Source organism: Vigna umbellata, chromosome 5 (assembly GCF_029865625.1).
Source record: "Vigna umbellata cultivar VRB3 chromosome 5, Vumbellata_1.0, whole genome shotgun sequence".
Lineage (NCBI taxonomy): Eukaryota > Viridiplantae > Streptophyta > Magnoliopsida > Fabales > Fabaceae > Vigna > Vigna umbellata.
Genome location: NC_142169.1, coordinates 61,524,113 through 61,585,060, shown reverse-complemented (window position 1 = coordinate 61,585,060; position 60,948 = coordinate 61,524,113). Strand labels below are relative to the sequence as shown.

Genomic DNA, 60,948 nt, shown 5'->3' with positions numbered 1-60,948 from the left:
TTTAATGTTTTTTTAGTTATTTCTTTTATTTACTTTACAATTACAATAATTTCCAAATTTTACATGATATTTAATATATTTTTAATTAAATATAAATGTATAAATATTGATTTTATAAAAAATTATTTAAAATAAATTTTTAATTATAAGTATATTTTAAATATATAATTTTATTTTTTTGGAAAGTTAAAAAAGAAAATTATTATTATTATTTTTATTTAAAAGAAAATGAAAAAATTTTAAAAAAAATTATAATAGTAACACAGTTCAAAATTCGATTTTTTAATAATCGAATTCTGATATCTATATAAATATTTGAAATATTAATTATGGATAGATTTTAAATTCAAATCTACCGATTGGATGAATTTTTAATATCGGTGTAAAATTTTTACTTTTTATAGTTTATCATATAAAATTATTTTGTTGAATGTTTTGTATAGATATATATACATTAAAAAATTAAACCACAAACTTTATAAAGTTTAAAATTAATTTCACGTAGTAAAAGAACTAATTTTGTAGTGAAAATCCTTGTTATGCAAAATTGTTATAAATATCATATATGTTAGTATACAAGATCTAGATGTAATCTTAGTGGTTATAAAATCATGTTTTTTTCTAACCTTTTAGATTAAATTAATATTTTAAAATCAGACTTATCTTTATCCAACAAAGATCGTTTTTATTGAATTATTAATCATAATTGAGTCGATTGTAATAAAAATAATTAAATAATAGATACAATATTTTTAAATAAATATAATGTTATAATTTATAACACTAAAATTAAAATTATTATTGTATTTAATTATTAACATAGAAAATAAATTAAAATTATAATAATTATAATAATAAATAAATTACATCAATGTCTCTTAATAAGAAACTAATAAAAAAGACAAATGAATATAATATAAAATATATGAAAAGACATAAAAATATATAAATTGATGTAAATGACTAAATTATACGTTTCATAAAAAAAATTCTAAAAGAATTATATAACTTTATAAATAAATATTAATTTTATTAAATTTGGAAAGTTAAAAAGTTATTAAGTCAAAATTTTAACATGTTCACACCAATTAAAAATAATGTAATTTTGATCACAAATCTTAATCGAATGATATTGATTTAAACTAGTGACAAAATAGATTACCATCTATAAATAAATTCGTTAGTCCATCAAAATTTTACAAATTAAATTAAATTTTTTAACTTTTAAACCTATTTTGTGTTGATATCTCTGAACCGTCATATTTACAAACCAAAATTAAGATGAAAAAATTATCAAAACAAAATTTGGAAATTAAGGAATAATTGTATAAAAGCATTATTAATAAACTAATTAATATATAAATAGTTATGAAGTAGAAAATTAATTTTATTGGCAAAAAAATATAATTACACATGAATCAATTATGGTTATAAGTTATTACTAACAAAGATAAAATGAAAGCTGGATAAAAAATACACATGATTTGTGACTACTTGTATGATGATATTATGTTTGTGAACGTTAAACTTTGTAAAAAGGAAAGCCCATGGGCTGACCCTGGCTTATAAGGCTTTAGAGGTTTTTAGTCCTGTGGGCTTTTTTTAATAAAGAGTTTTTTTGGCCCTGTGAATTTTTTTGGTCCCATCCCTCATGGGTTAGGGCCAAATCTTACTAAAGATAGGGTGTTGCTCCCTCCACCACCACACCTTTCTTCCTCCACCTCCCCTTTACTATTTTGCCCTTAAATAAAATTTTATTTTTAGGGTTAATTTTTTTAATTTTACCCATTCACAACCTATTCCACTAATAACCTATTTTAGTTCCTTCTACATGAGTAAAATATTTTTCTTTTATTTTAACATTATTTTTCTTCATCTCTTTCTTTTGTCGTGATGAGATACTACAAGTTGTAAAGGTTGGTGGTAGTGGAAAGAATTATCAAGTAGTCTCCCTCTCGTGGTGCAGTGTCGCTCTTGTGATGCAGTGTCGCTCTCGTGGTGCAGTGTGTGGAGTGGTGCAGTGCATGTGTTGCTTCCTTAAGGTGTGTTTTCGAATAAACCTTCAAATAAAACCCTAAAATAAAAAACGTAACTTTTAAACGGTGACATCCTTCAACGGATGTCAACATCCGTTTAAGGAAAGAACGGATGTCAACATCCGTTTAAGGAAAAAAACGGATGTCAACATCCGTTCTTTCCTTAAACGGATGTTGACATCCGTTCTTTCCATAAACGGATGTTCGCATCAGTTCTTTCCTTAAACGGACTCCGAGTTACGTTTTTAATTTTAGGATTTATTTTATTAGTTTATTCTTTATTTTGGAAATATTTTAATAATTTAATTTAAATGTTTTGATTTATTATTTTTTAATATATTTTTAATGTATTTTAATAATGTAAGGAAAATGAAGAAGAAAGAATCGTATGAGGAGAAGTGAAACGGAGAAGACAAATGGAGTTGTAAAGTAAAACAGAAGACAAATTGTTAAACGAAATTGAGAGATGGAAAGATTGAGTGCAGGGAGTAAAGTAGGAGAACTAGGTTTGGAATAAATTAAAATAATAAAAATAAAAAATTTTAGTTTGAGGATATAATTGGAATTAAAAAAAATTGGGGAGGTGGAGGAAGAAAGGTGTGGTGGTGGAGGGAGCAACACCCTTAAAGATACTCATTTAACAGCTCTACTTTCTATACTTAACTTAAAACACTTCAAGTAACATTACCAAATTTACCAAATATATGATTGAGGCATAACATTATAAACAAAAATTACAAGTTTTTCAATAACTTTGCTTCTCTTTAAACCTTTGGATTTGGTATCATCATCAAAACAATATTAACTTCTTCTTTTCTTTTCTACATTTTTCTGAATCTTTTTGTATGTTTACTCTTTACATTTTCTTCAAGGTCTATCATTTGTAATTTTAGATTACTTACTATTTATTTAATTTTTTATCGTCTAACCTTTTTATTTTTATAGAGTCTATCTTTAATTTTTTTTTACATGGTTTATCCTTTGTAAAATTAGATCATCTACTTTTTACATTTTTTATTTGCATCATCTAATTCTTTTATTTTTACATAGTCTACTTTACATTTTTTTTTTCAAATTTATCCTTTGTATTTTTAAAAAATCTATTATTTATATTTTTCTACGTCGTCTAACCTTTGTATTTTTGAATTGTGAATTCTTTTAATTTTATTTTACCCTCTAACATTTGTATTCTTATATCATCTACTCCTTACCTTTTTTCTGCATCATCTAAATTTTATATTTTGTAAAAATATTTATTATTTATTTTCTTAACCTATAAATTTATTTTAATATAATATATATTTACTAACTTAAAAAAATACACAAATAAAAACAAACATCACCTCGTGGTAGGCACAAGTTTAAGATTAGTGTTTATATATATATATATATGTAATATCAGAAATATTATTTTTATATAAGAAGCCTTTGATATTAAATCTCATATGCAATGCTTGATATATCACACCCTTTGAATGACATTTATATAGCCAACAACTTGTAAAGGCAATCCGTTCTTCCTATCATTTCGCTCACAGTACACAGTAAACTACACAAGTATGGTTCACTTTTATTCATTCATGAAGTTTGCATGCACTGCAAGTAGACAGAACAAACAAAGAACTGCACAATCTCTCAATCTCTCTTTCTATCTATCTATCTATATATATACATGTGGGTGTGTGTATATATATGTATGACATTTGGTCCTGTACTAAAAACAGTTCAGTCCCAACTATCTTTAAAGGTGTTGTGTCTTTTAACAATGAAAATGTCAAGAGCAGCAATCGTATCCATTGTCATTCTCCTAATTACTGGATGTGAAGCTCAGGGTTCCATAAAATGTCCCACAGTTATTGAGGATGTTACACCTTGTGTTAGCTTCCTCAAATCAAACACAAAGCACCCCTCCGACGAGTGTTGCCAAGGTATCAAGTCACTGAATGGTGAGGCTGGAAGCCACGAAAATAGAGAAGCTATATGTCTGTGCCTCAAACAAGGATTGGCAGCGATTGGAGATTATGATCCCCAACGTATACCTCTAGTTCCCAAAGAGTGTGGACTCTCTGTTACGCTTCCTCCTATTGACGACAAAACTGATTGCAAAAAGTAAGCTTCTCTGCTCTTTTTCAAATTCAATTTTTTATTATGCTTCCAACTTAACTTTGATTATGACACGGAAAATGATGATGTTATTTCTGGTATGCAGAGCAATCTTTATCATGTGAGGTTCATTTGGCTGCTGCTGCAAGTGCAAGATTATCATATCAATATATTATAAAGGGAGTAGAAAAATAAATTGATAATGAGCTTGTACTGAATCATGAATAAATAAAATATTGCTTTCTCAACTATTCTGAATAAGAATGCAGCTTCCTCCACTGCACAAGCACTGACATATGTTAACTAATGTTGATCTAATTAATCTTTATATTTATTTTAACATAAGAATATTATATATAAATTTTCCTATAACTAACCACTTGAAAAGGAAAAATAATGACATAAACTTTCTTACAAAATGATCAAATGAATAAGGCATGAACTATACATGTCTGAAGATAATCAGCATAGTTTACAAAATTCAAGACCAGAATATGCATTGTGGATAAGGTTGTACTTTGAAATGATGAGATCTGCTATTTAAAAAAATGTAATTCAATCATCTTGTTTGTATTCTGCATAGATATTGTTAAATTTAAATACATCGTGTGAAAGGCTTTGGCTACGACATATACATTAATTTATTGAATGAATTCTTAAGAAACCCTCCCAAAATATGCACACACAACAGCTATGCAGTATGGATAACATGTCCTTACTCCTATATATATCCAAGTTAGTGTTTCAGAGAAGTGAAGTCTGGCTCGGCTGGCTTTGGAGGTAGCAGAGGCAGTAGTCTCTGTTGCATTCTATTCTGTCTGTTGTTTTCTCTCAGGTTTCGCAGTGCATTGGCAGCAAACCTTGATGCATATATGGTTGCGCCAAGGCTCAGAGTAGCGCCGTCATCATTTGTCAAAGCATCTTGTAGCTTGTCTTCTTCTACGTGCAAAGACCTCTCAGCCTTCTTTTTCCAGTATCGACGCCAAGCTGCTTGTATGAAACATGCAGCCCATGTCTTCCACTGTGAGGAATAGAACCTGCATGGAAAACAAGGTTATTGCAGAATTGATGACGTTATGAAGCTCTTTTCTTAAAAAGATAAGAGAACATAATGTCTTCTAAGATCTTTTCCATGATCCCATATGTGAGCTCTAATGTAAAACACTTAAGTTGTTTGTTGTCACATTTTTTTTTTTTTGCTGCTGTTATTGCTAAAAATTTAATAATCTGATATAAACTACGAATTCTTGCCTGAAAGCGTGTTGGAGCTGCTTGCTGCTAAGACGGCGAAATTGGGAGGCAACAAGCTTCAAATCATCCGCCATGAGAGCAAAGGCTTCAACTTCTGATATGGTTTCCACTGTCCTAGTTGAAATGGGAAGATTCGAGGAGGAGTTAGGATCCAAGGCCCATGTCAGAAGCTCCTCTCCGCAGAATGCACCAGCTTCCAGAAACAAGGAGTTGAAGAAACCAGTTCTTCCACCATTTGTCGTCACAGTAGAGACTTTTCCACGCATAATGAAAAGCATCTCATCAACTGGGTCTCCTTCACGAAAAATTTGGCTCTTCTCAGTATAAAGGACTGGCTTCAGTCTAGTGCAAATTGCATCCAACAACTGCCCATCCATTTTCTCAAACATTGGCACCTAAATCAATAAGAACATGAAAATGTTCATTACACAAAAGTCAGATAAAAAAAAATTATGTGGGGAGACATGATTATGGATGATACTCACCTTTATAACCAAAGCTAGACAAAGGTGACGCTTTATGTCCCTTCTGAGATCTTTAGGAAGGTTACGAATCAATGCCTCCTCCTCAACACCCCTATTTTCTTGCCATTGATACTGTTCATATTGTCTAATTCTGTCCTTCAAGTTCTCAGGTAGCATACGGTGGGACATCCACTGTTCTGCGTCCTGTCTCTTCACTCTCATCTCCTCCACTCGAACAGTTGTAGATTGCAAATATTTCTGTAACAATATTCAACACAGTAATGGGAGAATTTGTGGTTAACAACTTGTCATCATAAAGTAAAATTTTCAAAAAACTACTTTTTCGCAGACAATGAATTACCTGCATGTTTCCAATAAGTAACGAGAATAAAACTAATCCAAAGATGGAAATGAAGATTGCAAATATTATCTCTGGTACATAAGTACTTGTCTTGAGATTTTGTCCAAGAGAACTGCAAAAGATGACAAAATTATATTGGTAAGCTTTCGGCCCTGTCTTCAAATAAATTTGCACCGCCTTTTCCTTTATAAGATGTTTACAAACACTAATAATAAATGTGTAGAAATATTACGAAAAAAACTATGTAGAAGTTCTACACTTCATGCTACAAGTACGTGGCATTTTCATTTATATGAAAAGCAAGAACAAGAAGATTTGACCAACCTTAAATTGCGCAAACCCCACCAAAAGCAGTAGAAGAACTTCTTAGGAAAATCTGTGGTTGATTTTACCACACCGGAATGTAAAGCATCAAAAAAGATTCCAAAGTTGTAGCTTTCTCGGTCTTTGATATCATCAGGGTCCACCAAAGAACAAGATTTATTGAGAGCTGAAATGTCTTCTGCGATGCGGTTTCTACAACTCAAGTCTACACCCTTCACCTTTTCGCGCCAGCAACGCAGCTCTGACTCTACTGAGAGCAAATACCAGAAAGCTCCAACTACCTGATAAACCACATGTATTTGGTCATCATGAACTCAACATGGTAACTACCTAAGATAAATTGGATTTGAATAAGCAATAAAACTTGGCTTACATGACTTGCTAGCATATAAAGAAAAAGATTATAAGTAGCTCCAGCCCCTGCTGTCTCAGTCAATATGCCAGAAGTTCTAGTTACTTCTTTGAACAGTGGATGGATCCGCAGAAGCCTTGGCACATACTGGATTAATACAGAATACTTCAACAAATCCTTTGCTATAAATGGATCTGTTTTCATGTTTGGATGTATGGCTAAAACAATCACCTAATTTTAAACACAACATTAAATAATTATATCTTTCACATAAACCGAAATAACATTTACTTGATACATAATGCCTTTATTTTGCCTTCTTATCAATATATAAATAAATAAATATAAGAAACAGAAACATACCTGTGGAAGTGGAATAATTGATAGAATGTCGATGATGAAGTATGAAGTTAAGTATCTTTTCGATATAGCCAAAGGATCATCAACGAGCTCACCCCTTCCAAAAACACGAGAAGAAGGGGGAATAAACCCTGTCTTAAACTGAAAGATTATGCGAAGAATGTAGAATAGATCAAAGAAGGTGCGAAAAACACTGGCAGTGATCTGCAATGACCCACTCAACTCAAGGCATTTTTTCTCATTACCAATCACTGGAATGTAAAAGAAGAACGGGTCCACAGAGACTGCCAACACACACGAAATTACAAAGATTTTGTTCCATTTCTGAAGCATTGAACTCTGTGGATCAAGAATTTTCTTCCTAGGTGGCAGCTTTTTCTGTCCATCACTTAAGGGATGAACAGCTGAAACTCTTCTTAAGTTCTTCATCTTCTCTGAACTACCCTCAACCCTTCTTCCTATACTCTTCAAAACTTCAAACACACTTGGTCTTCTTTTGTGATCGTTTTGCTCTATGCTAAAAGATGACTCCGATTGCCAATCTTCAAACCTGGATGGAGAGAAATTTTAACTTAATCATGCATCAGATATTTATTCATTAGCTTCCAACAACTACAAATAAGCTTCCAACTGTTACAAATATCATATGAATTATGATTAAGTCTCCAGATGGACCCCTCAATGGTTGTGTTTGACTACAACATACTCCAATATCAAAATGATATCATCATCAAATCTCATCACCAGAGGCTATTGGTGCTATGATTCCTTTTACTTGATAAAAACAGAGAACACAGAGAAACCGCCAATACAGTGATCTAATATTGTTATTGATCTAAAATTGGCAATAACCCAACTGCAGTATGGTAATTTGGATTACTAATTGCACAGTTTGGGGTCAATCTATCATGTATTATAAAAGTGCATCTGTTAAAATAGTTAAATTTTATTATTTTTTTAGGCAGATGATCCTATTTTTAAAGAAAATAAGTAGCTGAATGAAGCATAATGAAACTAAAAGTAGATGAAGCAGAAGTGGTTCACAAGAAGAGCACTAAAATTTAAACAAGACAAATATACGGCAAAACCAGGACTGAACAACCGAACCTCACAAATCTATGTCCTTTTCCATTCATGATTAGACTCTACTTCAGCAGTTTTCGTTCTCCCTCAAGCTTTGCAGAAACAGAAGATTATTGTGACCTGCAAAATCCAGCATCAAATTTGAAACTTATTCCCTCAAGCTAAAAGTAGTGTGACAAAGAAGGCAAGGGTCAATGGTTAATCGTTAAAGCAATATTAATATCATTTAATTAAAGTTATAAAAGTGAAGCCACCAACGACTTGGATATAAATATACAAGTCAAGTCAATCTCCAAAATCAAGTACGGCCATAACAACCAACCTCGACCAGGTCAGAAATGACTGTTGTAAATATATAAATAGCCTAACAAAAGGACACCCTAATTTTTTAAGAAAACTTTACCGACACCAAACGACTAATGATGAAGAAGAAGAACGAGCAGAACAAACAGGAGAAACAAGGAACTTGATCAAACAAATATATAAAAAATGAAAAATAAGTTTTTTTATTATTAGTATTTACTGGGTGTTGTTTTTCCCATGTGAAACACCAAACTGACATAAGAGAGGAAGCTAAACATCAACATGAGAAAAACCCAATAAGTTTCTTAAGTGGAAAAATAGATAATAAAAGTTGTCTGTTTTTTTTTTTTCACAGAAGGATGAAACAACAACCTTAAACATGGAATGTTTCGTTAAATGCAGTAATAGGTTGTAGGCTTGAATGGAACAGGGAGAGTTCAGAGTTGAGAGAGGGAATGATTGTGCTTTTATTGATGTGGCTGTGAAAAGATAAAGAGAAGGAGAAAGAACGAAGAAAGAGAGGGAGAGAAGCTTTCTGAGACCAAGTCAACCATGTGAGAAGAGTCAAGTCATCACTCTTCCACACATGCAAAATTCAATTCATTGAATGCAATGGGAAAAAATAGTACACAACATCGCTTTTCTTGTTGAACTTTGTTATTAAATATTAATTCTAATATCTGTAGCTTACCTAGAAAATTAGCTTCAGAAAATACAAGAGGTGACGAAAATGGCAACGTTTCCTTTAAAAAATACAATAAAAACCAGCTCTGAAATATGTTAATATGTGCACCTCAATTATAATTAATCAGAATTTAATGTTTTTAGGTAACGAAAGCACTCTAAGAACAAATAAATAGTGATTTGGCCCGCTGTATGTTTGTGGACTAGAAAATATGTAACCTATATTAGACCATTTCTTTTCATGGCAACTTATTTTCGTTCTAGAATGAAAATAAGAATCTGCAGTTCACTTTTTGGAAATTAAAAGAATTAAATTTTTACACTTAGAAAAGTTCTTTTCAAATAAATTTTCGGCTGTTTCTTCCTCTCATGGATATTCAATTATTTCATCCTATACTTTCATTTTTTTTAATTTTAAAACTATTTTTGTAATTCAAAAAGTTATACATTTCATTTTTTATATTTTAACGAAATTCAAAATTTATTGAAAAAATTTCTTTTACTGAGTTTTAAAATTTATTGAATTTTTTTTAAAAACCAATCTCAAAATTTGATAAAAGAATTATTTCTTAACAAATTTTTGTTGAAAGAGTTCAAAATCCATTGAAAAGAAACGCATTTTAAGATTATTTTCTGAAATTAAAGGTGCTTTAGATGTGCACGGAAAAACAGTCTAAAATTTGATTTGATTTTACCCACTTTTACACCTTGGCCTAGGCCAATAGACTTAGGCTAGGCCACTACAACTCATTTTCACCTCTATCTCTTCTGGAGCAATTTTGCAGAAGAAATCTCGGATGGTGATTTGAAAAGTTTTTGAATTATATAATTTGAAAATTAAAATTTTTGGTGTTATATTATAGATTGTATATTATTTTTTTAATATTATTTAACATTTTAAATTATGAATTTCAGAGTATTTCTAAAAAATGTATTCCAAATTTTAGAATGTTAAATAATATTAAAAAATAATAATATTGAACTGTAGAATGAAAACGTGGTACATACAATTTTTATTTATAAATTATGAAATTCGGAATGTATTGTTTTTTAAAATATATTTGGATTATGTAATTTAAAAAGAAGAATATATTTTTGGACTAAAAAATAATATAGATTTTTATTAATTATTTTGTAAAGACTAATGTGGTCATTATATCATATCTATGGTGTGTGGTGTAGGAAGAAAACACGGGAGTGCACTGTGATAGCAACAAGATTGTGATCCAAAAAGGAAGAAGTTTTAATCTTTTGTTGTTAGTATGGGAGTACAGCTAGTAATCATGGGTGCAGAAAGCAAATATCTAAAAAAAACAGTAGTTACGAATTACATATGGCGCTTTATATACGATGTAATGTAACATAAAATATTTAGCTTTTATTTATTGTTTCCTCACAATTTCTTTACGCACTTCCTCAAATTTTCAAAATAACAATTTTATCTTCTAAAAAAAATATTCAAAACAGTTTTTGAAATTTTCCGAACAATATTTTTGGAACAAAATTTTTGAAAACAAAATTTTTAAAGAGTTTCCCGAGACACATGAAATATGTTTCGAACTTTTCTGGTATTCCTCCTCTGCTACTCCCTCTACAACAGCACTGAGGCGGTGACTGGTGGAAGCGGTGGCAGTTGTAAAGCGGTGAAGGATATTTGAATCTTTTTCTAATATTGTGGAGATGCAGTTAATAATTATGGAGGTGCAGGAAGCCATAGTCCAAATATTTTATAGATATGATGCTAAATTGAGTATATGGTGGTGTCGTAAATGAGCTCTAAGTCAATTATAAACATCCATGATTAATTATGAGTTATTTAGGGTATATAGTAATACTGTAAACTACTTAAATAGTAACAACATTAAATTCACCACTTATTTTTCAATTATTTTCCTGTGTATTTTATACTATTATTTACACACATTATCTAAGAATAAAAGTGTGTAGACAAGAAAATAAATATTTTCTACTGTTATCTTAGTTTTAACGTTACTGTGATTTGTAATATGAACTTTGGTTTAGATAGTCTAGAGTTGTCACTCAGCTCGTTTTGAGACACTTACAAGCTTCAACCTGCAATATAAATGCAGAGATTTTCCGGCAAGGGCAAAAGTCTTATTAAATTTGCTGTGATTACATAATAGCAGACAGTGTTGTTGTGGTTGTGACCACTAGCAACAGAGTGGACATGTACATTATGGTTATGGTATAAGGACATGCAATTTGACAGATGCCACCACAGTTCGGTACATATTGACTGGGACAACTTAGAAATCACAAGATCCAATTCTCAGATTCTGAAGGTTGAATGGATGCACAAGAATGGTAAACTTTAGTCGTGGAACAAGTAGATGACTAATGTTACGAGTTTTACATGAAATGGATTTTCTGCATAAATCAAAATCTTAAGCACCAGACAAGCCACATGCATATGAAAATAAGTAATGATGATTGTAAACATAAGTTGCTCTCACTCTCCGAGATCCTATTTACTTAATGTATATATATGTATAACAAATCAGGAGGGGTTTGCATTAATTAAGGTAGGTTCGTAGAGTAATGGAGGGACGTGTATGGAGAAAAATGTTAAACTTCAAAGGATGTGAGTATAATGCCGTGGACATTGTGCTTATTAAGTCACCAAAAAAATATTAAGCTTGTTCATATTTTTACATTTTTGCCGTCGGGATAATTCTGTTACATATAGCATAGTTGAACTGATTTCCCCATCCTCCAACTTGAGTGATAGGCTTCTTCATAAAGAAAGGGCGAGAGGCCAGATAAAAATGACATCTAATACAATTTTCATATTGTTATTGTTACACAGTTAATACTTTTCAAAAGTTAAAGACTATTATCTACCAGAAGGAGGACCTACACTACAACACTGTATGAGAAGCTGCCAAAACTGCTAACACGGTGATATTTCTGAATTCTGAACCTAACCCAGTTTTGTGATATTTCTGAAGCATGTCCAAACCTTAAATGAAAACTAATCACCGAGTATTGCATCATCTTTAGTACTACTGTTCCTCATCCTAAACAAAACTCAAAATCTTCGATGAAAAAATGTAAACAAGGTGGGTTGATCACCTGTAAGTGTACACGAGGCAGCGCATAAACGAAGGGCATTCTCGAGAAACAAGATTCAGAGGAAGAGCAAAAGTAATTTGCTTTTGAAGTGTGGGGTGCGAAAAAGAACCCGTTGAATGAAAATAGGTGGGTTTTACATAAAGGTTTTCCCCACTCATTCCCCGCCTGGCTGCCTTGATATGCGAGGGAAGATAAACCTCCTCCTCTTTAGGTTAACGATTCCACCTGACAAGATCTGGCAATAGAATCAAATCCCCCTGTCAAAAAAAAAAATCATAAAATTCAGATACCATAAAAAAGGAGTCCAATTAAAGTATACTAAGAACCACCACAAAAAGTTTTAAATAAACAAGGCACTTCCTCAACAGGGGAATTTGAAGTAAATAGTGAAAACATGTTATGGATAAATAATAGGATTAAAAGATTAGGCACTGGGGTACAAACCATCCTAAAAATAATATAACTAATTCAATGTGGCAAGCTGCAACGCACATCTATTATTCTCCTAAAAAGTGATAGCCGGGACACAATTACAACCTTCGAAACTTGGGTGAAGCAGGTTGATCAGGTGACGATTGTTGAGCAGTGCCACCATTAAACCTTTGCTCCTCAAAAACTCCACCAGATTGGCTTCCCTCATTGATCAGTGATACTTCATTGACACCGGGGAAACCCATAGGTCCTAGAGTTCCAAATTCGAGCTGTTCCGCTGGTGTGCCGTAGCCAGCATTATGATCATATGAATACCACATTACAACAGGTGGAATTGTTGGTCCATTTGATGATATCCCACTAGGGCGCAAGCCCGGTAGAGAGTACATTCCATAAGCCAAATTTGATAGACTGTTCTGTGAAGAATTTAACCGGACAGGACCACTCTGGTGTGAAACAAAAGGATCAGGTCTATGTGAACCCCATGATCTTTCAGAATGGCTCTCACCCGTTGGCAACTTTTCTGGCCTTGAGCTAGATCTCTCAGCTTGACTGCGGTAATGGCTACGCCCACTTGTTCTCAACTTTGAGTTAACATTCCAATTCCCTTCTCTCTCACCATGCTGATCACTTCTGTCATAGTTGTGAATACCCCTTCTGGTGCTTGTAGAATGTCTATCCCGAACAGAAACCTTCTGAAATAAATTAGAAAAGAAGGTAAAATAAGCAGTCCTAGAAGCAGATTAACCTTAGGCTTAGCAATAGAATCATAACTTTATCAAAGAAGACAGACATATTCTCACACTTGTAAGTTTTATTTTAGTAAGAAAACAAATTACAGTATACACCATAAAGTACCAAGTTGGATAAGAAAATAATCTTACAGGATTTGGCAGGTAGGTTCCTGTCCCACTTCGATACCGTGGTATCTCATCTATGAATCGTTGGTAAATATTGGCTGGTCTGTTGGAAACTGAATGGAGAGGAGCAACAGGCACTAGGTGTGGCCCATAGTTCATAAGCTGAGTGAAAAGATTCACATTAGCTGACTGTGGTCTTCCAGGGCCATCCCAGGGAAAACGACTCTGCAAATAAACAGGAGGTACCACAACAGATGAAGGATAGTTAACAGAATCAGGTTGGTGTGAATTTTGACAAATTCGCCCATACTGCAAATTTTGCCAATGGCTAACAAAGTCACCATTAAGAATGTCAAGCTTGGGCTCTACTGTGTCAATAGCAGCTCTTCCCATAGAATTGGAAGAGCTCAACACCTCAGGCAGATCATGCACCTCAGATGGATGAAAACTCTGACCATGGTCATTGTTATCTGCATCTTCCACATGGAAATTGGTTGCTGGTGTGTGGGAAGATTGAGTAGTAGGAAAATTATATAATGGAAGCATGGTAACAAATGGTACTGGTGGCCCTGTGGGATAGAACGCCAATGGAACAACCCCAGAATTATCCCCTGTTCTTTGGCGAGAACCATGACTTATAAGCACTGGAGCCATGGGTAACACAGAATCTGATCCACTTGTCCGAACCACTTCAGAACCAGACACCGGTTGCCTTGGAACATGCACAGGAGCAACAGCAAGCAGCCCAGTGCTTCTATCTGACATATCAGATGCTGTAGTTGACAAAGGTGTCCGTTGTCTGTTTTCATCATCCACAAGATTAGAGGAAATATCTGAGACATTCTTGCCCTTACCATAAGCAGCCGATGGCACCGAGGAAGTATTTTTCTTCCCTCTTTTTTCCCTAGTTGATTTTGAAGATTTTGCAGATGGTCCCTCCCAAGAGCTTTCTGAAGACGTCTTACTCCTGAATGAGCTTGAGGATGGTTCACTGGGCAACCTAGAATTTGCAATTCTTTCATCAAAATATGCACCATTTCCTCGGCCATCTTGATATTTAGGACTATCAATGTGCTCTTCTCTTGTAGAAACTCGATTTTCTTTAGTAAATGTTGGCTGAAGTATGGCAGAATTACCAGAGCTGCCAACATGAGATGATGGTATAAAGTTATAACCACTAGAAGTTGACTGTCGCTTATCATCTGGAACCATTTCAAAATTACCATTATCCACGTCAATCCCCCCAGCACCAGCCCTTTCTTGCTCATGCCAGAAATCTTTATCAGCTTCTGCTGGACTCATTTCAACAGGATTGAAATTCTCATTACCAGTTTCGATTAAATCTTCAGGATTTGAGGTCAATCCTATGCCAGGAAAATATGGAGTCCAGGGGGAAGGAACTAAACCTTGGGGAAATTGCACATTAGTACCCCAATTGAAGGACTCAATTAAGGGAATGTTACCCATGTTCCTATGAGCATATCCCATTGATGCAAGAATGGAAGGGGAAAGTGGAAGTGGTATGTGACCTGGAGCTAAATTCATTGGTATTTGATTCTGACCACTGAAACCTTCATTTGCGGGTGATGTCATCATGTTCAAAAGGTCCTGCTCCTCCTGATGCATCATATGTGTTCCACCTACTCCAGAAACAGAAGCAAACTCTTCACCCACAATGCCGTGGCCAGATTCATTATCATAACTATTTGAGCCATTTTTTGAATCAGCACTGCTGTCAAGAACTTGATGTGATACTATTTTCCTACCAGATGAATCATCAATTCTAACGGCATAACTAGCAGGCATGTCAGAATCAAGATGCTTCCTGTGACTATTCTCCAACGTTGCAGAGGATGCTGGTCCTTTCCCACTTTCTGGGGCTTTTGCATGTCTTCCTTGCCTGGGAATTTCACCATAAGAGTCTGTCAACTCAGGACTAGAACATGTTCTTGCAAATAAAAGTCTTCCTGGGACATCATTGAATGCGTTATTTGGTTTAGCATTTCTCTGTCCTTTATCAACCCGAGCACCTTGATTGCAGTTAGCTTCCCTTTTGACCTGATCAAAATTCCTTGCATTATTTTGGTTAGCTTTAGAATCACCACTACTCTTAGATAAACTTTTAGAGGACAATATACTGTGTTGAGATAGAACACTCTGTGAAGCATGCACCCCTTTTACTTGAAATTCATGATTACAGGTATTCTCAGTTTTATTGTTATTTTTCTGGATATTGTCAGACCCGTGTGATTGGACATGACTAGATGATGTCAAATGCCATAAGTCATGGCTCGAAGCATCAGGTCGCTGCCCAGTTCCATGTCTGACCCAAGTGTTCATAAAGAATTGATTAACTTCTAAAAACAAATCCTCCTTAGGGCAATCAAGCAATCTAGCAAGCCTTTTGGCCCCAAATGCAAAAGCACTGCGAATTCTAAAGAAATTTCCTGGTTCATGCAGATCATAAATGCAAGTATTAGCCATAATCAAATCAGACAGATGGTTCAGGGAATCTATAAACTAATAATATCAATAAAATAATTACTCTAGCTATATATTACACAGCATGCATAACTTTTGCATAATTTTCATAATGCATTATAATGAGACAAATACAGTGTAGTTCAATAGTTAAGAGAAAAATACTTAAGTCTTAAATGAGCAAGCATGCTGATTCAAAGAGGAGAACAATAGCTTCAATGTATCCTTAACTGATTCCTCCAACCTTATAATATATACATGCTCCCAGTAACAGAATCAGGCCCATATAAAAGCAAACTTAAGAGTTATCATACGAGAAAGTTATACACTTTGAAAAATGAACTGTATCCAATATTTCAGCCTAACAAACCTTTGCTGACACTACGCCCAAGGTTATTGTTGACACGCAAAGGATCAATAACATTGAAATGCTTGGAAGTAAATGGTTGCCCCTGATTTTCTTGGCCAGCAGGGAAAACAGCATAAACTGAACTGCAGGCATCAAGAAATAACTTGCTGAGCAATAGATCTCCACCATCTTTCCGAGGAGGTTCAGCTGTGGAAAATGTTGATGAGGGGAATGAAGAAATCGATAAGCAATGGAGCTATATCATTATTAAAAAAACTAATCAGATTGTAACTACCTGTCACATCTGGAAGTGAACTGATGGGTACAGGACCCCATAGACTTACACAGAAATTATCCCAATCAAACTTACTAAAGAACTCCAAAAACCTATACAGCACCTACAAAATCAAGGACACCAAGTCAACTCAACCACCAAAAGGACACATAAAATAACACCATTTATAAATTGCTACCTCAAGTGGTCCAGCAAAGGAATTGTTGAAAACATGAAATATGTAAAGAACCAAAGTTTCTAATGCGTAAGTTGAGATAAGTCCATGGTGGGCACCAAGTATACGACTCTCATAGTAACACCAGGCTTTTATAAGTATAATGCTACGCTTGAATAAATGGTTTTGGTTAATCAAATTATCAACCTACAGCAGAAAAAACATTAAACACCGGTAAATACATTAAAACTTAGTACCAGAGTTAAAATTCAAAGATAGATAAAATGAGAATTCTAGGATAGTAGAATTCACCAAAATACCTCCTCAAGAAAACAAAGGGTGCACAATCCTCCAAGTTGGTTAAATGAGATGTCCACCACAATATTCTCAACAAGACACTTTATAATCTTCACCTACAAAAATGAAAAAATAAAATGCAAGTAAAATACAAATTCTACAATCTAGTAGTTGGCCAAACCAACATAAAATCTTATACCAACTTAAATTAAAGCTAGGCAAATGAAAAGAACTATAAAACAAAAAACTTATAGCTCACATTTTGGATTTCATTAATAAGAAACACATGGTAACCACATCACAACCAAAAACTCTGAAGTTCAATATTAATTTTGGCAACTAGTAATCAAGTAACAGGTTTTTCTGGCTAGGAACAGTTTACCTAGTAAAGTCACTTAACTCGATATTGGTTAAGAACTCAAATGTTCATACCCTGTGTCTCATAATAAACCCTAAAAGTGTTTCAACAATCAATCTCCAGACAGAACCACTAAAAGTCTCATGATATACATAATAAAATCTCGTATCTTTTATTTCATCTATCTATAATTTATAAATATAGCGGCCACACAGATAAACAATTCTAAAAATGCTTTGTTACATAAGAGAACCTACTTCCGCCTGGATGTACTGAACCTCTTTGACATGAAACTCAGCATTTTCATCCTTTTCCTCATTCTGGAGCATGTCATGAACCTGGTGTGCCCACGCATCCTTCAGATTTTGGTTCTTGCTGAATGCTGTCAGGTCAATATCTCCATCAGGTAAATAAGTTTTGAGGGGTACTGACCCAAAGGTGAACACCTGTAATCATGAATGATCATGCTTGGTGCTAGCAGCCTTTAATACTTTAAATATCATTCGACAATGCAGCTAAAATAGTGGCATACATAATCAGAAGTTCTTGACCAAACAATCATTTCCAGTTTGGAAAGTTGGCAGAACTTATTAGTTTGCAGACATGAAAAGATTTAAGACCCACCTGGCAAGGGAAGCACTTCATGATCAGCCGCTGCACATAATCTGCAACTGCATGGCGGCGCTCCTCGGAGGGCGGATTCGGTTGAATGCAGGCAATTAGCTCTGCAGTCCTTTCCTCAGCCTTCAACCATCGCTCCATGTCAAGCACTCGAATCACCGATGCGGCCTCATTGGGCAGCAAACCATTAGGCAACATCCCACTTGGTGGCTGTGCACAATCCTCATGCTCGCCCATGCAAACCTAAGCTTTCCCGTTGAAAACTCTTCCCTCAAAACCTAAAAACCCAACCCAACAATACACTACCACACCACTAACGGAGGCAACTCATGAGAGGAAATTTTGCTAATGAGCTAGAACTAGAGCAGAACAAACAACACAACACGGAAATTTTGTTCCCTCTCAATAACAGGAGCAGCAAAGTAAGACTTATCCAATTCTTGGTATGTTTCCAAATTAGCACAAACAGGATATCACAGTGCACAACAGCTAATATCAACTGAATCCCAAAAAGGGCAAAAGCCAGTAATCAATAAATACCGAAACAAAAGTAAATGAATAAAAAATGTAAGGATTTTTTTTCTTTTTTTTTTATCTTGATATTTTGAAAATAACAGTATAGTAGCTGAGATGATTAAAACCCTAACGGAAAGTGGTGAATCCAATTTCCGGAAGAGTTGGAGTGTGGGCGTAGCAACAGCGATGACAGAAACGCAGGGGGCAAAAATGGAAATGCAATGGTGGCATCAAATCCGATGGCGCCGATCAAAAACAGAGCGTCGGAGAGAGAAGCGGTTCGAAATGCAGATTAATAGTTCAGGGTGCTGTGCTCCTTTCCTTATCGTTGTTTAAAATGGAGAAATTATTGGCAAGCAGAGGATTGCAGAACAGAATCTGAGGTTAGAGAGAGAGAGGAGAGAATAAGAAGAAGAAACAGGGAAACGAAGAAAGAAAGAGAGATATACAAGAAACAGGGAGAAGAAAATTGAAAATGGAAAAGAAAAATATAATAAAAATAATTCTTTTTCTTTATGGGCTTTTTTGGTGTCTAATGGGCCTCATTGTGGACTTTATTTAAAATTAGAAACTTGACAAGTGAAGTCAACAAAATTTTCGAATTGGTGCTTTGGAATTCGCTTCATGTTCATTTCTCCTACTCCTTCTTGTTCCTTAGTTTTACAACAAAGAGTAATTGTTAATTTCGTTCTATTCAATTACGTCTTTTTTGAAAAAGAAATTGACAAGTTTTACTATGAGTTGAAAACACTACTGGAGATTACTTCTTTCAAACATTTTTCCAGAGAAAATATTAATATTTTTTATATTACTTATTTAATCCATAACCAAGAAAATAAGTAATTGCTTTATAATTCAAAGATTTTGGTTTGTTTTTCTGCCTCGATTAGGATATCTCTGTTGCTTCGTTGCATTTTAGAAACGGATTGTTGCGCATAATCATAAGTTTTTCTATTTCTATTAGTTGTTCACTTAGATTTTCTTTTGAATCGAGATAAAGTCAAATACTAGATGTAGATACCACTCTGAATAAAATTTTTAACATTGATGCGTTGTTACGTTCTGTGAAAGGTTAATCATTTCTGTTAGCTTTCATGGAATACTATTATATATAATAATCATAATAATAATAATATATGAATAATAGTAATATTATTTCTTCCATCCAGGGAGGGTAATTTGCATTTATCCAGTATTATCTTGCTTGTGGATGCTACGCAAGAAAAATCTATGGAAAATTTTCTTCTATTTTCTATAGGAATTATGGACATTTGTATGCACAAGGTTTTCCAATATGGGGTAACACATACACATACACATACACTGGTTATGTTGGATTTAGAAATATACATGAAACAAAGTGATGTATTTTGCTAATTAATCCCTTGATCTTAATTAATTTGATCATGATCTATGGGAACCTCGGATGAAAAGCATTTTTTTCAAACCCCCGTCACTATCTCCTTTGTCATCATGCTGCATCTCTCCAAGTTCTGTTCATGACTCCATGAGTGTGGAGACGGCGATGTCAAAAGTGGCCACAACTGATTAATCCTTTGGCTCCTCACTCTGCGAAGGAGAATCTTAGAATGTTCCCTCAAGACTCCATTGACTGCTTTAAGGTAGTTACTGGAATCGTGGTCTCTCAAAATTGTACCTTCTGAACCATATGCTGTTGGATCACTCAGAGTGTCAACAGGGTGCGGTTGATTCAGGAAAGTTCTAAGAACACTCGGAGAGTATCCAGGTTTAGTATTGTCCAGGGCATAGAAGGCACTTCCTCGAGGGAGCAAAGGATGTGGAGGAGACGTCTTCTCATCTGGTTGGAGGATGAATATTTTACCCAGTGGTGAATACAACAGCTTCTGAAAGATTTCCATAGAAAATTAATGAATGTTTTACCCACTAGTGAGAACAGCAACCTGCCTGCATAAATTTGGATTTTTTGAATGACTGTTATGAAGAATTGATAGAGTGATGATGCTTACGTTTTTCAGCAGACAAGGATGTGAGCGAAACGAGCTGTTCAAGCGCTTAAGAACTACAGCTACATGATTTGGGTAATTGCAGGAGAAAGCCCTGGGAACAATATCTCTATGCATCATCACACAGTGGATGTGGCTCTCGTCCAGGCCTAGCTCATGGATAATTTGATGGCCTCCACAGAATACAAATGGTGAGCCAAAAGTCACAACTGGTCGAAGAGTGGAGGGACTCACAACCTTGTTTGTCAACAGCATCAGATGAACCAAAAGAGAGAGACTGCCCCCGAGAGAGTGCCCGGTGAATTGAAGCTTTGCACGATCCCCGTGTCTCTTCAAATGATCCATTATTGCGGGCATGAATTGCTCGTATATTCCTTTTGCTGCTTCATAAATTCCTCTGTGAACAAGTACATCTGTGCCCTGCAAGAGAATAATAGATCATGAGCGATTCGGTATTTTTCTTACCAAATTCAAGATATAGAACAAGGAATGAATATCTCCATAAAATAAGAATTATTCTCACCTCAAATTTTGTGGGCTCAAAAAAGAGGTTTGCTTGCCAAGATGCCAGGGAGTCTGACCCCTGCAACATAGAACAAAATATCACGGGTAAAACTTCAACAATGTATAGCCTTATTATGGTACAGAACCAAAATAGCAAAAAGAGTGACTAAGGAATGACCTGAATCACAAAGCATCGAGTATGATTGCTGGGATCATCACAAACAAACCATTCACAAGGTGAGGAATGAAGTGACTGAAGTTCATTTGCCGCTTCTTGTTTTTCCTTCTCCCCTGCTGCAACCACTGCTGTCATTGTGGATGCTGCTACATACGCAGCAACCTCTGATTTGTAGCCTCGCGAAGTGCCTTCCAACTCTTCTCGAGGTGACTCTCCTCCTAGGTTAGACTCTTCATTTTCACTCTTTTGTGACTTAGCAGCAAGGTACAAGAGGTCCTTAGCTCGTAATTGAACATAAGAGGCAGCTGAGGTAGCGATATCATAAGCAAGTTGGATTTGAGGCTTCTGTGCATTTTCTTTGCCTTTCTTTGTGATACCTTGAGAGGCTACAGAGTCGTCTATAGGAACGCGAGTTGAGTCCTGGTCAAGTTTCATTTTTAACTTAGCCACTTGGGCCTTCTTCTCCAAAGAAGATGTTATAAATTGAAGGTTGTAGTATCGTCGCAAGTCCTTAGCCTGCAAATCATTGGCAAGAGTTGCTGTTTGTTTCTGTTTCTTAATCGATTATTCATACATGAAAAAGGAAAACGAAAAAGCACATGCGAAACTCCCTCATATTATGCAGATCTTGAAAAGAAATTGACAAGTTATCCGACCATTGGTGAAAGCTTACCTTGATTTGAGGTATTACGTAGGCCATGTTGCACAGGAAAGCGAGTTGAGAGTACAGTTGGGTATCAGACCATGGCACTTCAACCAGAAATTCTGAGAATGAGTCACGATCATATGTCACTTCCTCCTCATCTTCATCTTCACCCACCACACAAACACCGTCATCTCCATTACATTCGCATTCCTCGTAATTATTGTCCTTGCATATCACATTTGGATCCATGCTTTCTTTTGGCAGTCTATTTCGCCAATGTTTCTTGATTTCCATAAGCCTCTCCACCCAGTTGGCTCTATTTACTCGTTCTTCTTTGCTGCTTTCCACCATGTTTTCCTCAATACTTATCTCCTTCTCCCGCACAACTATATCCCTGTTTGTTTCTGGATCAAACAGGAAGGAACGCAGCGAATTTGGAAGAATGGAGCCTGAAAATGGAAATGGGGAAATTCCCGTTGACAGATTGCTCTTAAGTTTTGGTGTAACTGATGTGGCGTGTATGCGATTGATGGAGCAACATAGGTGGTTGTCAGAATAAGACCTCTGCATAATGGAATTCGTGCGTAGTTCTTTGCTGGATTGGGAACGACGAAGACCATTATGTTCTTTTGCAATGTCCATGGTTGCAGTGGTAGCAGCTGGAGAGGTAGGCATAGCAACTGCAGTGTATGCCATGGTTGTAATTGCTATGCGTTGGATAGCCAAATCCTTCACTGTATTTTGTCTCTGTAGAATACAAATAATTGAACCTCAAAGCCTGATATGTTGTGGTGTGGTGAGGTTATTGAAACAAGTCCAAACATATGAATATAGATTTTATAAGAAAACTGACAACAACTACGTTTCTTGTTATCAACGAGGATTTCTTAAAGATGTTGAAACTTCAAATCTACTAATTGTTAAATTAGTTTACCTATCAATGAACGCAACTCCTATAGTAAGGTATAGACGAAAGCATCGTTAAGTGGTGTGTGTTAAGACCAAAGCCAAGACATAGTTAAGCTCGAAACCTTGCTTCTCGGAAAATATTGACCATAGGACCAGATTAATATAAGAGAAAGACATGTCATGTTCGTAGAACTCTATGATTCTCAATGAAGACATATACTATCTTTCTACATGTCAAACACGCCCATGGGACAGTAACGGGAAAAAGCTATATGAAACAAGGATAAAGAAAGGGAAATAAGTTTCAATGTATTTTGAAAGTGAAAACATGAATTGGAGTTATAAAATTGATTTAATGATAAAATTTATAAAATTCATGTAGAAGAGAAGATGGAAACTTCTCTACCAACAAGTACTATTTGGTGATAAAAACACATAACGAAATAACTATATTTTCATTGAAATTTATACTTCATGTCCAAAGTTAAGAAGAAAATATGATGAAGTTTGTAATTTTAAAACTATTATGTGATAGTATTTTGTTTTTAAACAGTGTTGCAACTGAATTCCTTAATTTCGTCAGTAAGGTTACATCTGTATTTGCAAATTTCTTGGAATTCTCGCATATTTAAGAGACCAAGCTTTCAACCGACATTGTAGGAAGGAAAATTAAAAGGATAAAGACTTAAAACTTGAAACAACCTACTGAAGTATACCAAACTCCCTAAACCCCTCCTCCACACACAAAGTACCAAACGAAATAAAAGCACTTTACAAGGCAAAGTATCTTGGAATTGCCGAAGTAATATTACCAACATATTCTTCTTGTTACAAATAGACAGAGTTCTCAAAAAGGTAAAATAAAAGTTATCAAATATTCTTTAATTATTTTCTTAAAAGTTAATATTTTTATTAGTCACTAAATACTGTATATTAATCACTTAGCACTGTACCAATATTCTTTAATTATTTTCATAAAAAATAATATTTTAAACAGCCACTGAATACTATATATTAATCATTTAGCATTGTACCAATGTAACTAATGTGATAGTAAAGAAATCATGATCTTTAACATGGTGTCGACTCAACCAAAAAAAACAGGTGAATTTATTCCATTGTTGGTGTCAAAGGATGCCGAATTTAAGTATAAAGCTCGTCTTAATTCTTACCTACTTATTAGCCAATGTTTCAAAAGTCAAATGATGTGCAAATGTATATAAAACTTTAAGCTATACAGTATAAAAATGTTAATTTAAGAAAAATGTTTTGGCAACCCATCACTTGGTAAAAGAAGAAAGGGAAGCTGGAGAAGAAAAAGAATATTCATGAACAGTTTTATTAAAAAAATCATAAAACCGACAAACTAACAATCACCAAACCCACATAAATATTCTTTGACATCAAAGATGCATCAAACCAAAAATCCAATAAAGATCCAAAAATTATAATAAAAAAATAGATGGAAAAAAAGAACATAATTTATATAAATTATAACATAAGCATCAAATTTGAAAGCTTAAGAGATTAAAAAAGGAGCAAAAGTATGTGGAATGTGGAAAGTAAATAACTGATATGAAAAGCTTATCAATCCGGTTCAAGTGTTTGTTGCATTGCATGGTTAGACAATTTTAGGAGATGAACAAGACTATAAATAAGAGAAAAAAAAATGATGTGAAAATGCATGTAATTGATATAGCCTAAGAAGCAAAGTAAGCAATGAGTTTTAAGAATAGAACCTTTACTTGGAAGAAGATTCAGAGAAGACAACCATGATGAAACTCTGTAAACGGTGGCTGTTTGGCTGTTGATGTTAGCTGGACAAGACGGATATGATTTCTGTCAATGGTGTGCATATGGGGGAATCTTGCATTTTATAGTATTATAATTAGAAAATGAGGCTCACTATTCTTTATAGTGTAAGAATTGGTTCCAAGGGCGTAAGAAAGGAAGAACCAACACGATGAATAAAATAATATAATTTTATGTGTTTAGATCAGGGGCAGGGACACCTTTTCTCTGTTCTTTTTGTGATTCCTCCGCCAGCACGTCCAGAGAGCTTGGACGAGAAGAAAAAAAAAAGTAAAGGAAAATAGAATGAAATAATGATAATAATTTTTTTTGTGGAGTGAAAATAAAACATAAAAAATGATATTAAATTAAGCTTTCCTTTTAAGAATAAGGATAGAAAAAAAACAGAGATAGTTTAGAATGGTCAATTTATTTAAAAAAGAAAAAATTATATATAGCTTACATTACAAATATAACTAATTACTGTTTGTGAATAAAGTAAATTATAATTATTTTTAGCTTTTAATTAAAAAATAATTTTATCAATTTCTCTCTTCTCTAAGATATCATTTTGTTTTTATATATTTTTTATTTTTGTTCTCTATGTTTCTTTCTTTTTCATATCGTTATTCACAGGGACAGTAATGTTTTGCTGAAATATGTTCAGAAAACAGGAGGAAGAGAAGTGATAATAAATGACTCATGTGGGTTCTGAACTTCGAACTCAGAGACGAAAATATCCTTTATTTATTTATTTATTTATTTTTCTATGCATTTGAGTTAGCTTTTACAGAGGTTCATCGAATTTATGTTGTCCGGGGCACTCCCGTGATAACATAAGAATTTTGTCCAGTCAGAATGTGGTGGCACGTGTTAAACCTAGACATCGTTTGATAAAGAGAAATGATGAGTGAGTGAGAAGTGCTGGTGAGAGGAAGCACCAAATGTGCGGTTGCATGCAGCAGGTAACACCAGTGGCAGCCACATTTCTTGACACTCGGTAGCCGCTGCCATCACCTGCTCTTTATAGAATCGGTTATTCTCACGCGTCATTCATTCAATTCTTTGCATTCAGACCTTTATCTTTTAGTTTCACATGTGTTGCTAGCTCTCATTTCTACATGCATACAGAGTTATCAAAATTAACAATTAAAATTATGAGGTGGGAGAGTTACATAGTGCTCATGAATTTGTGTTCTCTTCTGGAATCCAAATAGACTAACTCCATTTTATTTATGTACAAAGATGCACTATTAAGCAACAAGAAGAAAATGAAATTAATTAGTGCTGACACGTTAATATTTATATATATAATTTTTAAAAGTATTATGAAAATTTTATTATGAAATTAATAAAAGAAATAAAATAAATTTAGATTAATTGTAACATCCTCTCTTAATTTCAAAGAAACAACTCATACAAGTTTTTAACTTTACAAATCTCATGTCTCAATGTTTTTGTGAGAATATTTATTTGAATTTCACTTTTCAAAAACACTAAATTTAACTTTCTTTTGTTGAATTGTTATAGTAAAAAACAGAGTGTTCTCAAGGTTTTCTTTAAGAATATCTTGTAGTTGAATATCACTTCTATAAAACACTAAATTCAACTTTTGATGGTTGCGTTGTTCCTTGAACTATGAAAGTTAGTCTTAATATAATTGCTTTGTGTTATTGGATTCTCACCATATATTAACGGGTGATTTGTTATCAATCATCCCTTTAACATATATCTCATAATGAATATGTATTTCATCTATCAATGCTTCAGATTAACACCTAGAAAATGATCATACAATAATATATTTTGCTTTACAAAAAGAGAGTACAGGGAACTTTTTAGAATATCCTGACATTGGAGTTCCTAAGAAGTTAAACATATGTAACCAATATGGATTTTTTTTTTAAGTTATCACACCAATCTGAATGTGAGTAGTCTAATAGCTTAATAGATTTTAATTCTGTTTTTTAGAAATCAAAACTCTATAACTCAATATACATGGTTGGATGAAGTAATTTAGAATGAAATAATTTAAAAGAATAATTTGGTTATTCTTTTTTAAGAATATAAATTTCTTTTACACTAAAATAATTTATTTAGATAAATTAATTAAAAAAAATTAATATATAATATATTGATGAAGTTATTTAAAATGAATAAAACAGAAAAAATTTCAATACTCTAAAAATCAAAGAAATTTGAAATTTTATTCTTCATAAAGTCAAGTCAAATTGGTTCAAGTTTAAAACTAAGTCAAGTTGACTTAAGTTAAAGGCTTAATCGAGTAATCTTTGGACACAAAGTTGAATCAATTCCAATTTGGTTGAAGTTCAAAACGAATTGACCTAAGCCGAATGTTAAGATGGTCGACCCAAATCAAAGGATGAGACAAGTAAATCGGATCAAAGGTCAAGTCACATTGGCGTAGGTTACAGAGTTACAAGTTACAAGTTAAGTTACAAGTTACAAGTTACAGATTACAAGTTACATGTTACGACTTACAAGTTACAAGTTACAAAGTTTCAATTTACAAGTTTCAAGTTACAAGTTATAAGTTATGATTTACAAGTTAGATGTTACAAGTTATAGATTAGAGATTACAGGTTACAAGTTACAAGTTACATATTACAGGTTACAAGTTACAGGTTACAAATTACAGGTTAGAGATTACAGATTACAGGTTACAAGTTAAAGTTATAGGTTACCGTCACAAGATACATGTCACAAGATACAAGTCACAAGATACATGTCATAAGATACAAGTCATAAGATATAGGTCTCAAGTTACAGGTTACAAGTTACAAGTTACAGGTTACAAGTTACAAGTTACATGTTACAGGTTACAAGTTACAAGTTACCAGTTACAGGTTATAGGTTACAAGTTACAAGTTACAGGTTACCAATTATAGATTACAGTTTATAGGTTACAGATTATAGGTTACAAGTTCCAGGATACAAGTTACAAATTACAAGTTCCAGGTTACATGTTACAAGTTACAGAATACAAGTTACAAGTTACAAGTTACAGGTAACATGTTACAGGTAACATGTTACAGGTTATAGGTTACAGATTGAAGATTATAAGTTGCAGGTTGTAGGTTGCAGGTTGCATGATGCAGGTTGCAGGTTGTAGGTGTCTTGCAAGATTACATGTTCCTTAGCTGGATTGTGAGCCTACTAGAATGAATCTATATAGGGAATCTAAATATTGGGTTTTAGGAATGATTATAGTTAGTAGGATAAGGTACATCAGTGAGACTGACTTTTTCCACTATGGGGTTTATGGTTTAATGATGCTCATGGTTTGTTTATGACTAGGATAGTCATGGTGGTGGTATACCTATGATGATGATCATGGTATGGAATGTTTCAGGTGATGTTATGTTGATCGTAGTGTTATTATAATAGTTTAATGAGTAGTTAGTATAGGTGCTACTGAATGTATAAAATAAGGGTCAAAGAACGTGGATCTAGGATCGAGTAATTTAATAGGATTGACTTGTTGTGTTAGAAGATTAGGAATTCTATTGTTGTTACTATTGAGTATGGGGTGATTGTTATGGTTGATATATTTCAGTGTGTTAAATCTTGTTATTATTATGATTGTTTTAATGGTAGCTTACCCAATACGTTTTTGTGAATGAAATTATTGGCGATAATCGTATAATGTGTTATACATGAGTAGATGATATTACAGATGTTCCAGAGACATGTTAGATTCATGAGCTGACGGAGAAAGATTTAAGTTTCTTTAAAAAGTTTTTTTGGTGTAAACTTTTGAAACAATGTAATTGTAGTTGGTTTATTTCCTTTGTTATTTTAATTACTTTTAGAATAATGTATTTGAACAAGACTTTTTGAACTATTATGTTTTACAAAAGTTATACATGTTTAAAGGCTAAGGTTTTTAAGAAAAATACGTTTATGCACTATAAGAAAGTTTGAAATTTATTGGTTTTTGTAAACCGTGGTGTCCCAAAATTTATGGCGTTATAAGTTACATGTTACAGATTAGAGGTTATACGTTAGAAGTTACATGTTACAGGTTAAAGGTTACAAGTTATAGGTTGCAAGTTACAAGTTGTAAGTTACAAGTTGCATGTTGTAGGTTGCATGTTGCATGTTGCATGTTGTAGGTTACAATATGCGGGTTGTAGGATGTAGGTTGTAGGTTGCAGGTTACATATTCCTAGTTACAGGTTACATGTTAAAGGTTAAACGTTACACGTTATAGGTTGCAAGTGTAGGTTACAAGTTGGAGGTTGTAGGTTGCAAATTTCAAGTTGAAGGCTGCAGGTTACAGGTTGTAGGTTGCAGATTAGAAGTTACTTGTTACAAGTTACAGGTTATAGGTTACAAGTTCAAGGTCCAAGGTTCCAGGTTACAGGTTATAGGTTACAGGTTTGAAGTTTCAGGTCTCAAGTTTCAAGTTTCAGGTTACAGGTTAAAGGTTAAAGGTTACAGGTTGCAGGTTACAAGTTATAGGTTGCAGGTGCAAGTTGGAAGGTGAAGATTACAAGTTAAAGGTTACATGTTACAAGTTACAAGTTACAGGTTACATATTACATGTTACAGGTTACATGTTACAGGTTGATGGTTAGAGGTTACATGTAGGTAACGGGTCACGTGTTATAGGTTACAAGTTACATGTTACAGATTACTTGTTACAAGTTATAGTTTCTAGGATATAGGTTGCAATTTACAGGTAACAGTTTACAAATTACAGGTTACACGTTATAGGTTAAAGGTTACAAGTTGCAAGTGCAAGTTGGAAGGTGAAGATTACAAGTTAAAGGTTATAGGTTACAAGTTACAGGTTACAGTTACAAGTTACAGGTTACAATTACAAGTTACATGTTACATGTTAGAGGTTACAGGTTACAAGTTAATGGTTAGAGGTTACATGTAGGTAACGGGTCAGAGGTTATAGGTAACGAGTCACAGGTTATATGTTACAGGTTACTTGTTATAGGTTACACTTTATAGGATATATGTTACAATTTACAGGTAACAGTTTACAGATTATAGGTTACACGTTACAGGTTATAAGTTAAATGTTACAGGTTAGGAGTTACAGGTTGCAGATTGTAGGTTGCATGTTGCAGGTTAGAGGTTACAGGTTAGACGTTAGAGGTTACACGTTACAGGTTATAGGGTACAGGTTAGAGGTTATAGGTTAAAGGTTTGCAAATTAAAGGATAGAGGTTACATGTTACAAGTTAGAGGTTACATGTTACAGCTTACAGACTATAAGTTAAAGGTTACAAGTTAATGGTTATAGTTTGCAGGTTATAGTTTGCATGTTGCAGGGTGCAGGTTGCAGGTTGAAGGTTCCAGGTTTCAGGTTGCAGGGTACACGTTAAAGGTTACAGGTTAGAAGTAACAAGTTACACGTTGCATGTTGTAGCTTAAAGGTTACAGGTTAAAGATTACATATTGTAGGTTATAGGTTGCAGGTTAGAGGTTGCATGTTATAAATTTCAGGTTGTAGGTTGTAGGTTGTAGGTTGCATGTTGCAAGTTGTTGGTTAAAGGCTACAAATTACTTATTACAGGTTACAGGTTACAAGTTGAAAGTTACAGATTGAAGGTTACTTACTACAGGTTGCTGGAAGCAGGTTTCAAGTTGCAGATTGCATGTTGTAAGTTACAGGTTTCAAGTTTCAGGTTGCAGATTGCAAGTTGTAGGTTGCAAGTTACATGTTACATTTTATATGTTATAGGTTACAGGTTAAAGATTACATGTTGTATGTTGTAGGTTGCAGGTTGTATGTTGTAGGTTGCAGGTTGTAGGTTGCAAGTTGGAAGTTGCAGGATGTAAGTTACAGGTTATAGGTTAAACGTTAAAGGTTACAAGTTACATGTTACAGGTTAGAGGATAAAGGTTACAGGTTACTTGTTACATGTTACCGGCTACAGGTTAAAGGTTATAGGTTGCGGGTTGCAGGTTGCAAGTTACAGGTTGTAGGTTGCAGTTACAGGTTGTAGGTTGCAAGTTACAGGTTGCAAGTTGCAAGTTACAGGTTGCACTTTACAGGTTGCAAGTTGTATGTTACAGGTTGGAGGTTACAGGTAACAAGTTCCAGTTTGCAGGTTACAGGTTACAAGTTGTAGGGTATAATTACAGGTTACAAGTTTTAGGTTACAAGTTACAGGTTATAGGTAACAAGTTACAGGTTATAGGTAACAAGTTACACGTTACATGTTACACGTTAAAGGTTACAGGTTACAGGTTACAGGTTACAAGTTATAGGTTATAGGTTGCAGGTTGTAGGTTGCATGTTGCAAGTTGCAGGTTACATGTTGCAGGTTGCAGGTTACAAATTACAAGTTACATATTACAGGTTAAAGGTTACATATTGAAGGTTACACAGGTTGAAGGTTACTTGTTACAGATTACAGGTTGTGGGTTGCAGGTTGCAGATTGCAGATTGCAGGTTACATGTTACATGTTACACTTTACAGGTTACAACTTACAGGTTACGAGTTACATATTACAGATTACAGGTTACTAGTTACAGGTTAAAGGTTAAAGGTTACCGGATAACTCTTAGAGTAGAGTTGTCCGCGAGAAAGAAGAACTCAGGATTGGGTTGTTAGCGTGAAAGAAATAAAAGAAAATTGGGGAGAAGAAGACGGGTTCTTGATTAGGTTTCTGATAGTGAATCAACTTTTAGAAATTTAATTAAAGTTAAAGTGATTTTAAATAATTACCTATTAAGATTAGAGATAATTAGAAATTGCTATTTACAGTGGTTAATGAAAACCTAACTCTTCATAAATATTTTAATTATAAATTAAAAGGAATCTTCGCCCAATTCAATATTTTTTAGTAATTATTTAATTTTTTAATAATTATTTATTTCCCTTTGAAGGATTATTCAATTTTTTATTTTACATCTCATTCACCCTGACAATGCCATGCAATCATTAAAATTGGACACTTCATCATGTTTTGTCCATGGGGTACCTGCACCGTCAAAATTTTGACTCCATTAGCAAAAAAAGATTAACTTGAACCATTTTTTTAAAAGTTGGGATCATTTGTTACTTTTTAAAAAAGGTATGTTCATTTTGAACACAACCGCTCTTTCGAGGGACCAAAAGAGGTATTAAGTCAAAGTAATATAACATAAACTTATTTTCGCTTCAACTTTGTAAATACATAAATAAATATATGGTGGTGTGTTTACTCATTAAGTTTGACACGCTAAAAAACCAAATTTAGAAATTTTTATTGTTGGAATACGTTTTCATAGCCTAAAATGTAAACGACTCAATAGTTTTTAAAACTCTAACCATTTGTTCACTTGAATGAATTTGAGAAAGAGTGATTCAGTGAATTTGAGAGGATTTGAAGATAAATTTTTGTTATTGTTTATTTGAGTGAATTTTGAGGTAAGTGAGAGTGAATTTGGAAGCAATTTTTGTGAGAATTAGTGTACGATTTGATTGATGTGGCAAATTAAAAAAAATTATTTCAAAATCCACTCTCGCCTATCTAAATTTAGAAAATTTGAATTAAAATTTCTTAAATTTTTATATTGGTAGCATTTTTTTTAATATTTTTTAACTAAGTTTATATTGCTTAACTTTTTATTAACAAGGTGATACAAATATTGTACTATTCTATCATTTTATTTATTTATCTCTATGTATTAAAAAGTAAAATAATATAATTAATATAAATGACATTTTTAATATAAAATGATAAGTAGTTTTAATGTTTTTTATTAAAATTGTTAAATAATGATAACGATGACTCTCAATTGCTCTAAGTAATAACTTACAAGTCATTTGAAACGTGATCAATATATTACCTAACTCATTTTTATATTAGTTATAATATTATTTTATACTAATAAAAAAATCATAAATTCAACAGATAAAAAAATGTAAAAAACTTAACAGATAAAATAATCACCTAGATTATCTAAACAAAAAAAATTAAACGTTATTCAATTGAAAAAATATAAAATTATTAAACACCTAATAAAATAATTATTTACTCAACTAAAAATAACAATTTTTACAATAAACTTAAAATATAATTAAACTAAAATTCAATAACCCTACCAGTTTTTCCAAGTTTTAAAAAATAAAAATAAATATCATTATGTATGATTTCCTAATTTTTTTACATAGATATACTAAAGGAAGCGTTACGGTGTCGTTTGCTGTGTTAGAAAACCTAGACGGAGGAGATGGCGAAGAAGCGATCAGCGCCGGTGGGCGGTCGTCGGGAAAACCGAGTGGAACCGCCTCCACCACAGGTCAACTCAGCTTCCGGTCGCAGAAATCTCGTTGTCTTCTTTATCATATCGTCCATTATTGCTACCGTCGCTTACCGGTTCAGACAATCTTCTCCTCCGCAATACCAAGAATTGTATGTGTATGAGCAAGGCCTTGTCACAATCCATGCTAATTACCAGGATGTACTCACCGTAAGTACCGCCCAAAATCAAATCATAACACCTTTTTTTTTACTTGTAAACAAAAAATTTATTTGTAGTTTTGATTTTGGTATCCCATGTTGTTTATTACAATGAATTAGGAAAATTCCAAAGTATCAGAAAATACCTCTCAGCGCCATTATAATTATCCTGTGCTTGGCTACATTACTCCCTGGTATGTTTTTTTTTTTTTTTTGTATTTTAATTTAGCAATTTCTTTGATGAATAATTGAATAGTGAATATGGTACTTGGCATGGATTATTTTCTGCTAAAGCAACAATTTTGTTTATGTAATTTGATATTTTATTTTTTTCGATTACGATATAATTTGCAAGAAGTTTTTGAGCTCCGAATTTCAAGTGTGGAGTGCTAATAGTCAAATTGGCCCTATCTGATTCTGATTTGAGATGGCATGTTAATATGGATGAAACTAATTAGTAAACAATAACCAAATGGATAGTTTTTAACTAGTGACCCCGGCTTACGAAAATTTGAAGTTTATTTTACCGTTTGAGTGCATAATAATTTATTCCTATTTTTATTCTTGAGCATAGACCTGCTAAAACGTCCCATCTTGTAAAAATTCATTTAAAGTTCTCTAAAAGGAGGTAGTTAGTGGGATAAACAATGGGAGTTGGGACTTGCAAGATAATAGGCTTGGTTGTGGTGGAAAATTATAATTATAATTTAAGTGAGAGATAGATCATCAGATGTGTACGGGTGAAATGGACCTGTTTTTCCTTAATACAGCTCATTAATCTGCATGATCCTTAAAATATCAACACTGATTTTGGCTAGTTGAATCAAATACGTATATTGAGTAATTGACTCACTCAACCCTCGGCACTATTAAAATAATTTTGATACGGGGTATTGTATTTATACATTATAAAAGAGACATGTATTCCTATTATATAGTTCATTAATCCGGAAGATTCGTAAAATTTCTGCCCCATCTTTTATTTTAGCTGGTAGAAACAAATAAGTACAATAGGAAATGGCTTCACCCAACCCTTATTGATTTAAAACCTTGGTGAAATTTCACAAGTTGAAAGTTATGGTTTTGTTTGTTACAGTATCACGATTCTTCTTTTCAGTAAAACCCAATTCATGTCATCTACTAGCTGACCTGTTTCCCAAAATTTTAACATCTTCATAGTTATATTGCTTAGTCTTTAATATGAAAATTCAATTTTTCTGATCCATTTGGATGAGATTCTTTTCCTTTGTGTCATTCTTCCTGTGATTACAATCCTTTGTATGTCAAAAAAATGTTAATTATGACAGGAATTCTCGAGGTTATGAATTGGCAAAAAGGTTCAACTCTAAATTCACACATATATCACCCGTTTGGTATGATCTAAAGAGGTATGTACCTCAGTTCCAAATGACTTATTGAAGTAATAGAGGGGTGGGTGCAGAGTTAAGACCTATGACCTGTGTGATGTGTAATTCTCCTTCTACCTTTTCATTAGAACTTTCAACTCTAATTTGCAGCACTAAAAAATTTCTACAAATTTTGGTTTCTCAAGTTTTCTGCCTACCATTAATTTTTCTACAAATTATGACCTGACATGGTTCCTTTTGGGAGAAGAAACAATATCCAGGGCTCACTTTAACCGACATCACAGCCTCCTTGAGGATCAGCAGAATATTTTTAATCCTCACATACTTCATAATTTATTCACTGCAATGAAATTCTGGTGACTACTTGATCATAAATCCCAGGGTTTGTCATTTAGTAGGCTTTTATTATACTGCTTTATGGTTTTGTTTCATCAGTTGTTATTGCCAGCCAACAGACTAGCTTAGTTCTAGAGGGGAGACATAATGCTGACAGAGGATGGATCTCAGAGCTTAGAAAGTCAGGAGAAGCTTTGGTACAGTGAATTATTGTCAACTTTTAGACTTATTTTCATTTCATTCATTACTGGAAAATTAAATGCCCCTTTACCCATAATTTTTTGCTGGTCTTATTTTCACTTTGAAAGCTTTTTACATGATAACATTTTTTATTTTGGATTTGTAAACTAGAAAATAGACCTGTAAAGGTTATTCCCTTTAGCTTTCTCCTTTGCTTCTTTACGAGAACGCTATTATCACTTGCCTAGTAACTTTGTTTATAATTTTTTAAGTCTCAGAACTGAATCCTTTGATCTGTCTACAGCCAGTATACATAATATGGAGCATGTTGAATGCTTAATGCTTTGTATGTTTATGATGAAATTCATCTAATGCAGCTCCGGTATATGTGTGTATTGCAATCTAATTTGAACGAAAATATATATCCTCTAATGTCTAGTATATACTGACTGATATGTTATGAGGGATGGCTGATAATTGGAAAGAAAGTAGAGAAGAGAGAATAGCGTTACTAGGCAAGTGATAATTGGAACGAAAATATATATCCTCTAATGCCTAGTAACTCTTTATTTGGTTGACGAGAGAACCTTTTAAAAAATACAAAATTTTCTTTATTTGCATTTTCGCTCTTCCCTCTCTTTCATCTAAAGTAAATAAAGAGTGAGGTTATTGAGTACTTTAACTCATCCCAAGTAGAAGGTTGGAACAGGCTGATTTGGACCTTGTACTGGCTACAATGTAGCTGATCCCATTTTTTCTCGAACTTGTTGGACTTCACACTTGTTTAATTGTCTTGAGATTGTCTTATACTTTTCTTTGTAACTGGCCTTATATCAGTCCATCCATTTCTTTTCAATTACATGTAGATTTTGCCTAGAGTTGTTCTGGAAGCATCGCCAGCTGTGCTGTTGGGGAAGGAAAAACAAAGGAACAAAGCCATTAAACTTATAGTAACAGAGTGCAAGTAAGCCTGTAAATAGTTTTCTAGACACCTCTTGTTGGCTTTGGCATCACGGGAACAGAGTTATTTCCTGAATGTTTGAAAATGTCTTGCTTTTGCTTATATAAGCTTCTTATGGTCTCTAAATTAGCTATACATTTTTTATCATCGTCAACTCCGGGGATAAATAATTGGATTTGTCTCTGGGTACCATGTGCAAAAGGAATTCTTGATATTGATATTGTAGTTTAGGAAGTAGTCAACTGACCACTTAATTGGTGAATGATATTGATAGGTTTGCCATAGTTTACAAAAGGCGGAAAAGACAAGGTAGTTAGTACAACTGTAATTAAATAGCTGTAACAGACTATAAATAGTCTTAGGAATGAGGAGAGTGGTCAAATTTTTGGGATTAGTGAGAAGGATTGTGGAGAGTGAGGTTCTCTCGAATAATCTCAGTTGTATTGGTGTACTAAAATTCATTTTGTTCCTTGTTTCTATTCCCTACTATATTGGTACGGGATTAGAGCACAGATAATAATAGATATCTTTCTGTTATTTCTATATTAGTTCTATCAGATAGCAAAACACTAATTAACTTAACTAACTATTGAATTAATTTGTTTTTAAACCATGACTATTTTTGCCAATAATTCATTTTTGCTTGTAATTGTCCCATTATTTATTTTATCTAAAATTGGCTTGTCGTGTATCTATTGCTTCCTTTACCTGGATAAAGGCCTTATGGTAGAGTTTCTTACCCTATAGCAAACCCATTACAAATGAATTGCATAAGTGTCAGTGTGCATGGAAGCAAGTATTCAGATAAATCAGATCTATATATGAAGCACTTCCTTTCTCACTATGTTGTGCTGTGATTTGTTTTTCATGTGAATGTATTTCTTCTGTAGGGAAATGGGATATGATGGTATTGTTTTAGAATCTTGGTCAAGGTGGGCAGCCTACGGTATCTTGCATGACCCAAACATGCGGAATTTGGTGAGCAGTCTTTTCGTTTAATCTTTTTCAATACTGTTTTTTGTACAGCAAAGTTATGATACGGAACTCTGCCTATGATTCATGGATTAAGCTATTGAGCCTTCTTCCAATCTGATAGATTCCTAAATTGGGAACCTAATCAAGAACTCTCTTTCTCACCAAAAGACACAAGAAAGATAGGAAAAACTGAATATTATTCACAGAAAGAATGTTTTGTACAACTGAATACAGAGGCTTAACCCTCTTCACAGGTTAATACCTGTCAACAAAGATCTCTCCAAAAGTCCCTTCTAACTATCCAAACAATCTATTTATACAGTTCCTCTACCTTCTATCCTAATCCCATTTCCCATTATACCCTTATATCCCAAATACCCTATATCCTAACATTACTCCCTCTGCAGAACAACCTTGTCCTCAAGGTTGGAACCGGAAAGCTCAATTTGATGGCTCCTCTTCATCAACCTGTTACCATATGAAGGGAACCCACTGGATGCTGCCCTCCCATTCAGGTCTGGAGGCTTGGGTGGTGGCAATTTCTCCTCCAATGGCTTCCATTCTTCTTGGATTTTATTAGCTTCCAACACTCTGGTCACCTCTTTTCCAGAATCACAAACCCTGAGGAAATGGTCTTCCATGTCTTCAAAGCTTCAAAAAGTTCTCTCCCCGGCATTGATTCTTCCATCCACCTTTCCCTCCCCAACCTTCATTCTAATTGTAAGACCGTTCGGCCACTTACTGGGAGACCGTTTGGACTGTATTACCGTTCGGCCACTAAATGTAACTGTAATACCGTTCGGTTTCGACCGTTCCTTTATGTTCGGATTCGTCGATTCTCTATCGTTCGGTCTGCCCATACCGTTCGGTCCGCCCATACCGTTCGGTTCCGGCAGTCCTCTCGGGTTTGCAACCTGTAGTGCTGAACTGTTCGGTTCCGACCATCCTCTCCCCTTCGCATCCTGTAGTCCTAGCCCTTTCGGTGTTGACTGTCCTCTTACGTTCGGCTTGGGCAGTCCTCTCCCGTTAGGTTCTGATCGTCGTTTCCCGTTCGGATCCAGTAGTCCTAGACTGTTCGGTTTCGACAGTTGTCTCACGTTCGATGCTAGGACGTATTCTTCAGTGGTTCCCGACTATTCACTGGCCGCCACCCTTTCAAAGCTGGTACCCCCGTTCCGTTCTCCAAATTGCACCACCACTGCCCCTTTCAGACCTTCCCAAGAACGATATTTGGCTTTCAACTTCCTTGCTCTGAACCAGTAGCCCACGCTTCCTTCCATGCTAATGGATGCTCGGCGCACCTTTTCTTCCTCCTTCACCCCCTGGGTCTCAAAAACTGTCTCCGCCCTAGCAATCCACCCCATCGCATCAAACCCTTCGAAAACGGGTTAATCTACTCTCCTCTCCCCGATGGGTTGCACTTCATGGCGTTCATCCCCTCTCTCCCCTTCCTCTTCCTTTCGCCAGTCCCAATGTTGGTCGTCCTAGTTGTGGCCTCAACCACCCAACATCCTTATGATTTCTTGCAAATCTTGGCATATTGCAGTATAATCTTAGCGTATTGTAGCATAATCTTGGCATATTGTTGCATAGTCTGATCGCAGCTCCCCTGTCTGCACCTTCATTCTATCAACCGAAATTTCCTTCACCCTCACACGATTCCGGCGGCGTCTCTATCCGGCAGTCCCCTCCCAAGCGTATCCGGCAGGTCGGACCAATTGATAGGTTCCTAAATTGGGAACCTAATTAAGAACTCTCTTTCTCACCAAAAGACACAAGAAAGATAGGAAAAACTGAATATTATTCACAGAAAGAATGTTTTGTACAACTGAATACAGAGGCTTAACCCTCTTCACATGTCAATACATGTCAACAAAGATCTCTCCAAAAGTCCCTTCTAATTATTCAAACAATCTATTTATACAGTTCCTCTACCTTCTATCCTAATCCCATTTCCCATTATACCCTTATATCCCAAATACCCTATATCCTAACACGATCTGTGATTGCTTAAAGTTGACAAGGTCAGTGATTAAATGGTTACGTAAAAACTGTCATTACTTCAGCAATGAAGGACTGAGGTGGTTCCTTTACCACCTGGAACATGAATCACATAATTAAGTTCTCTTATATGGAAGCACACCATTATACACCTGTATGATAGTTTTGTTATCGATAACTCTATTAGCATAGATAGATTGCCATGGGGAAAAATGTAAATTCAATCATGGTGTTTCTGTGACACAATGCATTCATTTTGTATTAAGGCATGGTTGATATGGTAAGCTTTCTTCTTTTGCTAGCACAGGCATTGCAGTTTGTAAAACAGCTTGGAGATGCACTGCATTCTATAGGCTCAGAGAACATTAGTGGCCAGAAGCTGCAGTTAGTCTATGTTATAGGTCCACCATCTTCCGAGAAACTGCAAGAGCATGACTTTGGTCCTAAAGATCTTGAGACTTTAAGTGAAGCTGTAGATGGATTCTCGTTAATGACATATGATTTTTCTAATCCTCATAATCCTGGTCCTAATGCACCTTTGAAATGGATTCAAATTGTTCTGAAGCTGCTTCTTGGTAACTCTGGCAGTAGAGCCCAAAGTCTTACCCCCAAGATACTTCTCGGCCTCAACTTCTATGGAAATGATTTCTCCCTTTCAAGAGGTAATTGCTTTGTTTCTTATCCGTGCATTTTTTGGTATGAGGGAATAAAGGAGTTTGGGTACCAGAACTAAAATGTCTAATTTCACGGTGGCAATGTGGAATACACACACATAGGTACTATAACCGCTGAAGTGGTGCTTAAGAGACCCCCACTGGGAAACCAAGGGGGATCGAGAAAGGAATGTGCTCCATTTGATTAGAGTGATATTTATATGAATTTCTTATTGCTCTTGAGTGGAACAAGAACACCTTTTTTAGTCATTTTGATGCTTTGAGATCATCTTAGAGTTTTTCGGAGGTATTATTATGCAAAAACTTTTTTCTGTTTTGCATATTAGTGAAATTTGCTAGTGCAGATGCAGGTGGTGGTGGAGCTATTATTGGGAGAGATTACCTGGCACTTTTGGAGAAGCATAGGCCTGAACTGCAGTGGGATAAGAATAGCGGGGAACATTTTTTCATTTACAATGACGACAAGGATATCAGACACGCGGTATTCTATCCATCTTTGAAGTCAATTTCTTTGCGGTTAGAAGAAGCTCGTTCATGGGGATGTGGCATCTCGATCTGGGAAATTGGCCAAGGTTTGGATTATTTTTTTGATCTTCTGTGAAACCCATACTTTCAGAAGTTTTATTTGAGGAAATTTGCCGTTAGTTCAGATACAACTTGAAAAGATACGATGATGTCATATCAAAAATGGTTGGGTAGAATTATGCTCTAAAAACATATTTACTTGTTTTTTATTAGTTGTCTCAATTATTAGTTGTCTCAATTATATATAATCTATCGTTTTTTAATTTCGACAAAAAAAAATAAATCTTTTTCAATAGTTGTTTCTACTGAGATTATTTAAAGTGTGAGCAAATATGACTAGGTTTGACTTATTTAATCTGTTTGTGATAATTACATTATTTGAGTTGGAACAATTGTCTTTAATGGCCCTGGTCTCCCATTAAATTCCGAAATTGAGATAATACGTTGTTATCATCCTGAATTAAGGTGGGAAGAAGGGAGTGTGGGGTCAAGGGAATAATATGGTTGAACTATGTTGGTGGGAATTCATCGTTTGTCATTCTAATTTTGTTTGCAAATATCATTAAAATATGATTTCATTAATTAATCAAACTTTAACATTTATTTAAGGCTTAGGGTTTATTACATTTATTGTTAGTTATAATTATTAAAAAGAAAGTATCATTTTTCACTATTTTTATCTTAATTATAATATCTTCAATTGGACAAGGTACATCATTTTAAATAGAACTAAATGTTTAAAGAAAACTTTATTAATACACTTTTTATTTAAAAGCGTTTTAAAGCCAAGAAAAAGTTCAACAATTTTTATAACTTTTCAAATCTGATTGGGCAATTTATTTTGCAATCTTTCGTTAAAGAATATCTATTTATCTCTTACTTTTCATTAGTTTTAATGCTACTTTTTAAGGGTATTTTCTATTACATGGCTATTTGATTCCAATCATTGCGATTGCAGATAGTTCATCAATCTATTTTATTTCACTCCAAATACCATATAATATGATTACAAAACCTTGATATAATAGCATTCCTTGGGCGTACAACATGAACTAGCCAACAGACTTGCAAATCTGCAATTACAAATAAAAGTTTTCAAAACTTAAACGAGTTTAAAAAATAACTTACCCACTACACGAAATATTATTTCATCCATAAACAAACAAAACAAAAAGACTGCGGATAATAGAGGGAACAAAAATCGTCTTCTATTGATTGATAACTTCGATTCTGTTACCTGCAATTCTTTTAAAAGTTCCTTGGAGGCCATTTTGCGAGCTGTATCCTTATTAGAAGCCTTTGCAGTTCGCGTGATCCTGTTAGCTTTCACCTCAATTATAAACAAAATTTCGTCGTTTTCACGGACAGGGGGGTGCTCGTGCTCTGTCAATTTGTATTGATTTTTCTGGCACAGTTCTTGCAACTCACAAATAGGATGTCGCTTCGCTGTTTCAGGTGTGACAAGTGGTTCCAAAAGGGGTCTTATGCTTTTGAAAACAAACTCTTTCTTGTATCCTGAATCAACAAAAATCGCTCCTGCTATAGACTCTATAACATCTGCAAGCACCTGACATAAATTGAAAGAAAAATGCACCTAATACAACATTAAACTTCATATTCTATTCAATACAGACTTGTAACATTTTGTATGTAGTTATAAACAATGAAGACCTCACATGAATGTGGTAGTAAAGTAATGTGAATAATAATGAAAAATGTTGGGATTGGAAGAAGTCATGCACTGAAATATTAAACAACTAACCGGACAGAAATATGTTTCTAGCTCCCATCCGAAAGTTGAATCCAAAGATAAATTCTCAACACCTTTCATTGTCTTCTCAATGTTCTTTGCTACTACGGGGTCACAGAGTATGTGTTCGTGAAGCTTAGCTTTAATGGCTGACAGTGCGTAGCACTCATTATTCGCAGAAATAGACCTCATGGTAGTCAGAAATCCCGGTGAAAAATTTTCATTGACATATTCCCCGTAGAGATGCATCGTGATCAAATTGTCCAACACTGCGTCGCCAAGAAATTCTAGTCGCTGCAGAGCATGTTAAGAATTTATCAGATATGCAGTATTGCAAGGGCTTCCAAATTTGATGGAAAGAGATAAATAAAATGGAAAGAATTACAATAAAATGTAGAATTGAATGGGGTGAAATGAAACCTTTATTCCATTGTATGATCATGTTACGATAGAATGGACTAAATTCTGTACCGACATACTTCATCCAAATTAAAAGAAAAGAAGAGAAAAAAAAAAGAACATAAACAGTGAAATTTGAAAAAACAAGTTTCACACATTTCCATATCCCTGTAAATTTACCAATCAGAGCAATGAAACGAAGCTTTATAGAAGAAAATAAAAAGATAAAACAAACTGAGCTTCTGTCTTTAATAAAAACAACTATATACTTCTTTAAAAACTATCGCATTTAACTCCCTGCAAACTGAAACTGAAGTGCATACTTCTGTGAGAAAATCCAATACAGTTTTTATTTTTACTTTCTTTCTTAAAAGTCTTTATTAAGAAACAAGACCACAATACTATTATATTTTATTATTATTTTTTCATTCCATCCTCTTATATACGCTAAAGTTGTCATAGTATATCATCCTTCTAGCTAGTATGTAAATAATCATGACAGTACCTCATAACATGTCCGAATTTCTGGTCCTTTGTAAGAACCGTGGGTGAGAGCCTCTACTAAAAGGTAAGGGTCTTTAAACTTATAATTCAGCACAGATTCTAAATCTTTGACTTTTACAAGATTCTCAGGGTCAATGCTAAGGTGCCTCTCATAAGGCTTAATGTTGGTGTCAACCTCGATTCCAAGCCAATTAATAAACGATAAAGCTGATTCTTCATCTTCTGTGCTTATAAAGGCACCAATTAATGCCTCAACGACATCAGCAACCTTTTTGAGTTCTATTTTTCTCTTTCTACCAACATACATGCTAGTTCTTCCACCGCAAACCAACCCTTCTTCTAACAAGAGACTCTTCGACTTATCGCCAGGTATGATCCACTTCTTTGGATCAAATGCTTCCATTCGTATGAAACCCTGCAATATGTGAACAAGGTTTCCATTTGAAATTCTTTTCAAAAATAGGGCCGAAAAATAGAACCAGGGATAACTTCAATGGTAGTTATATGAGATTTCAAAAGGTTATTTTGACAATACGGACACAAGCACTGTTCAAGGATTTGTATAGTTTGGCCGATCTGAAAGTATGTTAAGGCACATTCCTTACTAGTAAATTAGTTTACTTCTTTTGGAATAGTCTGAAATATAAGAAATTACAATGATAAAGAAAGTCAATACAAAATGTTAAACAATAAACTATAATTACTATAGTGGATTCTTCCCTTTTGTACTAATATACAAGTGCAAGTGCTTGAAATGAAGCTTATATTGAAAATGTAAGAATAAGAAGAAAGAGGCAAAACATAATAGTGTACCGGAAGATTTTTGTCAGAAGCAAATTTACGCAAGGCAACATTGGAAATGACTTCTTCCTTGAGCTTGGAAAGGGTACCCTCTCGATCGTTTTGACGGGTCTTGAAAAGCTGTTGACTAACAGCGTATTTTAGAAAAGAATCTCCAAGTGTCTCTAAGTTTTCGTAATTGTACGCCTCTTGACATCCCTTTGCAGTTATTGCTTCGAATACCTACAATAACCATGATAAACTTTAACCGAAAACTTCATTATGATGTACTTTTTTCTAATTATATTAGATTTTTCCCCATGATATTTTAATCTGTATGATAAATAATTTTATTAAATATATAATGTACTATCAAAATAAAACTTTAAACTCTGAAGAACAATATTATTAATATAACACAACATATGGAATAGTAATCTATATATATTTTTTAAATAATTTGTTTCTATTTCTTTTCCAATATAAATAAAATATGTATCAAAATTAGGGTTGTTTGTCAAAATAGATGTAAATACTTGAATCATCTTAGCTCACAATCGGTTAAATATAGGTTGAATTAAAAAAAGAATATGAATTTTAAGTGTGGATTAAATTTAACTTGATTCATCTAATCTACTTATCAAATAAATTCAAATCGGATTGAAGGTCACCCACCAAACAGCAACTCATAATTTTTTTCATTATTTTTTTATTATAATTAATTACTACTTTTAATTATGTAGATTCACACTTTGTTTTTCTTTTTTCTTTTATTATAATTATTGAATAGTTTGTATGCTTGATTTATTCGTTTTCCTAGCTATATAATTTAATAATTTGATGTTTGCTTCCTATCTTTATAATCTTACTTTCTAATTATGGTTAATGTTTAATAAAAATCGATAAACACTTTGATTTTTATAAGAAAATTAAGTCAATCTACTTTAATTATAATACAATAAAAAATATCAAAGAAGCTAAGAGCATTAAATAAATCAATCTACCAACTCCTAGTGAATTACACTATCTCATTACAGATCTTACTAATTAAGAAGTTAGATTAAGTTGACTTTATTAAATATTTAGTTTTCTTGATTTTATAAGGAATGAGGGTATAGTAGATAATAAAGAAGATTATTAATAGTTTTGTTAAAATCAATTACCATATTATACCTCCAGGCTTTAACTTTATCATATACCCATTACAACCATCATGTATAAGCCCTAGTTACAACCAAAATCTAGCCATAAAGATTACCAAACGTATCAACAAAACTTAAGAAAAAAAGTACAAAAGCATATAAATTCTTAAGATGTTAAATATTCTTATTTTCTGTTTAATTTTCATGTATTGAGATCACCCTTAACTCTTATCTTACTAACCAATGAGTTTATTACCGTTCACAGGATTTAGAATCGGAACCACAAGACAAAGATTGATATATACATGTCTCGATATTACAGTGAAATTTCGAAAAGTGGAAAGGATAGCAAAAATCCTAATAACTTAAAGTCTATGGTGCAAATTTAACAATAAATGTTTTAAGTTATGCAACAAAGTGGCATAACTCTCCTAATTTTTGTTCTAAGTATTTAATATTAGTTTGATATTAAACTATATTTCACACAAAAAATGTTAGGTTTAAATTGGTTTTCTTGTGTTATATACCTTTTTATTTTTTTAAGTTTGATAAATTCATCAACTTTTAATGGGGCATACTAGGTTAAAAAAAGTTTTAACTTATTAAAAAATGAATCAAAATTAAATTAACTATTTTTAATTCAACATATAATGAGTCAGTCCAATTTCTCGGAACCAAATTGGTTCATTTTGACTCTATATTCCATATACTTAGTATTTTCTTTTCTAAATCTAAATTATTCTCATAATGAGAAATGGTATCAATATTTTCATTAGTATTTTGATTCCATTCATAATATATATATATATATATGTGTGTGTATATATGAATCAAATAAAGATAAAGATATCATTAAAAATAATAACTAGTGTTCCTTTGAATTTGTAAACAGACAATAAAAATAAGTTTTCTTTTAAAAATAAATAGATAAGAGTTTTTTTAATAAATATGACATCATATTCGTGCTCATCAAAGACTGTAGGCATAAACAATCTTGAAAAGACTAAATATGAAAATGCTTTAAATCTTTATATATGATAATTTACAACTGTCCAGTAAATCAAATTAAGAGATTTTTTAAAAGAAAAATGATAAAATATTTTTAAATTGAAAAAAAAATCTGTTCTTTTAAACTTGCCAGATTGGCTTTCAAAAATATTATATTGTTTTAAGCTTATCCAATTAAACCATCGGTATGAAGTTCGTATTCTGTTTTCTTCACTTTTGGCAAATCAGCATTAATCTCAGATTTTCAGCAAATTCTTCACTTCTAACATTGAAGGACTAAGAATTAAGGAAAGTTTATTTGGCTGTTCAAAAGCATATTGCGTTCCAGTTTCGAACATTCTCTGCATAATGTGTGGAAGTATTTTAATTCATAAGAGAAAAAAAAACATTATAAGTCCGAACTATCTAATTTGTTCTCATCAACTTAGACATGAAATTGTCTCCTAGAAGTGAATCGTGGTGATCAATGTAAAAGTATAATCATGTGTAATTATAAGCATTTTTGACAGAAAGAAGTGGCTTACCTTGATGATTGGGATATCATTTTTTGTGCAATGATCCAAGAACATCTTTTTAAAGTTGAAAGCGACGAGCAAGCCCTCAAGCCAATGCATGATTGATGGCATAAAAGAAAATGAATATACGGTACCAATTGATATTGGTGACATGATTACGGAACAAAGTTCTGGCGGCAATTCTTCAGAACCCATTTTTTCTCCTAGTGAAAGGGGTCAAAAAGTTTGATCAGGTTTCTTGATATTTGTAATAAACTTGCTCAAATGCCATTTTAACAGCTTCAATATTATACACGAGCAAGTAATGTGACAACTTAAACTACATAAAATAGAATCATGCTAATACATTGTTAATAAAACATCATGGTCAGCACATCCCGAAAACAATGCAGAGATGTTTTAATTCCTCGGAGGAAAGTAAGACGATATCCAGACAAATTTTTCAACAAAGATTTTTAAGAGAAAAAATGAATAAATGAAATAAATTTTCTTATGAATTAACTCATAGAAGTCCTTTTATATAGTTTTTTAAAATATTTAAATAGGATCAGCTTTTATACCTCTGTAACAGTGATGGACATTGATTCTGTTGTAGCTTAATACATGACTAGAAACAAGAACCACTTGTAATGTTTTTTGGTAATGAGTCACATAGCAATACCAGGAACTAAAGTATATGAAAAACAAATATGTAAAAGTAAATAACAGGAACCTTTATTCTTATTTTTCCTATCCTTCAAAAGGTAATTCCCGACTTCAAAAACTTTCCTTCCACGAAGTAGAGATTGTTCTGGAAAACGCAAATCAATCCCGTGCCTGAAATTTGGAACAAAAATCGAAATCATTCTTGGTGCTCAAGGTTTGACATCTAAGACACAAGTATATAAGTAAGCTAAAAAAATTTACTTGTTTTTGAAGTGCTCCTTGTATGTGGCAGTTCCATGACGACCAAGGTGTCGTAGTGTTGAGTTGCCATTCAAATCCCATATTATAGGAGTCATGGTATAGAAAGACTTACTATGAGGAGTGTAGACAACACAGTTTTCAAGTTTGCAAGAGCAAACTGAACCATTTTTTATCCTCACGTCACATGCATGATCCTTGCAATTGCAATCACAAGTACTTGCTGATGAAAAAGGAAAAGATTTTACAGACTTCCAATCAATAATTGAATTTGAAGGACTCTGGTGTTCAACTGTGGCTGGGAGCAGAAGATAATCAAATTCAGGATTATCTCCGAAACTGAAATTATCTGAAGCACTTGGTAACTCGTTTTCGTCCCGATTCAGCAGGATCCTAAACAGGGTAGTCTGAAATCTTCTACATTGCTCAACCTTGAATATGGAGATAAATAATATCAATAAACATTACAGAAAAAGCTGTTTATATTAATTTTTTTATCAATAGAAACAATATTTAAAATATATCATAATTATAAGTTTCTTAAAATAAAATAAAATAAAAATAAAACAACTTATTTCAATTGACGGAACCATATGCAATAACTCTGAGGACATGTTTGGCAAATGAGATTTGGACGGCAATAGATTCTAAATATAAATCACTAGATTACGCGTGATTGAGAGTCCGAAATAAATATGACTATTAAATATTCTTTTAAAATTTAATTTTGTATTTATGATTATTACACATCACACATTTTTTTTTAAAAAAGAATCGCTGTCATTTAGTATACTTCAATTTTATAAAAACGGTTATAAAAATAAGGCTCACTGTATCAAGTTTCATAAAAAAATATCAACGCTTAAATATTTAAAATTTTAAAAATATAAACATTAATAATTATAACTTATAAAGTAACATACATTCTTGGCAGAGATAATTTATGCAAACGAAATTTAATATGACATCAAAAAGATCAGAAGATGTAAACTCACACACCTCTTCAGGGCTAAGTTGAATGCGTTTGGCAGGCGAAAGGTTGAGTGACAATTTTCCCCTTTCAACAACAAATGATGTGCCTGATAATGCGTCTATGATTTGGGGGTCAAGTTCAGACCTAATTGCAAGTACAATGTCACGAACGAACACTTCATACTTGTAGTCCTGCTTCAACTCCATCAAATAGCAATAGTATTGGTACGTCACATTGTAAGCTTTTGATGAACAATTCACCAGTTCTGGTGGGACATAACAGGGGTGCTCGTTTCCTACTCAGAAACAAATCCGATGTTTAACCACCAAGAACGAACTAATAAAGATAAAACTTCAGAATAAAAAGAAAAGAAAAAGAAATTACCTGATTCTTTCATGCTGATGGGACGATGGAGAATAGAGTTGCAAATTCATCGTCTCCTCCGTTTACATCCAATGTATATATAGCGGGAATCGGAAGTGAGTGTAGGGCCCACTCTGCATTTACGAGGAATGATAAATTAAAAGGCAAAATAAGGGATTGAATGATTGGATGACGGTGCTCTCTACTTTTAGTACCTTAGGTTGCAAGCTACTTCGATATCAAGCAATTCCATTCTACTCAGTGGTAAAAGTCCAACCAATTAAAAAATATCCAATCCCAATTATTCAGTAAATTTGCTGAATAGGTAAATATTTGTAATGTAATATTTCTTTTGTAATATTTTATGTTAACCGAATTAATATTTTTAGTTAATTCAAGTTATAAACTATGTAAGACTATCAATTTATTAACTAAAAATATTATTTCATCTAATACAAAATATTAAAAAAGGTATACAAGATTATGAAAATATTTGTATCAATTAAATTTAAAATTTTCACAAATATATGTATTTTTAATTAGGTTTTTAATAAATTTTTCTAAATTAAGTATATAAAATTTTATATATTTTATTAAGTTTTTATTATTTACTTTTTTTCCTCTGAATAATATAAATATTATTTTTTCGTCACATTATTTTATTTTCTTGTCTTCATTGAAAACTTTACGGTTAATATAAAACAATATTATAATAAAAGTATTTTATCATTTTATTAATCATAAAATTGTTATATTAATTATAAAATCTGACATTTTTTAATATATAAAAACAAAGAAATAAGATAAAATAATAGTCATATTATCTTATTAATGAAAACAAAAAGTGATATTAACTCAACTGTAAAAGTATAAAATTTTTAAATATCTAATAATCATAAAAATTAATAAAAAAAATAATTAAAAATATTTAAATTTATAAAGAATTTAAAGTTTAGTTAATTCAAAGATTTAAATATTTCATCATAATTTGCCGCACTTATCCAAATTTAAAAAACCTTCACCTGTACTAAACCTACAGACAAAAAAAAAATCAAATACTCACCATTTTCAGTTTTTCATGTCCTCATTTTCTATCAGTTTATCATGTTTCAAACACATACATTAATCCCATTAAGGATAGTGAAACTTCTATGGATATTAGTAATGTTGTGAAAAAAAGAAAAACAAAAAGAAGTTGCATTTAAATATCAAACTCTATTATTTCTTTCTCAACTTGGGTTAGATAAATTGCGATTGATGAAGAAGGACGAGGAGAACTAATTGAAAAACACAGAAGGTGAGTTTAATTATGAGGAAAGATTCTCATGCCCTGTTACATCTATCCAATGAGGGCATAATTCGGTGGGTGGGATAAACAAAAAAAAAAATCACCTTTTTAAGGATAAAAAATATTTCCTTCTCGAAAATATCTTGGATGAGGTGAAGTATGTAATTTTATTTCTTAGCACTAATCCAGATGGTTTTGACGGATGTTTTATATTTCTTTTATATATTGTTGGTGTTGATACTTGTGAAACAATTCTTTCAACTTGGATTATATATTATATGAATTTGAATATTATTTCTTTTATTTGTAAAGTTAACGAGGTAAACTGTTTTTCTTCGTATAAAAATTATTAATTTATGTTTCAAAATCATTACAAAAAAATTAGCTTATAGACTTGTGTAGCATTGTAGTCATTGTTAATAAAATTATTTTTTCTAATCAAAATGGTTTCATTATAGGAAAGAGTGTTAAAAATTATACTTATACTAGTTTCAGAGCTATTAATTTCTGGTCTAAGATTAAAAGTGGTAATGTAGTCATTAAGATTTATATAACAAAGATTTTTTATATTATTAATTGGTATTTTTTAATTCAAGTTGATGAAAGATTTTTTATATTATTAATTGGTATTTCTTAATTCAAGTTGATGCGTTGTTTTGGTTTTTATAAAGACCGTTTGACATGGGTTTTGCATATCTTGCAACCTGCTCATCTTTCTATCCGAATTAATGGTAGTTTGGTTGGTTTTTACTTGTGGTAAAAAGGATAGATAGGAGGATCCTCTCTCTCCTTTGTGATTTTGTTTTGCTAAGAAGGTATAAGGAGGTACATTTAGTTTATTTCTAAAAAGCATATGCTTCATATGGTTGGTTCTCGAATGATACAATTTCTTTCTCATACTTTCTATGGCGATTATATATTTGTTTAATTTAGAGGAGATACTAATATCCTGCAACATTTAAAATTTTTTTATGTGTTTTTATTTTATTTTTTCCAAGTAAGGAGAGAATCACCCATGAAGATACAAAAATTGAGAATGAATTTTCTATTGTCTAAACAATTTCCCTAATGAGCATCCAAATAAGCATTTCTCGAGAGATACAAATGTACTTGAGTCTTCCTCACTAGTACACTAAGAGGATACTGCACCGGTTACTTTTGCTTTTAGGCACCGGTTCTACAACCGAGGCATATACCGACGAGGTAAAAAGGGGTAGGTTTTATGCCTCGATCGTGAACTGAGTTAAAAAGAATAGGATTTATGCCTCGGTTTTTACGTAACCGAGGCAGTAACTTGTTTTTTTTTTTAAGCTTTAGGATGTTGTTGATGTTTGTTCTTATGCATCACCCATCTTCCACTGCCATCACCCATCTTCCACTGCCACCAGCATGATTTCCCACTTTCAGAGCTACCAACACAACAACGCAATTCCACATTTTCAGTGAAACAAGAATGATTCTCCACCAGAATGAAACTCCAATAAAAAATCCAATCAAAAGTGAAACAAGAATGAAACTCCAATCAAAAATCCAATCAAAACCTCAAGCAGAAACTCCAAAAATTAAAATCGGAACCCTAGACGAATCGGAACGACCACTGCGCCCGTCGCAAGAAAAGGAATGACCACTGCGCCCTTGCGTCTTCGCCGCAGTCTGTCCACAGATCGCTGCACCGGAGCAACGAAACCAGACCGGGCACTGCACCAGACTCGCCAATCAGGGCACCGCTGCTCCTGCATCCGCTCTGTTCTTCGCCAACAGCCTCAGCTTCGCCGTCGCCGATCGCTTCACCGCCACCAACGAAGAATGCAGTCCGTCGACGCAGATCTGCCCTCCGTGCGCCCATATCTGCCCTCCGTCACCGCTGCGTCGTCGTCGCCGCGTCTCATCGCCGCTGCGTTCTCGGTGCCGCGTCCTTGCTGCCGCCGTTGCGTCCACCGTCGTCGCACATCGCACATCGCGGAGGAAGGGAGCGAGGCGGAGAAGACGCAGAGAAGAGGCAGAGAAGAGGCAGAGAAGAAGAAGAGGAGAGGTGCTAATTCGGGGGAAATGAGCAGGGAAGCGTGATTTAAAGCCCAATATGCCTCGGGTGTATGCCAACCGAGGTCGATTTAGAGTCCAATATGCCTCGGGTTCATGCCAACCGAGGTCGTATCTTTGCTACGTGAGGATTATGCCTCGGTTCACTCTGATAACCGAATCAGTATTACTTTTAGACACCGGTTGCTTAACAACCGAGGCATATAATGCTTTTAAAATTACGAGACTGCCACCGCGTTTTGATATGCTTCGGTTCAGTAAAAACCGAGTCATAATGTACGAGTTAAAAACGTCATTTTTTACTAGTGCCTAGTGGTCGTCTATATGCAAAAGGATCGGACAATAAGTCAATATATGTTGAGTTCAATGTATATTGAAATCTATCGGGATAAGAACAGATTTGACATTGAGAAAGTCGGTATCTTGTAAGAAGTTAGATGATATACTTCCTTTGACATAGATGGGTGCCTTATTTGGACTTTGAAATTTCCACCCAAGGAATCTCGCATTAACTAGAAATAAGGTCAATTTATAGTATATAAGTGGATGCAAAACTCATCTTACAAGATGATTTTTTTCGATAACGACCTAATAACGTGGAACAATATATCCAACAAATAACAAATCTCTCACTAAATTAAGTTCTAAGAATAACTTTATGCATAACATTGAAGAAAATAAGTATTTATGATTATATAATATTAGGTTTTCATATTAAAAAGAAAATAAAATACATATAAAAATAATCCAAACTAAATCGTCAAAATTGATTTAATTACATTTCTTTAAATATTCAAACCAATTACATATGATTTTTATGTTTAATTCATATGACTTTTAACCAAAAATTAAACAAAACCACAATATGAATAGTGTAAATACCACCACCTCTTTTTTATTTTATACATGGTTGAAATTTTTACGTACTGACCCTACAAAGACATATAGATACCATCAAAATATCCATTATATATTTGTGTATATGGTTGGTTTTAAATAAAATATGAGATAAATGGTCAATTTCATGATTGTTATCTATTACAAAATAAATAAATAAAAATGTTTCAAAGTATATACGAAAATGAGTTGTTTCATTAAAATAATTATAGATAAAAATAAAAAAGAATTAAGAAAAGGAAAGCAACAACTAAAAGTGGCAAAGCATAGCGTGAATCTGCCTTTCGTTTATTAGGAAAACATACGGGTACAGAACAGAAAATTGAAACATAGAAGTAGGAAAAATAATATATAAATTCCTAAAATATTAAATGACACAAAAAAGAAAAAAAATTATGGTGCAATAGAAAAAAACATAAAAATGATAAGTATTTAGAAAAAAAAATATTGTATAACTATGCTCTATAAATAAACAACCCCAACCCAAACGTCACGTAACAAATAATTAAACACTTTATTTACTCTTTCGTCCCTCGCCAATGTCCAAAATTTGCTATAACAAAAGCATCAATTTTAATGAATCTCACTTGCTGCTCAGAAACTTAACTCCCCACCCAACTAACTGAATGAAAGTTCAGAGAAAGTTTCTACCATTTGTAATTATTAAAAACTTGTTCACCCTACATCATTTAGGTTGTGTTCGTTTGGGTAAATTTGGGGGAGATGATTTGGAGGAGATGATTTGAATGGATTTGAGTGGATTTGAGGGTAATTTTTTAGTTGTTTTTTTTATTGGATTTGTGGGTAATTGAGAGTGAATTTGGAAGTAAAGTTTGTGAGAATTAGGGTAGGATTTAATTGATGTGATAGATTTTAAAAATTAGTTTAATTGGTAGAAATTAAAGATTATCAAAATGCCCATAGTTATAAAAGTAATATAAAATGTTATATTTAATTGTAAAAATGTTTATAAAAAAAATTATGAATAATTTATAAAATTAATGTTTAAAGATTATAAAAATTAAATAATCAACTTATTTTTAATAAATTAGGAAATATAATATACCTAATTTTATTAAAATGTATATCTTTTTAAATTATAATATTAAAATAATTATTAAAAAACTGAAAAATATATATTGCGTAACCGGTTACGCGTGTGCAAGAAAAATTCATTCTTCTCTGTAACCGGTTACACTCTACTGTAACCGGTTATTAATGTGCATTTTTATGTTAAGCATGGCTGAACGGTGTGCTTGGAAATTTGATAATAGTACAGGGCAAAGCAGTCTTTTCTGTCCAAATCAGCGTAAATCTTCTCAAATTAGCGGGATGGTGATAATGTGCAAATCCCGCAAATCTTCGCTTTTCTCTCCGTCCAAATAGTAACATCATTCCTGTATCAAATTTGTCTTCGGTATTTCACGTAAACAGTGAAATACCTTGAAACGAACACAGCCTTAGGCTTTCGATTCCTTTAAACTATCAAATTTTAAAGTTTAGTTTAATTATTATTTTTTAAAGTTTAAGATATCGTTAATTACTTTTTATTAATTATACTCTCTTTTTTTATCTAATATTCGAATAATTTATATTTATAATTATTTTAACTCAATCTTTATCATTTTTATAAAATATAAATAAATAAAATTATAACTATTCTATTAAAATAAAGAAGACAGAAACAGTAATAGATTGGAGTTTCTCGGACCCTGTCCGGAACAATAACAGAATATGATAATAAGAGTCATGTTCCAAAATTTGGGCGGCAAACTATATACATTTCTAAATTTTACTGTGGAGAGATTAACCTGAAAAGATATAAATTATTCAATAATAATATTTTGATTGATATTGATATAGTGAATAATTTTTTATTGTTTATAAGATAGTAGTATAAAATTGACCTAAACATGTTATATTAACATAATAATAACACATTCAAATGAAAAATAGCATAAACAAAAACGTAATATACGTACTTTCTGTCATTGTAACTTTGAAATCCAAATACAACTTTGTTTTCTAAATCTTAATTCACTCAAATTTGATAGTGTGTTTTCTGAATAGAGAATAAACTTAATGATCAAAACGGAGAATAATTCATTCTCTTATATAAAGTCTGGTCATCACTTCAAAAATAAATAGCTTTTACTCTTGAAACAAAACTAATAACTATTCTATAATCTCTATGTATTAATAATTGTTCTATAATGTATTAATAATTGTTCTATAACTTCTATGTAATAAAAAAGATAAAATTAACAACTTAATAAACCACTTTATATTTCTTAAAAATAGAAACGGAAAATGTTATAATATTTAAAATATTCCTAACAATACTGTCTATTTTGGAATTACTTACTTTTAAAATAAGTTTCAAAAGATAGATTACTTAAAGTGTTTTAAACTTCAACTTTATTTAGAAGTGATATAAGTTTTTAAATATTTTAATAATAATAATAATAATAATGGGTTAAAAAAAAGAAAGACATTAAGCAAAAATAAACACAGGGACAAAAATAATTGGTGGGCCTAGCCAGACGCGTCATTGATACTAAGGACCACTAAGAAGCAGTTCCAGTCCAGTGTCCCTGACATGACATCGTCATTTTCCACAAAATATCCTGCTTCTTTCATACAAATTTTTCAGTCGTTTTATCTTTTCTCAACATTCTTACCTATCACATTTCACCATCTTTCCAATTCAAACTTCCGTACGTGCTATGTTTGCAATAATGCAAAATTGGTAGTTCCATTTCACGTTGATCCCAGTCCATTTTTTTATTTTATTTTAATTCAAAATAAATCTGAATTATAACCGAAGACAGAGGGTTTGATGAACTGATTTCTAGATATTAAAACTCTTTATTAAAAAATAATTTTATTTAGACAATTAGCTTAAATTTTAAAACAGTTTTTTCCTGAAAAGTAATATAGTTTGTTGCATCGCTAGAGTCCAATTGTTTGATTAAACTGGAGCAACTTATTTGATCTTTAAACGTGTAATTTCTAAACTATCATACATTTGAATGGAAACTAATAAAGTAATGATGATAAACAGCTACATATTTTTGTTAAGAAAAAATTACTAAGTATAATCTGTTATTGTTTTCAAATAGACTTAATTATCTAAAAATTGGTTTTTTAACAAAGTTTACTTGACAATGTTTGGTATTACATAGTAGAAGATGTAAAAATTTATTATAATATCTAAGATGACTTTATTTGAAAAGTTACCTAAACCAAAATTTAATCAGATTATAACTTATATCATTATATAAAATGATTTCTTTATACATATTTTTCTTTTTAAATTAAAATAATTATTTTATTACTTTTTAATTTTTAAAAATCTGTTAATTTAAATTTAATTTTTTTAAAATTAAAATAATCATATTACTATTTTATTTTTCAAATTAACTATTTATTTAAATTTAATTATTTTTTAAATTAAATTAGTTGTTTATAGTGAAAAACAAATGCTCATATGATATGTTTCCTTGTTATAAAAATAATATAAGTTTCATAGTTGTTTGTAATTTATTTTTCACTATTTTTTTAACTTTTATCAGATAAATTATAAGATTAAATATGATTTTAATTAATAAATTTGGATATTAAAATACAATTAGTTCATGTTTGATATATATCTTCATTTTCAAATTTAAAAAATAAATGAATATAATTATTTTAATTTAATGTCATTAATTTTTTAGGCTTGTTAAATGAGTTTCTATTTGACATTTATTAGCTGCAACATGTTAAGGGATGTAAAAGACTCAAATATCAACTTGAAATGTGACTGACACATCAATTTAACATAATTAAATTAAAAGAATTATATTTATTCACTTATTTTAAAATTAAGGACAAAATTATATTAAATTTTGTAATGGTGACAAATTTCAATTTTATGTCCAAATTTAAGGACTAAAAACATATTTAACCCAAATAAATATATAGTGTTATTACTATTTGTGTTATTATTTATAACGAAACTATATATTTTTATTTTTAAATGTAAACAACTTCTAACTAATTTTACTCATTTAATGATATTTATTTTTCTAAAATACCTTAAACTTTTATTATAATTTGTAAAGGTTTAGAAATGGTATTTTAAGATTGATGATTTGTTTCGATTATTTTAATATCAAAAGGTTTTAGTATAATATAAAATCTTATAAATGAGTTTCATTATTTAAAAACGCAACATCTCTATAAATCACTTTTCTAGAGTTTTCTCACTTCTCTTTAGGATATCTCACTCTATGTTCATTTGTGAAGATCAAAGACCGTATTAGTAATCCACTTGATGAGATTTTTGAATCCAACCAATTATTTTTTTCATTAGAGTAAGTTAAATTTATGCTCTTTTCTAGGTCAAACCTGTCTTTTTCTTGTGTGCAGTTATCTTTTGAATTACATGTGTCCTTTGAGCATTCTTTAGGATTCTCTATTGATCAGTAATCATAATGGTATGGTATGATTGTATTGACGTTATTTCTAAGTATAGATAAAACTTCTTGTGTGTTGGAAGTTGTTTTGGGGTTTATGAGCATTTTGTACTATCTCACAAGTAAGGAAGCTAATTATAATATTTCTAAGTTTTAGATTTGCTTAATTTATGGATTAAGTATTTACATTGTGATTGTATGATCAATTGTTATGTGTGATGAACATGATTTATTGAATTTTGGGGTTAGGCTCTTAATTTGCATTACTAGGTCGTATAATGAATGTTGAAGTTATTTGAGGAGTAGTATTACAATTGTGATTATTTGGACTGTGTTAATTTGCAATTCATAATTGGTATGTTTTGTGGTTGTATAAAGCTTTTGAGTTGGTTTTGGTAGGAATAAATTTGCATAATTACAAAAATTTGTTTTCTACAATTATGCATATTCGTTGGTGAAGGGTTGCATCACTGATGATGTCAAAGTCAAAGAGCTCACAAACTTGGTGGTCGTTGGGCAAGAATGTTCTCGTTGAGTGACTTCAAAGTTAGAGAGCTTAGTCATTGTTAGGCGTGACTAAACTTCCTTGGGCGAATTTTGGCGATTAAATCCCTGAGAGCTCCAGTGGCATTTTTTGTTAAGCGATAATTGTGCTCATTGGGTGATTTATTGCAAAAAGTGTTCCAGTGCTAGTGTGCTTAGCGAGACCTCTAGTTGTTGGGCGAGTAAGCCATCAAACACTACTCTCTGATAAAGTGGATGCTCTCGCTGAGTGGGATTACAAAATTATTCAGTCATTTCTATGTTCACTGATTTTGCGTGTTTGATGTAATCTTAAAACTTAGGGTTAAATATGTTTTTAGTCCCTAAACTATTGACCGTTTCTGGTTTTCGTCCCTCTTCCAAACTAAGGTACAATTTAGTCCTCAATCTTTAAAAAACGTTCGTTTTAGTCGAAAAAATGAACGTTTTGAGGACTAAAACGAGGACTAAAAATAAAATTTTGAGGACTAAAACGAACGTTTTTCTAAAGAATGAGGACCAAATTGTACCTTACTTTGGAAGAGGGACGAAAACCAGAAACGCCCAATAGTTTAGGGACTAAAAACATATTTAACCCTAAAACTTATTAAGGGAATTATTTGTGTATGTGATCAGGATGGTGTGCACTCATCTAAAGTAGATTAGACTTAAGTTTCATTTAGACTCAAGTAGATAATAATGAGTTATGTGGTGAAAGTAGCATAATGTCATAATTTAGGGATTTTTTCTTGGCTTAAGATGATACAAATGTCTAGCTTTTAGTTTGTGATTATGTCGATATAAAAATCTTTTTTTAAATACTTCATGCTTTCTTTTCATAGCTATTAATGTCCATGAGTTGTATATACAACTATATTTATCATGTTTATATAATTATGTTATGATAATTGTAATAACACTTTCTAGTTATGAATGATCTATTTTCAATTATTGATTATGTAATGCTTATTTTAGTAGAATTACTTTATTAAAATAGGATATCATAATATTTAATTTTAGATTTACAAAAAAAAGTATATTTAAAAAATATATTAAAAAACTAATAAAATTTAATATAGTTAGTAAACAAACTAATAAATATAGATAAGTTACTTATGAGTTTAATAAAATTTATTATTACCTTTGTTCTTATTAGTATTATTATTGTAATTGATGCAAAGCCCTCAAAACAATAGGTCACACTTTCAACAAGGTTAAGTAGAGAAAAAGATATAATCTTCCTAAATCACGAATGGCCTTGGGCCATTAAATTTTAAACCGATTAATATTTTCAGTTTTTAATGAAATATTAATATTAATTTTTTATTCTTAGAAAGGTTAAAATTGATAAATGGGATAGGAGAGAATTGAAGATGAGGTATTGTTTTGAATGTTTGAATGAAATATTTTCCACGTTGTGGACCGTGGAAATAAGCTTGCATTTGCATTAGTGCTTTTGAGGCTGAGTAATCAATAATCATTGATTTGTAGTACAAACGCGTTTCCGAGTCCATCGTGGAAATTTTCAATGCCCAAACATGCGGCCATTATTCAATCCTATTAATATTAATATCGCCAAAGAAATAACTATCGAGGAAACCTTTCGTTAACATTGTGTGAGTTTAATAATTTCTATAACGTTAATGTATGTTCAATTTGAATTAATTTTATTCTTTGAAGGTTAGCGTATTTTAATTATTATTGAAATATTAAAAGTATTTAAATTTTAATTAATAATTAAAAATATAAAAATCAATAAATTTTTTAATTGACAACTGATTTTATTCTTTGGCTAGATTTTGTTAAATTCTTTTTAATTAATGTTGACAGAGATTGCTTTCTGTTAATGTTAATTATAATCATACACTATGTTTATAATGCTGTTGGTTAATGTTTTAGTTGTCAACTCTGTAATTAATGTCACTTGAACAACTATTACAATTGATGTTAAGACCACAAAAATCTCAAATAGTGTTATTAGAATTTTTTTTTCAGTGAAAGAAAATATTAATAAATGATTGATAATAAATATTATTGATGTCAATAATAAAAATAATTATCACCACAAATATTAAAAAAATTACAATAAATATCAATTGAAAATTTGAAGTGACATGAAAAAAAAAATCCAACATTACTCGATAAAACTTGGATTCAAAGTATAAATAAAAATGATGTTTGTAATAATGTTAGATTATTGCAAAAGAAAACGTTGGATTGCGACGATCAAAACTTTAATTGCCAACAACGTTTAAAATCATTTTATTAAATGTTCCAACGGTAAATATTTAATGGTTTTTATTGTCTTTTATTACTTTTATTATTCCCTACCTCTATAAATAGAGATCTCTTTCGCCATTCCAAAACATCCTAAGTCACTCTTCTCTCCTTCTCCTTTCTTCTTTGTACTTTTTTTAGAGATCTTTGCTAGTTTTGAGATCTTCAGAGATGTTCTGGAAAGTGCTGGTTGTATCCTGGGGACTTGGGCAATACACCGCGAATAACTCCTCAGTGAATCTACACGTTTCAGGAAATATTGTTCGTGATTATGTCAGCTTTTATACAACAATCTTAAGGACTTATGGCTCAAATCAACACCTCAATTCCACAAGATCAAAACTTTGTTTCTAGAACTTAAATTAATTTCATGAGATGTGAATCTTTTAAAGAGAAAAATATGGTGGCTGTAGTTACATTAGGCACTCATTTATGTTTAAAGTATTCTGAAAAAAAAAAACTTTAGCATCAAAGCAAATTAACTCTGAGTAATTGTTTCAACAACTTTGGAGGAAGAAAGCGTTAATAGGTTTTTTTTAGTAAATAACTTTTTTATTTTTTTTAACTTGAAATCCTAATTGAATAGGAACCCTAAATTTAATTTCAAAATAATAAATGATTTATTATTTTGATATTGAATTATATTTATTTATATTTTCTCATTATTGTTTGAGTAGAAACTATTCAGGACATTATATTTTTGAATGAGATAATAATGAATGAATAATATTTTTAAATGAGATAATGATGAATGAATAGTGTTAAACAGAGACTAAAACCAATGTGATGTGATTTTAGGTATTAGTGATGAGTGAGTAGGTACACTCAATGTCCAAATCAAGAACATTGGGATGCACTTTTCAGGCTTATGAGATACTTAAGAGC

At 32.5% G+C, this 60,948-nt stretch overlaps 5 protein-coding genes across 15 annotated transcripts; 1 reads left to right on the top strand and 4 right to left on the bottom strand.

The window, feature by feature from the left end:
• Nucleotides 1–4,139: 4,139 nt before the first annotated feature.
• On the bottom strand, nucleotides 4,140–9,219 carry LOC124838069 (cyclic nucleotide-gated ion channel 1-like). 2 transcript variants are annotated; one of them, XM_088115518.1, is made up of 10 exons: nucleotides 9,010–9,219; nucleotides 8,359–8,454; nucleotides 7,255–7,801; nucleotides 6,913–7,122; nucleotides 6,540–6,820; nucleotides 6,216–6,327; nucleotides 5,876–6,112; nucleotides 5,391–5,785; nucleotides 4,859–5,176; nucleotides 4,140–4,281 (listed from the first exon to the last, which is right to left on the bottom strand). In XM_088115518.1, exons 2-9 carry the CDS (start codon nucleotides 8,385–8,387, stop codon nucleotides 4,876–4,878), a joined length of 2,112 nt encoding a protein of 703 aa, XP_087971644.1. In that variant the 5' UTR covers nucleotides 8,388–8,454; nucleotides 9,010–9,219; the 3' UTR covers nucleotides 4,140–4,281; nucleotides 4,859–4,875. The 2 variants fall into 2 exon arrangements, with proteins under 2 accessions (XP_087971644.1, XP_047169540.2); XM_047313584.2 differs by lacking the exon at nucleotides 4,140–4,281 and having other exon boundaries at nucleotides 4,674–5,176; nucleotides 9,010–9,217.
• Nucleotides 9,220–12,033: 2,814 nt separating this feature from the next.
• On the bottom strand, nucleotides 12,034–19,236 carry LOC124838071 (uncharacterized). 3 transcript variants are annotated; one of them, XM_047313586.2, is made up of 9 exons: nucleotides 18,265–19,236; nucleotides 17,898–18,086; nucleotides 17,306–17,398; nucleotides 17,010–17,192; nucleotides 16,832–16,934; nucleotides 16,558–16,743; nucleotides 13,731–16,153; nucleotides 12,952–13,541; nucleotides 12,034–12,671 (listed from the first exon to the last, which is right to left on the bottom strand). In XM_047313586.2, the coding sequence occupies exons 1-9, from the start codon at nucleotides 18,496–18,498 to the stop codon at nucleotides 12,662–12,664; spliced, it is 4,011 nt and encodes a 1,336-aa protein (XP_047169542.2). In that variant the 5' UTR covers nucleotides 18,499–19,236; the 3' UTR covers nucleotides 12,034–12,661. The 3 variants fall into 3 exon arrangements, with proteins under 3 accessions (XP_047169542.2, XP_047169543.2, XP_087972263.1); XM_047313587.2 differs by having other exon boundaries at nucleotides 12,952–13,538; XM_088116137.1 differs by lacking the exon at nucleotides 12,034–12,671 and having other exon boundaries at nucleotides 12,945–13,541.
• A 692-nt stretch (nucleotides 19,237–19,928) lies between these two features.
• Nucleotides 19,929–24,992, bottom strand: LOC124838067 (alpha/beta-Hydrolases superfamily protein). 5 transcript variants are annotated; one of them, XM_047313578.2, is made up of 6 exons: nucleotides 24,739–24,992; nucleotides 22,118–22,837; nucleotides 21,445–21,960; nucleotides 21,286–21,345; nucleotides 20,766–21,182; nucleotides 19,929–20,642 (listed from the first exon to the last, which is right to left on the bottom strand). In XM_047313578.2, exons 2-6 carry the CDS (start codon nucleotides 22,784–22,786, stop codon nucleotides 20,220–20,222), a joined length of 2,085 nt encoding a protein of 694 aa, XP_047169534.2. In that variant the 5' UTR covers nucleotides 22,787–22,837; nucleotides 24,739–24,992; the 3' UTR covers nucleotides 19,929–20,219. The 5 variants fall into 5 exon arrangements, with proteins under 5 accessions (XP_047169534.2, XP_087970917.1, XP_047169538.2 ...); XM_088114791.1 differs by lacking the exon at nucleotides 24,739–24,992 and adding an exon at nucleotides 23,122–23,465; XM_047313582.2 differs by lacking the exon at nucleotides 24,739–24,992 and adding an exon at nucleotides 23,025–23,461.
• A 7,940-nt stretch (nucleotides 24,993–32,932) lies between these two features.
• On the top strand, nucleotides 32,933–40,451 carry LOC124845288 (Glycosyl hydrolase superfamily protein). Of its 2 annotated transcripts, none has more exons than XM_088116725.1 (8): nucleotides 32,933–33,233; nucleotides 33,344–33,417; nucleotides 34,531–34,611; nucleotides 35,039–35,123; nucleotides 35,973–36,070; nucleotides 36,958–37,045; nucleotides 39,351–39,705; nucleotides 40,068–40,451. In XM_088116725.1, exons 1-8 carry the CDS (start codon nucleotides 32,994–32,996, stop codon nucleotides 40,316–40,318), a joined length of 1,272 nt encoding a protein of 423 aa, XP_087972851.1. In that variant the 5' UTR covers nucleotides 32,933–32,993; the 3' UTR covers nucleotides 40,319–40,451. The 2 variants fall into 2 exon arrangements, with proteins under 2 accessions (XP_087972851.1, XP_087972850.1); XM_088116724.1 differs by having other exon boundaries at nucleotides 32,936–33,233; nucleotides 40,062–40,451.
• A 750-nt stretch (nucleotides 40,452–41,201) lies between these two features.
• On the bottom strand, nucleotides 41,202–48,750 carry LOC124845286 (endoribonuclease Dicer homolog 2-like). Of its 3 annotated transcripts, XM_047322358.2 has the most exons (10): nucleotides 48,601–48,749; nucleotides 48,243–48,511; nucleotides 47,247–47,674; nucleotides 47,053–47,156; nucleotides 46,350–46,543; nucleotides 43,709–43,918; nucleotides 42,897–43,310; nucleotides 42,005–42,286; nucleotides 41,480–41,809; nucleotides 41,202–41,315 (listed from the first exon to the last, which is right to left on the bottom strand). In XM_047322358.2, exons 1-10 carry the CDS (start codon nucleotides 48,611–48,613, stop codon nucleotides 41,295–41,297), a joined length of 2,265 nt encoding a protein of 754 aa, XP_047178314.2. In that variant the 5' UTR covers nucleotides 48,614–48,749; the 3' UTR covers nucleotides 41,202–41,294. The 3 variants fall into 3 exon arrangements, with proteins under 3 accessions (XP_047178314.2, XP_087947550.1, XP_087947551.1); XM_088091424.1 differs by having other exon boundaries at nucleotides 41,202–41,809; XM_088091425.1 differs by lacking the exon at nucleotides 42,897–43,310 and having other exon boundaries at nucleotides 41,202–41,809; nucleotides 48,601–48,750.
• Nucleotides 48,751–60,948: the final 12,198 nt, after the last annotated feature.

What these genes read in the sequence shown, in the direction of transcription:
- LOC124838069 (XM_088115518.1), bottom strand. Translation starts at nt 8,387, where the DNA reads ATGAATGGAAAAGGACATAGATTTGTGAG. An exon ending in AAAGGACATAGATTTGTGAG is followed by an intron (nt 7,802 to 8,358) that starts GTTCGGTTGTTC and finishes CTCTCCATCCAG; the next exon opens with GTTTGAAGATTGGCAATCGG. An exon ending in CAGCTCCAACACGCTTTCAG is followed by an intron (nt 5,177 to 5,390) that starts GCAAGAATTCGT and finishes TTTTCCATGCAG; the next exon opens with GTTCTATTCCTCACAGTGGA.
- LOC124845288 (XM_088116724.1), top strand. Translation starts at nt 32,994, where the DNA reads ATGGCGAAGAAGCGATCAGCGCCGGTGGGCGGTCGTCGGGAAAACCGA. An exon ending in CTTATAGTAACAGAGTGCAA is followed by an intron (nt 36,071 to 36,957) that starts GTAAGCCTGTAA and finishes TTTCTTCTGTAG; the next exon opens with GGAAATGGGATATGATGGTA. An exon ending in ACCCAAACATGCGGAATTTG is followed by an intron (nt 37,046 to 39,350) that starts GTGAGCAGTCTT and finishes TTGCTAGCACAG; the next exon opens with GCATTGCAGTTTGTAAAACA.
- LOC124838071 (XM_047313586.2), bottom strand. Translation starts at nt 18,498, where the DNA reads ATGGGCGAGCATGAGGATTGTGCACAGCCACCAAGTGGGATGTTGCCT. An exon ending in CCTTTGCTGGACCACTTGAG is followed by an intron (nt 16,935 to 17,009) that starts GTAGCAATTTAT and finishes TTGATTTTGTAG; the next exon opens with GTGCTGTATAGGTTTTTGGA. An exon ending in TGGGCGTAGTGTCAGCAAAG is followed by an intron (nt 16,154 to 16,557) that starts GTTTGTTAGGCT and finishes TGCATGAACCAG; the next exon opens with GAAATTTCTTTAGAATTCGC.
- LOC124845286 (XM_088091424.1), bottom strand. An exon ending in AAGGAGCACTTCAAAAACAA is followed by an intron (nt 47,157 to 47,246) that starts GTAAATTTTTTT and finishes TCCAAATTTCAG; the next exon opens with GCACGGGATTGATTTGCGTT. An exon ending in ATGATATCCCAATCATCAAG is followed by an intron (nt 43,919 to 46,349) that starts GTAAGCCACTTC and finishes TGGTTATTGTAG; the next exon opens with GTATTCGAAGCAATAACTGC.
- LOC124838067 (XM_088114791.1), bottom strand. Translation starts at nt 23,181, where the DNA reads ATGACATGTCTTTCTCTTATATTAATCTGGTCCTATGGTCAATATTTT. An exon ending in AATATTTTCCGAGAAGCAAG is followed by an intron (nt 22,838 to 23,121) that starts GTTTCGAGCTTA and finishes TGTATTCTACAG; the next exon opens with AGACAAAATACAGTGAAGGA. An exon ending in TTGAGCCCACAAAATTTGAG is followed by an intron (nt 21,183 to 21,285) that starts GTGAGAATAATT and finishes ATTCTCTTGCAG; the next exon opens with GGCACAGATGTACTTGTTCA.